General features: G+C 38.6%; 2 protein-coding genes across 2 annotated transcripts in view; one reads left to right on the top strand and one right to left on the bottom strand.

Moving 5' to 3' along the window:
- GPAT3 (glycerol-3-phosphate acyltransferase 3) overlaps positions 1-16,791 on the bottom strand; it is a 110,199-nt gene extending 93,408 nt beyond the window's left edge. The window contains exon 1 of the mRNA XM_053703250.1: positions 16,537-16,791. Coding sequence (XP_053559225.1) covers positions 16,537-16,680 — 144 coding nt within the window. The 5' untranslated portion in view covers positions 16,681-16,791. The remainder of the gene's footprint in view (positions 1-16,536) is intronic.
- A 21,991-nt stretch (positions 16,792-38,782) lies between these two features.
- ABRAXAS1 (abraxas 1, BRCA1 A complex subunit) lies at positions 38,783-68,063 on the top strand (the record flags this gene model as incomplete). The annotated part of the gene is given in 7 exon segments (XM_053703249.1): positions 38,783-39,105; positions 41,211-41,301; positions 45,151-45,187; positions 50,824-50,890; positions 55,278-55,471; positions 66,108-66,227; positions 67,979-68,063. Coding segments are annotated over 7 exon segments (681 nt in total), but the record flags the coding sequence as incomplete, so codon positions are not given.
- Between the last annotated feature and the right edge of the window lie 4,026 nt (positions 68,064-72,089).

Here is a 72,089-nt window from a genome sequence, read left to right as displayed (position 1 = left end):
GTACAAACACAGCAATAACGAAACCAGCTTCCTCCAATCACAGCCGGGCATCACAAGCTGGACGCTCTGGGGGGTAAAGCCATGATTGGAGAAAGCCGGTTTTGTCATTTCTGACGTCAGTACAGAGAAACTGAGGCTGGGATCGGCGATCCGGTTTTGGAGAAGTAGAAGGTAAGTATTTCTACAAATTTGGTGCAATGTAAACTTTCATCAATGAGTGCCCCTGTTTTTTAAAGTATTTTTAAAAACTGGGACTCATTGTTGAAAATTGACCTTCACTTTAAGTTGAATAAACAAAAATATACTTTTACTCCACCTTCCAAGTTCAATTAAAAAAAAAAAAAAAAAAACAAAGAAAAATATTTATTACAATGACAAAATTACTAGCGAGGAAGATCATTCCAAGATTATGGATTGAAACCAAAAAAAAACTATTACCTTGCTTTAAAAAGCACTCTGGCAACAAATGATTGTGGAGAAATACGATACATTATCAGATCCAATAGGGAGAGTCCATATATTTTTGCATAAATGGGAACAATATTTTGAAACAATAAAAGAAGATCTACAAGATATATCTAGAGGGATAAAATAGATTGTTTTCAGATGAGAGATATGAGTAAAATAAAAAGTTATTTGTATTGATATTAAAAGAAGATGTATAGCTTACAATAAGAACTTCATGAGAGTAATGGGAGAAAAAAAAATGTATAAGGTTCTCATTTGTATATTCTGTATAAATATGAAGATGTCTTAATTCTTTTTCTTTTTGTATTCAATGCAACGTATGAAAATAAAACATTTTGGGGGGAAAAAATACAATAAACACACAAAGACTTCCAGAGAACAGGCTTTAGAGTCAAATGCCTAGAGGGCTGACGGGACACATTTTTATATTCATGATAAAACATTTTTGAGACATGGTCTAATTTGTTAAAAACAGGCAACGAATATTTGCACTATACATCCTGGAATTCGATCTATTTAACCCCTACAAAAAGGGATTAAGCACATTAAAAAGGGACATGAAAACCAAAATGTTTCTTTCATGTTTCACATAGTACATACATTTTTAAACAACGTTCAAACTTACATCTTATCAATTTTGCTTAATTCTCTTGGTATCCTTTATTGAAGGAGCGGTAATGCACTACTGAGAGCTAGCTGAGCAATGAAAAGAGGTATTCATGTGCAGTCATCAATCAGCAGCTAGCTCCCACCTCCTGAGCCAACCTAGGTATGCTTTTAAACAAAGGATACCAAGATAACTAAGCAAATTAGATAATAGAAGTGAATTGGAAAATTGTTTCAAATTATATACTCTGATTCATGTAATCCCTCTTAAAGGGACAGTAAAGGTTTAGAATGTTATATAAAATTCTGCACACAGTGCAGAATTATATAACATTATTTAAGCGGTAACTTCGAAAATGAAAAGTATTGCCCAATTTTGCAGTGTAACGTTTGACTCCGCTCCAGGATCTACTGAGCGGGTCTTGGATATCCATGCTATGCCTAGCCAGCAAGCCCGCAAAGTGCTTTGGATATCCAAGACCCGCTCAGTAGATCCTGGAGCAGAGTCCAACATTACACTGCAAAATTGGGAAATATACTTTTAATTTTCGAAGTTACCGCTTAAATAATGCTATATAATTCGGCACTGTGTGCAGAATTTTATAACATTATTCTGAACCTTTACTGTCCCTTTAAGAGCTGTAGAGAGCTGCTAATAAACCAATTGAAGAAAAAGAATGAATCTTGTTCTTTTTCTTTGAGAGGAGCAGCCGTGACACAAATTGAACTTTTCAGTATTTGCTTTTTCAAATAAAGATACCAAGAGAATGAAGACAAATCGTTAATAGGACTAAATTAGAAAGTTGCATGCTCTGGGGGGCGGAGACGGCTTCTGAACGTGATGGCCGCACACTAATTGAGCTCCGTTATTGCAGCCCAGAAAAATGCACTATAGAGCCATGAATTGCTCCCACAGGTTCATATACAACATAGGGACATCAGCCTAATATAGCAGCGATTGATCCACTCTCCGCATATAGTCCGGCAACAGGAGTATGAAAAGGCTTTCGGTAGCAGTCTGCTATAATCAGTGGCGCGTCCACGTGGTCAGAAAGGCCTAAAAGCCTGATTACACTTAACGGAACAAAACGCCTTAAAGCTTTGATCACATCGCATCACATTACATGCTGGGACTTGCCAGACATCGCTTTACCTAACCGGAGCACTCTGACATAAAACAGAAGCATGGTGGATCATAGCAAAGCCTGCTAAAGATTTACACAACAAGCTAATCTGTGACATCGCCATATGCGAGTACCATACCATATATTTTTCTTTGTATAGACCGCATCCAGCTCTTAATATATCTGACTGGGACCTATCAACTAAAAGTGTTTACTATTTATCAATCAATCTCATAACTGCTCTCAAGAGACATATTAAAGAAATAAAAGTGTTAAGAAATGGCGTGGTAGTAAAAAATGAACCAAAGGGACATTATAAAAAGTAACATAGATAAGTGGCCAAAGACCCAGCAGAGGTTTCACATCAGAATTAGTGCAATTTGCACCTGTGTACCCATATCATTCAAGATGTCTCCTAAAAAGGTTCCCAGAAGGAGAAACTCTCTAAATCTACACCTTCTGCAAGCGTTTCGGTCATTTCTTTTTTCAAAAATACTAACCAACAAGCAGCCTCGTCAATTACTAATATTTCTCCTAGTTCCAAACCATCTCAAATATTATCTGAATCTGAGTCAGAGTCAGAGTAGCAGGATACCCTGATCACTATCCCCAGGGATATACTATCCTCACTGCCATCAAAGCAGGATTTCTCCACCTTGATAACGCAGGTTAAGCAGTGTATCAAAGAAGAGATTACAGATTTTAAAAAAAGAGATTGCCGATATAGGCTACAGAGTAGAGCAGTTGGAAGAAGAAGAAACATGTATGTTCGCATGACCATGATTTGAAACAACTTGAAGACAAAAATTGAAGACCTAGAAAATAGGCATAGGCAAAGTAATATTGGAATACGCGTGGAAAATGCCGATCTCAGACAATACCTTCAAAACCTATTTGCTTCATTGAGAGGTCTAACTCCTACAGATTCATTTGAGCTTGAGAGAGCACACAGAGCCTTAAGGCCAAGACCCGTGGAAGAGGCTCCTCCACAAGATGTGATAGTAAAGTTGGTAAACTTTAAAATTAAAGATGGTATCATAAAAGCTGCCAAAAGCAAAACTTCTATCCAACATGAAGGATCTAATCTTCAATTATATGCAGATTTATCTGCTCGCACTTTGCTTTGCAGAAAAGAATTGCAACCGCTGACACAACATCTTAGAAGCCTTAACATTCCCTATAGTTTCCGTTCCAGTTAAATGATATCTACAAAAACAGACGTGCAACCTGTACATCCCCACAAGACATCCAGGACTGTTTTAAGAAGCTGGAAATTCCACCTCCAGAAACTACCACCGACCACACCATTCCTACGCAAACAAGAGGGTCAAGCAGACCACTACCACAAAGATCTGAATGAACCACAGTACACCATAATAAAGACTCAAACCCCAAGATCTATCTAAGCAACTTAATGCGGTGGACTGATGTCACGCTAATGCTAAAATATGGGATGTATATTCTTAATCCATTGACTCTAGAATGCCTTACTTTATTTAATTGTCATGGCTTCCAAAGCAAGTTTTGAATTTTGTAAATATTCTGGGCTGAGATGGAATCTATTTGGATTTCTATCCAACCACCTCCCCCCATAATAGTTAGGATATACCTAGCCTGTTAGATTGTTCAATCCATTTGTATTTATTTAAAGTGTTTATATTAGTAGTGAAGAATCTTGTCTAACGTGTTGTTTGAAAGGACACACGCCAGAGGTATTTTATATTGTAATTAGTGGAGAATATTATGTTTACCCTCATATTTTTATTTTTTTTAAATCATATGGCTGAATCCATTATCAGATGTATCTCTCAAAATGTGAAAGGTTTTAATAGCGCTAATAAGAGATCATTGGCCCTAGACCATATTCTTAAAAAAGGGAGGCGAAATAGTGGGCTTATAAGAGACCCATTTTAAACACAACTCTATTCCAAAATATTTCTCTTCCACATATAGCCAGCACTTTTGAAGCACGAATCCTGCCAAAAAAATAGCTAGAGTTAGTATTCTACTCCATAGAGCAATGCCTTTTGTATTAACTAGACAAAGTAAAGCTAAAGAGGGCAGGTTTAAAGGCACTAATGGCTTACTGTCACTATTATAAATATATATGCCCCTAATAAGGCGCAACTAGCGTTTTTTTTAAATTTATATTACCTCTGATACAAGACCTATCTGGCCAATTGATAGTTCTTGGTGATTTTAATCTTCCACTGACCCCGACACTAGACAGTTGTCAACATCAGAATTGCAAAATCAACAATGCGTAAGCTATGGTCCTGTCAGAGTTTTTTCCCTGATCTGTTTGCCATGTGCTGCTGGCAGCCATTTTACTCACCTCTCTTCCTGACTCTGGTGCATTCTGTGTGATGCTGCTCATTTCCTGCACTTCCTTTTATGGCCAGACTGGTGTACATCATTCGTGTGAGACAGGATGCAGTCTCAGAATTGTGATGTCATCACTTATTATTTAAAGGGCCTCTGTTCAGTATGCTTTGCCCTTGCGTTGTCTCAGACCTGTTTGTGAGAGCTCCTGTGTAATAACTGGCTGTCTGACGTCCCTCCTGGTTCCTGATCCCTGGCTTGTTCCTGACTCTGCTGTTCTCCTTGTTCCTGATTCCGGCTCGTCTGACTACTCGCTTTGGCTCCTGACTCGGCTCGTCTGACTACCAGTTCTGGTTTTGATTCCTGGCTTGTTATTTGACTTGTGGATTTATTTTTTGCTATTAATAAAAAGGTGTGATTATTTTTGAACTTCTTGTCTCAGTCCGATTCCTGGCACCCTGAAATTACGCAAGGGCAATGAATCCTGATCGTGCTAATAATCCACCTTTACCTGCCATAATTTCCAGGATGGATGAACAGGATCACCGCTTGGATCAATTTGCAATAGCCCTGCAAACCCTGCTGACTCGCACTGCACATTTGGACCAAAGTGTCCCGCAAGCTATGGCTGCTCCTGTTTCCGCTGCTGCACCTAGTCCTACCAGGAGCATGTCCGGTTCTGCACGTCTACCTCAGCGATATGGAGGAGATCCTAATCAGTGCAGAGGGTTTTTGAACCAGGTGGGTATTTACTTTGAGATGTTACCTCAGGTGTTTCCCTCTGACAGAGCTAAGGTGGGATTTCTTATCTTGTTACTCTCTGACACAGCTCTTGTCTTGGCTAATCCCTTGTGGGAGACTAATAAACCTGTGATTTCAAATTACCCTGAATTTGTGGCCTACTTTCGAAGGGTATTTGATGTTCCGGCTCGCTCCTCTTCTGCTGCTAAACGACTCATGTCCATTCAGCAAAGTACAAGATCTGTTGCTCAGTATGCCATTGAGTTCCGTACCCTTGCCGCAGAGGTAGGTTGGAACAATGAAGCCCTTGTTGCCTCCTTCTTTCATGGGCTCTCTGATGCGATTAAAGAAGAAGTTGCTGCCAGAGATTTACCAGAAGATCGAGGCATTGGTGTCTTTTTTTTATCCTAATTGACATCAGACTAAGTGAGAGGCCCTCTTTCAAGGAGCGCTTGTGGAAGCCTCCTGTTCCGTTGTCTCCTACGTGTTCATTCCCACCCATGCCTCCTGGTCCCAAGTCACCAAGTACTGCTGAGCAAATGCATTTGGAATTCACGCGTCTCTCCACGGCGGAGAGGGCCTTTAGGAGGAGGGAGGGGCTCTATTGTGGGTTACAGGGCCACCTTTTGAAGTCTTGTCCTACACGGCCGGGAAACGCTCACACCTAAAAGGTCCAGTCGGGGGCAGACCTTGGGTGGTTTATCCTCGCCCCCGGAACCGCTAAAGGAGAAACCTTTGGTCACAGCTGTCCTTTCCTGGGTGGCCTCTTTCCTAGTCACCCAGGCTCTTGTTGACTCCGGTGTTGCGGGCTATTTCATTGACAGTGCTTTTGCATCAAAAGCACTCCATTCCTGTTTTGCCTCAGTCCGTTCCGCTTGCTATTGATGCTAGGCCCCTTCAGCCCACACTCGTTACTCACAAAACTGCTCCGTTATCCATGGCTGTTGGGGCTCTCCATTTTGAAACCCCCCAGTTCCAGGTGATAAACTCTCCGCATTTTCCGGTTATTCTGGGTTATCCCTGGCTCCAAAAGCACAATCCCAGTCTCGACTGGCGCAGGTCTGAAATTTTGTCGTGGTCCCCGCAATGTATTTCCACTTGTCTTCGGAAACCAGTTAAAGTCTTGTGCACTTCTTCGGTATCTCAATAGCCATTCCTCCTCAGGGCCGGGTTTACCCTCTGTCTGTTGCAGAGAATTGTGCTATGGAGGAGTATGTTGCCGATGCTCTGTCGCGGGGGATCACCCGCAAATCCTGCTCTCCTGCAGGGGCTGGCTTCTTCTTTGTGAAGAAAGAGGGTGGCGAATTAAGACCATGCATCGATTACAGGGGTCTTAATCGTCTTACCATTAAGAATGCTTACCCTATTCGGCTCATAACGGAACTCTTTGACCGCCTCAAGGGAGCTACGGTCTTTACTAAACTTGATTTGAGAGGAGCGTACAATCTCATTAGGATTAAGGAGGGCCACGAATGGAAAACAGCATTTAACACCAGGAGCGGGCATTATGAGTATCTTGTAATGCCCTTTGGCCTATGTAATGCTCCTGCTGTTTTTCAGGAATTTATTAATGATTGTCTACAAGATATGTTGCAACAGTGTGTTGTGGTTGGTGTACTTAGACCACATTCTCATACGCTCACCCACACTTGAGGCTCAGCGTTCTGATGTTACACGGTTTCTTCAGAGACTACGTGAGAACGGCTTGTTTTGTAAACTCGAGAAATGCGAGTTCCATCAGACTCGAGTAACCTTCCTAGGTTATGTTATCTCCGTTGCAGGGTTCTCCATGGATCCTCACAAGTTGTCTGCAGTTCTGCAGTGGCCTCACCCAGTTGGTCTTCGGTCTATTCAATGTTTTTTGGGGTTCGCCAATTACTATAGAAAGTTTATTAAAAACTTTTCTTCCTTGGTCAGACCTATCACAGACATGACCCGTAAAGAGAATGATCCACTCCATTGGTCACCTACTGCCATTAAGGCCTTTGATAGTCTTAAGACTGCCTTTGCTGCCGCTACAGTTCGGGCTCATCCTAACCCTTTTCTGCCTTTCGTTCGAGGTTGATGCGTCTGAGACTAGAGTAGGTGCCCTCTTGTCTCAACGTCCTACGCCTGACGGTTTCTTGCATCCGTGTGGTTTCTTCTCTAAGAAATTGTCTCCAGCAGAGTGCAATTATGAAATTGGCGACAGGGAATTACTGGCCATAATTTTGGCACTCAAGGAATGGAGGCATCTTCTCGAGGGTACTAGCGTGCCAGTGCTCATTCTTACTGACCACAAGAATTTAACTTATCTATCTGAAGCAAACCGTTTGTCACCCCGACAGGCCAGATGGGTGCTATTTTTGTCTTGGTTTAATTATGTGGTCTCCTACCTGCCTGGTAGTAAAAATGTTAGGGTTGATGCCCTCTCTCGACAATTTTCGCCTCTGCCCAAAGAGGAGTCTGTACCTACTTCAGTTATACCTCCTGACCATATTTTGGCTACCATACGTACTAATTTGACTTCTCCCTTGGGGGAGGAGATCCTGGCTGTACAAACCAATGCACCTCCTGAGAAACGTAGTAGTGTTTTGTTCCTGAGAATCTTCGAACTAAACTTTTTCACAACTTACCACTATCCTAAAGTCGCAGGTCACCCAGGCAAGAACCAAATGATTTGGTCTGTCACTCGACAATTCTGGTGGCCAGCTCTTCGTTCTGATGTTGCCTCCTGCTCAGTTTGTGCACAGAATAAGACTCATCAACGTCTTCCTGTGGGTCTTCTTCAACCTATTGCTAATGGTGAGCGTCCTTGGACACATCTTTCTATGGACTTCATTGTCGAGCTCCCTTTTTCCAATGGCAATACTGTTATCCTTATGGTGGTTGACCGTTTTTCTAAAATGTCACATTGCATTCCTTTGATGAAGCTGCCTACCGCTCAGGAGCTTGCTTCAATTTTTGCCCGGGAGGTCTTCCATTTACATGGGTTACCCAAGGAGATAGTGTCGGACCGGGGTAGCCAGTTTGTCTCCAGATTTTGGCGTTCCTTTTGTGCTCAAATGGGGATCCAGCTTTCCTTCTCCTCGGCATATCGCCCTCAATCCAATGGGGCTGCGGAACGGTCTAATCAAGCTCTGGAACAGTTCCTCCGTTGCTATGTCTCAGATAACCAGAATAATTGGTCTGAACTGTTACCTTGGGCAGAGTTTTCTTGTAATAGTGCTATTAATGCTTCCTCCAAGTTATCCCCGTTCATGGCGAATTATGGGTTTCAACCATTCTTGTTGCCCGATTCATTCATGCCTCAGGGTATTCCGGCTTTGGAGGAGCATCTCCGGCAACTCCGTTCCACGTGGGTGGAGATTCAGGATTGCCTTCATCGTTCTATGCAGCGCCAAAAGTTCCAGGCTGATCGTAGGCGTCTGCCCGCACCTTCCTACCAGGTTGGTGAGAGAGTTTGGCTGTCCTCCCGCAACTTGAACCTTTGTGTGCCTTCCAATAAACTGGCTCCCCGTTATGTTGGTCCTTTTTGAATACTCCGACGGGTCAATCCTGTGGCCTACGCTCTTGACCTTCCTCCTGCAATGCGCATCTCCAATGTTTTTCATGTCTCCCTCTTGAAACCATTGGTTTGTAATCGGTTTACCACTGTGTTGCCTCGTCCCCGCCCTATCTTTGTTGACAACCATGAGGAGTAGGAGCTCAGCAGCATTATTGACTCTCGTATGTCCAGGGGCCGTGTACAGTATTTGGTTCACTGGAGGGGCTACGGTCCGGAGGAGCGTTCATGGGTTCCCTCCTCTGATGTTCATGCTCCCGCCCTCCTCCGTGCCTTCCATGCCCGTTTCCCCAATAAGCATTTTGTCCTCCTGCAGGGGAGGGGTCACTGAGGGGAGGGTACTGTCAGGGTTTTTTCCCTGATCGGTTTGCCATGTGCTGCTGGCAGCCATTTTACTCACCTCTCTTCCTGACTCTGGTGCATACTGTGTGATGCTGCTCATTTCCTGCACTTCCTTTTATGGCCAGACTGGTGTACATCATCCGTGTGAGACAGGATGCAGTCTCAGAATTGTGATGTCATCACTTATTATTTAAAGGGCCTCTGTTGAGTATGCTTTGCCCTTGCGTTGTCTCAGACCTGTTTGTGAGAGCTTCTGTGTATTACCTGGCCGTCTGACATCCCTCCTGGTTCCTGATCCCTGGCTTGTTCCTGACTCTGCTGTTCTCCTTGTTCCTGATTCCGGCTCGTCTGACTACTCGATTTGGCTCCTGACTCGGCTCGTCTGACTACCAGTTCTGGTTTTGATTCATGGCTTGTTATTTGACTTGTGGACTTTTTATTATTGTTTTGCTATTAATAAAAGGTGTGATTATTTTTGCACTTCTCGTCTCAGTCCGATTCCTGGCACCCTGACAGGTCCTGGCTCAAATCTCTAGGTTTACATGACCCCTGGAGATATTGTTTACCTGAAATAAAAGATTACACTTCCTTTTTGTCCCTTAATACCTCATATTCCAGAATTGATTATGTACTGGTAGATCATATAATCCTCTCCTTTGTTACAAGCTCACCAATAGTACATACTACATGGTCAGATCATTCTATGGTCATTTGTAATATCAGATGGCCCTCTGCCCCTCCTAAACAGTTTCAATGGAGGCTGGATGAATCATTACTACATTCTCCACAATTAAGGGAGGAGTTAAAAAAAAAAAAAAAATCTATAATAGGGTATTTTCATCTGAATAATACTCCAGATGTGTCTTTTGATGCAATATGGGAAGCCCATAAAAGTTATATCAGGGGCGAGCTTAACAGAATGAAGGAAGCTAAAAATAAAGCAGAACGAGAGGAATACCAACAAATAGCTGCTGAAGTATCTGAACTTGATTACTTGCATAAATGTAACCCTTTAGACAAGAATATGTCTGATCAACTATTTTTTTACAGAAATAAACTAAACACTTTTCTACACATTAAAGCACAAAGAACGGTCAAGTTCCTCCAACAAAAGTTTTATAAAGAAGCAAATAAACCTGGTAAACTATTAGCTAGGGCCCTAAAATCTAAAAGAATAAAAACATACATACACTCAATTAAAAACCAGAATGGAATAACAGTAGAGGATACCTTTCAAATAGCGGAAATATTTAAGACATATTACCATAATTTATATAATTTATTCCCTCTGAGACAGACTGAAAGTCACGCAAGCAAATGTAGAGTTTATTTAGACAATGTCAAACTCCCGAAACTGCCAAAAGACACACAAGATTCCTTAGATATTCCAATAACTAGGGAAGAAATAAAATTAGCAATATCCTCACTAAAACCAAATAAAGCACCTGGCCCTGATGGTTTTTCTGATCTATACTATAAAATGTACAGTGAACACTTAATCCCATATCTTTATCAACTAATCAACAAATTAATGAAGGTGGACATTTCCCTGATACAATGTTACAGGACCATATTACGGTGCTGCCCAAACTTGGGAAACAGACTTTCCACAAATTTATATTCAACATGCGTTTTCTCTCTCTATTCTTTCCCAACAGCACAGGTTAGGGCCAATGGAATACTTTCAGACGAATTTAAGATTAGAAATGGAACGAGGCAGGTTTGCCCCCTATCCGCACTTCTTTTCATCTTGTCTTTAGAATCTCTAGCATCTGTTATACATCATAATTTTGAAATAAAAGGCATAACTGTACACAATCACACATATAAACTTGCAATGTTCACAGATTACATTCTCCTGACCTTGTCTGCCAGTACTAAGATAAGTCTTTTATTTATTTATTTATTTTTTAAAAATTCTGCCTTGTAGGGATCCCCCCTTAGCCCCTAACCTCCTTGATCCCCCCAAACAGCTCTCTAACCCTCCCCCTCTACCTATTTGCCGCCATCTTGGGTACTGGCAGCTGTCTGCCAGTACTCAGTTTGCCATATAATAAGCTTTTTTTTAAAAAAATAAAATAAAAAAACACAATTTTTCTGTAATGTAGCTGCCCCTTCAATAACCTACCCCCCACCCCCTCCCAGATCCCTTAGATAAAATTTCCCCCCCTCCTCTCTCCCTCCCTTTACACTTTGTCCCATAGTGTAGTGATCCCGCCCCCCTCTGCCGGATATCCTCCAGCGATGGCCGCACACCTGCCTCCCTGCAATGGCTCCAAACCACCAACAATCAGCACCATCGATGGTCGATGCAGAGAGGGCCACAGAGTGGCTCTCTCTGCATCGGATGGTTAAAAAAGGGTATTGCACAATGCCTCAATATTAAAGGGACAGTTCACCCAAAAACTCTCTCCCCTTTAAATTATTCCCAATGATCCTTTTTACCTGCTAGAGTGTATTAAATTGGTTGAAAGTAGCTCCTTTACTCATATTTCAGCATTTGAAATAGCTGATTTAGCTTGTGGTTTCCCAACCTATACTGAAAGTTTTGATACTGGCGTATACGCTATTGACAAGCCTAAGTAAACACAGCCAGCAGAAGAGATTTCACCCTCAGTGGGGGGCATGATAGTTAAGTAATAAAATGATAATTTTCCATTGTTCTCTCTATGTATTGAGCTTTGGTGTTCCAGACAAATATAAGATAAGGAAGCAAGTGTGTGTACATGAAAGTGATAACATAATGAGATCTGATAGTACCTGAAGCTCAACCCATTGTAATAGGCTGTGGTTTCAAAGCACAAAACCAGCTACTTCAGATACATAAATAAACCCGAAAATGCAACGTCTCAAATATTTTATACTCTGCAGTTAGTATAAAAAGTCATTTTAAATACATTTATGGAAAAACAATTTTACAGTGTACTGTCCCTTTAAGGCATCGCTGCAATACCCTGGAAGCGATCAGGATCGCTTCCACCGCTTGAAACCCCTGACAACGTACAGGGTATGTTCTTGGTCGTTAACCGTTTTTTGTAGGACGTACCCTATACGTCATCGGTCGTTAAGGGGTTAAGCTCAAGAGCAACATTACTTGCACAGCGAGTATGCTATTTTTGGACTATAATATAAAAAGGACCAGTAAATATAGTAGATTTGCATAATCAACAAATGCATGATAACAAGACAATGTAATAGCACTTATTCTGAACTTTAAATAAAGTAGATTATTATTAAAAAAAAATTCCCCGGACAAAATTTCAAAGATGTCTATTTCCACTCCCACTGCAGCGCGTGACAGCCATTTGCCAATCACAAATACATATAATTATATTCTGTGAATTCCTGCACATGCTCAGTGGGAGCTGGTGACTAAAAAAGTGTAAATATGAAAAGAATATGCACATTTTTTTAATGGAAGCAAATTGGAAAGTTATTTAAAATTGTTGCTCTATCTGAATCATGAAAGGTTATTTTTGACTTGTGTGTCCCTTTAATTGCTGTATTGTCCCTTTATTAGAGGTATCAGGCTTGCAACATCTGTATGGAAATGCACAGACCTTTGGCATGAGTGTCACAGCACCTTAGTCTCCCTGTTATCAGTTAACTGATTAAAACGCTTAAAACTTTAATATTTAAACACATTTATCATTACAGTTTTATAGCATTTTAGATAAAGAGTTTGACCATGGACTTTTCATTCAGCTTTGGAATAAAGCAGCTTTGCCCGACAATGCATTGTCATTAGGATCAAAGGGAAATGTTACTTTTATAATAGTATAAAAGACAGTCCCATTTGTAATATGTATTTTTGTTTATCTCGCAACCAAATGGGGAACATGTCATAACAGCTTACCGGAGGTTTAAAAATAGAAATAAAAACTTAAGTAAGCATGCACATTGACTTCATTTATTAACCCATTAAGGACCAGCAACATACCCTGTACATGGCTGCTCTTTCTATGGGGATTGCGTTACAAATAGTGCGCTCTCGCTGCCATCAGCAAGTCTGTGCTATTTCCGATGACCAGAAGTAAGGAATGTATAATAGCGCAGCCTTGCTGCTTACAGCTGTACCCGCGTTATTATAAACAAGAAAACCCTTAACGACCGGTGACGTAAATGGTACTTTGCGTTCATTAAGGGGTTAAAGGGCCATTCCAGATTGCGCAATTAATGCTAATGATTGGACCAGCAGCATTTTCGGCTCAGGACCAGCAGTGCCCTGCAAGACCTGAGTAGTATGTCTACTGTGTGTCCAACCCCTTTCCAGGGGTTAAACACACAGTAGTCTAGGGTCAATAATCTTAAAATTACATGTTCTAACGGATTAGAGAATGTCATTCATTTATTTATTTTTTATTTCAATAGCCCTTTAAGGTTCAAGTAAATGTATTTAATAAAGAATAAAAAAACAGAAATAAAAACGTTATTGGGAAACTATTTCTGTTGGAATATAGATTAAAACAAATTATGTAAAATCAGTCCTAGCAGTTTTAGTTTCAGAATACAGCATTAAAATGATGTATGCAAATTTATACTAATTAACACAGCCCATATATTTATTTTTATTTATTTAACAAAAAATGTGGCGACCCATATTAACAACCTTGTTCTAAATGCAATAGTTCTTATATAGATTGTAAACTCAACATGCACCTGCGATAACAAACATGCACCGGGGGGGGGGGGGGGGGGGCACATAGCGTGATATCTCAGTAACAATAAGATAATCAAAGAAAGTAAAGTATCACTCAGAAAAATCTCCAAGTACTTTAAAAGGGAAAGTGTACATTATATTTTTCTTTGCATAAATGTTTTGTAGATGATCCAATTATATAGCACATCTGGGATTATAGTTTTGTTTATTTTTAAATAACATTGTGCTGATTTTCAGACTCCCAACCAAGCCCCAAAGTTTTAGATGCAGACTGTAGTCTACAGACTTTTGGTTGTGTAATGGGTCTTTTCATATGCAGGCGAGGTGGAGGGGGTCTGTCTGTCCCTGCTTTCCCAGCCTAACCTCATCAACAGTGCTAAACTGGATGCTTTTGAGTAAGTTTTTAAAAGGTTTTATACTGGATTGTTATATATTCTTCTCTATATTCTTCTCTATAGTAGTGTCTACTACATCCAGCTATATGAAAATGTGTGTACAGTGTCCCTTTAATCACAAGCTAGCATTTCCAATATGGCTAGCTTGACTAATGCCTCTGGTCAAAACAGCTCCAAGAGAATACACCACTCTTCTGTGATCCACTGCACACCTCCACATTAACCCAAGTAGCTCTCTTGACATTCAGGAGCGATTTACGTCGGAATATTCCGCGATATTATATCAAGTTTACAATGTTAAAATATTTTTATTAAAATAACATTTTTTTTAAATGGTTTTAATAAAAACATTTTAACACTGTAAACCTGCTATATTATAGCAGAATATCCTGACAGACACAGTTCCTGGATCTTGAAAGTGCTACCCGAATGCTACTTGATGTGGAGTTGTGCGGTGGATCGCTTGGTGCATTTTTGACCAAATGGGATTAAAGCACCTGTAAATGCTCAATGTTTGGGAGTGATACTTTATTTGATTATCATATTGTCACTGAGGTATCACTCTATGTGGGCTAAATGGCACCCCAGTGTATGTTTTTACAGATTACCATGGCAAGGACTTTATATTGATTTTCTGTAACACAGTTTTAAATTAGCTGTGGATTATTTACTCATATTTACTGTCTAATAACTAGTGTGTGCCTTAGAGTGCGCATATATATATATATATATATATATATATATATATATATATATATATATATATATATATATATATATCTTACTTTGTTTCATTGATTAATAAGCTCAACATGGATCTAATAAATATGTTTATCGGATTATTTGCCTACTTTATTCTAATCTAGTTTATAAAGATAAGTGTTTCTGATAAATAATGGTTTATCCATTAAAAAGGGACACACTTAGAATTAAATTCAACAAACAAATGTTTATTGATGGATAGTAAAATAAATAAATATTTGCATTGCAATTTAAAGGGACATTCAATTAAAAATAAACTTTCATGATTCAGATAGGGCATGCAATATGAAACAACTTTCCAATGTACTTTTATCATCAAATGTGCTTTGTTCAAAGCTAAACATAGGTAGGCTCATAAACTGATTTCTAAGCCCTTGGAGGTTGCCTCTTATCTCAGTGCATTTTGACAGTTTTTCACAGTTAGAAAGTGCTAGTTCATGTGCGTCACACATATTACATTGTGCTCACACCCGTGGCATTATGCATGAGTCAGCACTGATTGGCTAAAATGCAAGACTGTCAAAAGAACTGAGATAAGGGGGCAGTCTGCAGAGGCTTAGATACAAGGTAATCATAGAGGTAAAAAGAGTAATAATATAACAGTGTGGGTTATGCAAAACTGGGGAATGGATAATAAGTGGATTGCCTATCTTTTTAAATAGAAAAATAAAAATCAAGAAGATATGTCTATTTAAATGTTTTGTCCGTTTCTGTAATTTTTCTTTGAAAATATGGAGATTGAATTGGATCCTGCAAGATTCTGACTTCTACAACACGCTACACATATTTGATCAGTGCAGGAGCTCATTTCTTTCAGTCTCACTGGTCAAAGCAAGAGATAAAATGGACAAACAGTAGAGGCTATGCCCCTTGGACTGCAGAACAATGCAAATTTTGCTAACAAAAGTACAGTTAGAAATGCTTTTAATACTTTAATTAAATCCTTTTTGTAATTAAGTGAATGGTGTGTGTGTCTTTAATGTCCTTTTAAGTACATGATGTAAACTATATAATTAACAACAGTAACAATGCCAAGAAAAATACAATAAATATCACTTCTGGAATAACATACACTAAGTTAATGTTATTCTCGTTTTAAAACAAACAGGGAGGTTGTGGATAAAGGAGTTGTATAAATAAACTAAAATAAAAAAAATAAAAAAAATCTTCAGCGTGACCTTCAATAAATCGTAGCAAATGGTTAATCCACGTTTGTTTGGGTCATACTTAACCACTTCTATGCGAGAGTGGTCACAAATAAACGTTTTTAGAAACCTAAACAATTTATGTGTGCAGGTTTGTGGTTTTAAACAATGTCAGAGAGCATTGTTTCATCAACGATTGACAGATCTGCGATTTTCCTCATATTGTTATTAGAAAGAGAGGTTAATAAGATCATTGCACTTTCATACTATTAATGTTTTGCAATAATATGGGTTAGAAGTCAGTGACTTGGATATAGGGTGTTTAATCACTTGCATATAGGCTGGCAGTGTGTGCAATTGTGAAATCACATGAGAATGGTTTAGTGCAAAAAGTCAATTTCACAACTCGAGTTACCAGGACTCTTACCTCTAAGATTTTCACTATAATCTTCATATAAACCTCTGAGATCCCCAAAGAAATTCCAAACATAGAAGGTAACATGATGAGCGCAATGATTATGGTGATCCATACTGTGAATACCTGGTATGCCACAGCCTTGAAGTCCTCCATTGTGCAGCTGTCTGCAGCTTACCCAAGGCAGACTTTGGCATCTGGCTCAGGCTCTCTCACCCCTACACCCTGCCTAGCTCAGAGCCTGACAGAACTGGAAAAACAAACTTTAGAGACTGGGTGACTTCCGAGTCTCACCAGTCACACCCCCACTTCGCTCCTCCTAAAAACGCACCCTCCTCCCAATTTACAGAAGTGCAGCAGCGACCTCTGCATCTCACTGATTGAATTTCTTTTGTGTTTGTAACCAAATCAGTTCTTTCTTTTTATTTTGTTCTTTTATAGGTACTGCACTCCAAAACCCATCCAGAATTTTTTTTTTCTTTGAAAGAACCATTTTATTAAATATATTGTTGCAATAAACTAGCCTAGTAACTATACATAAATTATGGTTTGGAATGGGTATATGTATATTTTTTTCTGATAAGTATTTTAGTGTTCTAAATTATCTTATGTTAAATGCACATTTGCCAACTTTGAAAAAGAAAACGTGTTTATTCATATCTGATGATGTCACATAACTAATTATAATTAATCTTTTTTTTATCTATGTTTGAATCATAGTGAAAAAGTTTAGTTGATGCCCTGCAACAAAGGACACGCAGAGAAGAATCTACAGGTTGAGCGTGCAGAGACATAAGCTTTGGGGTAGCTTGCCACGTGAATTGTAGTTGCAGCAACAAGTCAAGACAGTTCACGTTTTAATTTGTTTAGGATAAAAAATAATTCTAGGAGAGTTGATATGCCTCTTTAAATAGGTGGGTTTTCAGTGAGCACCTGAAACTATACAAGGTTGGAGACAGTCTGATGAAGCGGAGTAGAGAGGTCCTGAGAACAGGAGAAGCACGTGCAAAGTCTTGTAGGCGAAAGAGGGAAGAAGAAATAATAGGAGTGGAGAGAGAGACATCGGTCAGAGGTTGATTTTAGAGGGCTGGCTGGAGAATATTTGGAGATGAGGAAATGTTGCATGGGAGTGAGGCTGTTGAGTGTTTTATAGGTTAGGGTTAATATTTTGAATTGTATTCTAGAGTGTATGGGGAGCCAGTTTAAGGAATGGCATAGCAGGGCAGCTGATGCAGATATGCAACTTAAGTGGATGAGTCTGGCTGAAGCATTCATGGCAGATGGGGGGGGGGCTTGTGAAGGCCATTTAGGAGTAGCTTGCAATAGTCAAGACATGAGGGTATTGGTATTTTTGTTGTTTCTTGGGTAAGGATAGGGTGAATTCTGGAAATATTGCACAGGTATGCTCTGCAGGATTTTTAAGTGCTTATATATGTGGAATGAATGCGAGTTCAGAGTCAAGTGTGACACCAAGACAGTAGACATGGGATGAGGTGCTGAGAATAGTCTCCTACAGTAAGAGAAATGTCAGGTGTGGGGTGTCTAGGAGAGGGGGAAATAAGAAGCACCTCAGTTTTAGACAGGATGAGTTGGAGGTAGTGTGAAGACATCCAAGAAGAAATTGCAGAGAGACAGCTGGCAATCTAGTTAAGGAAAGAGGGAGAGATATCGGGACTGGAAATAGATATTTGGGTATCATCAGCATATAAGTTGTAATAGAACCCAAAGGAGGATATACGTTGACTGTAAATAATGAATGTACATTGTTTCTTTCATATTGGCAAGAGTCCATGAGCTAGTGACATATGGGATATACAATCCTACCAGGAGGGGCAAAGTTTCCCAAACCTCAAAATGCCTATAAATACACCCCCCACCACACCCACAATTCAGTTTTTACAAACTTTGCCTCCTATGGAGGTGGTGAAGTAGGTTTGTGCTAAGATTTCTACGTTGATATGCGCTTCTCAGCATTTTGAAGCCTTATTCCTCTCAGAGTACAGCGAATGTCAGAGGGATGTGAAGGGAGTATCACCTATTGAATGCAATGATTTCCCTAACGGGGGTCTATTTCATAGGTTCTCTGTTATCGGTCGTAGAGATTCATCTCCTACCTACCTTTTCAGAATGACGATATACTCTCATATTCCATTACCTCTACTGATAACTGTTTCAGTACTGGTTTGGCTATCTGCTATATGTGGATGGGTGTCTTTTCGGTAAGTATGTTTTTTATTACGTAAAACACCCCAGCTATGGTTTGGCACTTTATGCATTTATATAAAGTTCTAAATATATGTATTGTACTTATATTTGCCATGAGTCAGGTTCATGTATTTCCTTGTGCAGACTGTCAGTTTCATATTTGGGGAAAATAACATATTAAGAAATATTTTTTCTTACCTGGGGTTTTAGTCTTTTTTCTGATTAACTACATTTTTCTTGCAAATTGCGGGCAGTACTAGGCCCGCGGGTGCGCCAAATGCTAGACTTTATTGCGTCATTCTTCGCGCGAGAATTTTTGGGCGCGAAAGTACGTCCGTTGACGCAAGTTCGTCATTTCCGGCGTCGTAGTTGACGTGGAGTCTTTACACAGGGTTGCGTCGTTAGTGGCGCAAGTGTGTCATTTCCGGATGTTATTGGCGCCAAAAAAAATTCAGTTACGTTGTGCGTCATACTTGGCGCCAAATTTTTCATTAATTTATTACCCCATTGCTATTTGACTCTTGCCTTTTTCTATGTCAGAGGGCTATGCTATTTGCATTTTTTTCCCATTCCTGAAACTGTCATATAAGGAAATTGATAATTTTGCTTTATATGTTGTTTTTTCTTTTACATTTTGCAAGATGTCTCAATCTGATCCTGCCTCAGAAGTATCTGTTGGAACTTTGCTGCCTGACATTGGTTCTACCAAAGCTAAGTGCATTTGTTGTAAGATTGTGGAAATTATATCTCTGAATGTCATTTGTAATAGTTGTCATGATAAACTTTTACATGCAGAGAATGTATCCATCAGTAATAGTAAATTGCCAGTTGCAGTTCCTTCAACTTCTAATGTACATGATATACCTATGAATTTTAAAGAATTTGTTACTGATTCTATTCAGAAGGCTTTGTCTGCATTTCCGCCTTCTAATAAACGTAAAAGGTCTTTTAAAACTTCTCATAAAGTTGATGAAATTTCAAATGACCGACAACATAATGATTTATCCTCCTCTGATGAGGATCTATCTGATTCAGAAGATCCTTCCTCAGATATTGACACTGACAAATCTACTTATTTGTTTAAAATAGAGTACATTCGTTCTTTGTTAAAAGAAGTGTTAATTACTTTGGATATTGAGGAAGTTAGTCCTCTTGACATTAAGACTAGTAAATGTTTAAATGCTGTTTTTAAACCTCCTGTGGTTACTCCAGAGGTTTTTCCTATTCCTGATGCTATTTCTGATATGATTTCTAAGGAATGGAATAAGCCAGGTACTCCTTTTATTCCTTCTTCAAGGTTTAAAAAATTGTATCCTTTACCAACAATTTCTATAGAGTTTTGGGAAAAGATCCCCAAAGTTGATGGGGCTATTTCTACTCTTGCTAAACGTACCACTATTCCTATGGAAGATAGTACTTCTTTTAAAGATCCTTTAGATAGGAAACTTGAATCCTATCTAAGGAAAGCCTATTTATATTCAGGTCCAGTGACGTGCAGTGAGGTCAGAGGCAGGTGAGGCACTGGCTAGGATATGCCTTCATTCTTTAGATATCCTTTGTTGAAGAAATAGCAATGTACAGCATATTTAGATATGATTTTCAACAAAGGATATCAAGAGAATGAAGGAAATTAGATATTAGATGTAAATTGGACAGAGGGGGTGGGAGAGACAGGGAGAGAGAGATAGAGAGACAGAGGGGAGAGAGAGACACAAAGAGAGACAGAGGGGAGAGAGACAGAGAAAGAGACCATGGGGGAGAATGAGACATGTAAGGAGAGAGACAGAGGGGGTGGGGGAGACAGGGAGAGAGAGATGGATAGAGAGAGACAGAGGGGGAGAGGGAGAGAAATAGAGACACAGAGGGGAGAGAGAGAGAGAAAGACAGAGGGGATAGAGAGAGACAGAGGGGATAGAGAGAGGGAGAGGGATAGAGAAACAGAGGGAGAGAGAGAGGGAGAGGGATAGAGAGACAGAAGGATAGGGATAAAGAGATAGAGGGGGAGGGATAGGAGACAGAGGGGGAGGGAGAGAGAGAGACAGAGGGGAGAGAGAGACAGAGAGAGAGACACACACAGAGGGGAGAGGAGAGAGAGAGACACAGAGGGGAGAGAGAGAGACAGAGGGGAGAGAGAGAGAGACACAGAGGGGAGAGAGAGACAGAGGGGAGAGAGACAGGGGAGAGAGAGAGACAGAGGGGAGAGAGAGAGAGACACAGAGGGGAGAGAGAGAGAGACACAGAGGGGAGAGAGAGAGACAAAGGGGAGAGAGAGAGACGGAGAGAGAGAGAGAGAGAGAGAGAGAGAGAGAGACAGAGGGGAGAGAGAAAGAGACAGAGGGGAGAGAGAGAGAGAGAGAGAGAGAGACAGAGGGGAGAGAGAGAGAGACAGAGGGGGGAGAGAGGGGGGGGAGAGAGACAGAGGGGGGAGAGAGAGAGAGAGAGAGAGAGAGGGGAGAGAGAGAGAGAGAGAAAGAGAAAGAGAGACAGAGGGGAGAGAGAGAGAGAGACAGAGTGGAGAGAGAGAGAGAGAGAGAGAGACAGAGGGGAGAGGGAGGGAGACAGAGGAGGAGAGAGAGACAGAGGGGAGAGAGAGACAGAGAGAGAGAGAGAGACAGAGGGGAGAGGGAGGGAGAGAGAGAGAGACAGGGGGGATAGAGACAGGGGAGAGGGGGGATAGAGACAGGGGAGAGGGGGGATAGAGAGACAGGGGAGAGAGAGAGACAGGGGAGAGGGGGGATAGAGAGACAGGGGAGAGGGGGATAGAGAGACAGGGGAGAGAGAGAGACAGGGGAGAAGGGAGAGAGAGAGACAGGGGAGAGGGGGGATAGAGAGACAGGGGAGAGGGGGGAGAGAGACAGGGGAGAGGTGGGAGAGAGAGACAGGGGAGAGGGGGGAGAGAGACAGGGGAGAGGGGGGAGAGAGAGACAGGGGAGAAGGGGGGGAGAGAGACAGGGGAGAGGGGGGAGAGAGAGACAGGGGAGAGAGAGAGAGAGAGAGAGAGAGAGAGAGAGAGGGGAGAGAGAGAGAGACAGGGGAGAGGGGGGGAGAGAGAGAGACAGGGGAGAGGGGGGAGAGAGAGACAGGGGAGAGGGGGGAGAGAGACAGGGGAGGGGGGGGAGAGAGAGACAGGGGACGGGGGGGAGAGAGAGACAAGGGAGGGGTGGGAGAGAGAGACAGGGGAGGGGGGGGAGAGAGACACAGGGGAGGGGGGAGAGAGAGAGACACAGGGGAGGGGGGGAGAGAGACACAGGGGAGGGGGGGGGAGAGACACAGGGGAGGGGGGAGAGAGACACAGAGGGGAGGGGGAGAAACACAGGGGAGGGGGGGAGACAGTATATATATATATATATATATATATATGTATGTATATATATATATATATAAACTATATTATGTATTTACATGCGTTGTATTACTATATAGTGTAACATAGAAACACAGAAATGAATATCTGCATATAAGAAAACACACATATATATTTGCAGACTTACAGAAGAATATTACCGTTATATGCTATAAACATATAAATACATGAAGAGTGTGTCTCATCAGATTTGTGTTATATTAATATTCTATTCTACATAAATATTCTACATATCGTGCACAAGTATCATGCCTCTTCCTGTCTCACCTTTTTTCCAGTCTAAGCCCAGCATTCCCAATTTCCCAGAGTGATAGGCTGTCTCTTGCGCGCACCACCTCTCTCTGTTCTTTCACTGTATCCCTTGTGCTGTCTCTGTGCGCGCTGTCATTGCACGCATTGGAAGTAGCTGTCACTCTACAAATCCTTCTGTGTCTCTCTCCCCTGTGTTCTCTCTCCCGCCGTCTGACTGGCACCCTCTCTCCTGCAACACCGCCCGGCCATTTGGAATGGTCACACATGAGTCGGCTGCAACTACCTTGGCTTCTTCACTTCCAAAGTTCCCGCCAGTCCGACTCACTTCCACCACGCTTGGCACGCCTCCTCAGACACCACATGATTGTGATGTCAGGCACTCCCGGCAGCGCTGATTGGCTGTCTGTTAGCTCCAGCATAGAGGCGCTTTGAAGAGCCGCCTCTAATGGAGCTTAGTATTGGCCGCAAAAGATACCACTGGGTGGCGCTACCGCATAGAGTTAGTATCCCAGTATCAAGCATCCATCTTGCACATCAATGGAGGGCAGCTGAACGGCTCACTGCCTCTCCTTAGTTGCGCAACATAGATGATGGAATTCATGCCAGGATCGGAGGGAGAAGGGTGGGGGGGTACCTTTGGGGGGGCGTGGTCTTAAGTTCATGCACAACACCAGAAAACTTTTATTTATTTTTAATTAAATTTTAAAAACTTCTTTTTTTATGATTTGACAGGGGAGGCGCTGCCTCCCCTGCCTCCTATCACTGCACGTCACTGTTCAGGTCATCTTCTCAGGCCTGCAATTTCTTTGGCTGATGTTGCGGCTGCATCAACTTTTTGGTTGGAGAATTTAGCGCAACAAGAAAGGGATTTTGACATATCTAGCATTGTTCGCTTACTGCAACATGCTAATCATTTTATTTGTGATGCCATTTTTGATATTATCAAAATTGATGTTAGATCCATGTCTTTAGCTATTTAAGCTAGAAGAGCTTTATGGCTTAAATCTTGGAATGCTGATATGACATCTAAGTCTAGATTATTATCTCTTTCTTTCCAAGGTAATAATTTATTTGGTTCTTAGTTGGATTCTATTATTTCAACTGTTACTGGAGGAAAGGGTTTTTTTCTGCTTTAGGATAAAAAACCTAAGGGTAAATCTAAGGCTTCTAACCGTTTTTGTTCCTTTCGTCAAAATAAGGAACAAAAATCTAATCCTTCCCCCAAGGAATCTGTTTCCAATTGGAAGCCTTCCTCAAATTGGAATAAATCCAAGCCTTATAAAAAAACAAAGTCAGCCCCTAAGTCCACATGAAGGTGCGGCCCTCATTCCAGCTCAGCTGGTAGGGGGCAGATTAAGGTTTTTCAAGGATATTTGGATAAATTATGTCCAAAATCAATGGATTCAGAGCATTGTCTCTCAAGGGTATCGAATAGGATTCAGAGTAAGACCTCCTTTGAGAAGATTTTTTCTCTTACGTATCCCAGCAAATCCACTAAAAGCTCAGGCTTTCCTGAAGTGTGTTTTAGACCTGAAGCCTTCAGGGGTAAACATGCCGGTTCCTTTTCGGGAACAAGGTCTGGGGTTTTATTCAAATCTATTCATTGTCCCAAAGAAGGAAAATTCATTCAGACCAGTTCTGGATCTGAAAATTTTGAATCGTTATGTAAGAGTACCAACTTTCAAGATGGTGACTATAAGGACTATTCTGCCTTTTGTTCAGCAAGGACATTATATGTCTACAATAGACTTGCAGGATGCATACCTTCATATTCCGATTCATCCAGAACATTATCAGTTCCTTAGATTCTCTTTTCTAGACAAGCATTACCAATTTGTTGCTCTTCCATTTGGCCTAGCAACAGCTCCAAAAATCTTTTCAAAGGTTCTAGGTGCCCTACTCTCTGTAATCAGAGAGCAGGGTATTGCGGTGTTTCCTTATTTGGACGATATCTTGGTACTAGCTCAGTCTTTACATTCTGCAGAATGATCTAGTGTTGTTTCTTCAAAAACATGGTTGGAGGATCAATTTACCAAAGAGTTTCTTGATTCCTCAGACAAGGGTCACCTTTTTAGGTTTCCAGATAGATTCAGTGTCCATGACTCTGTCTCTAACACACAAGAGACATTTGAAATTGGTTGCAGCCTGTCAGCACCTTCAGTCTCCGTCATTCCTTTCAGTGGCTATGTGCATGGACGTTTTAGGCCTCATGACTGCAGCATCGGATGCGATTCCTTTTTCTCGTTTTCACATGAGACCTCTCCAGCTTTGTATGCTGAATCAATGGTGCAGGGATTATACAAAGATATCACAGTTAATATCCTTAAATCCCAATGCTCAACACTCTCTGACATGGTAACTAAATCACCTGGACTGTGATCACTACAGATGCAAGTCTTTCAGGTTGGGGAGCTGTTTGGGGATCTCTGACAGCACAAGGGGTTTGGAAATCTCAAGAGGCGAGATTACCAATCAATATTTTAGAACTCTGTGCAATTTTCAGAACTCTTCAGTTTTGGCCTCTGTTGAAGAGAGAACCGTTCATTTGCTTTCAGACAGACAATATCACAACTGTGGCTTATGTCAATCATCAGGGTGGGACTCACAGTCCTCAAGCTATGAAAGAAGTATCTCGGATACTTGCTTGGGCGGAATCCAGCTCCTGTCTAATCTCTGCGGTGCATATCCCAGGTGTAGACAATTGGGAGGCGGATTATCTCAGCCGTCAGACTTTACATCCAGGGGAGTGGTCTCTCCATCCAGATGTGTTTTCTCAGATTGTTCAGATGTGGGGTCTTCCAGAGATAGATCTCATGGCCTCTAATCTAAACAAGAAACTTCCCAGATACCTGTCCAGGTCCAGGGATGTTCAGGCGGAAGCAGTGGATGCACTGACACTTCCTTGGTGTTATCATCCTGCTTACATTTTCCCGCCTCTAGTTCTTCTTCCAAGAGTGATATCCAAAATCATCATGGAACAATTGTTTGTGTTGTTGGTGGCTCCAGCATGGCCTCACAGGTTTTGGTATGCAGATCTTGTTTGAATGTCCAGTTGCCAACCTTGGCCACTTTCGTTAAGGCCGGACCTACTGTCTCAAGGTCCGTTTTTCTGTCAGGATCTCAAATCATTAAATTTGAAGGTATGGAAATTGAACGCTTAGTTCTAAGTCATAGAGGTTTCTCTGACTCAGTGATTAATACTATGTTACAAGCTCATAAATCTGTCTCTAGAAATATTTATTATCGAGTTTGGAAGACCTACATTTCATGGTGTTCTTCTTATAAATTCTCTTGGCATTCTTTTAGAATCCCTAGAATGTTACAGTTTCTTCAGGATGGTTTGGATAAGGGTTTGTCTGCAAGTTCCTTGAAGGGACAAATCTCTGCTCTTTCTGTTTTATTTCACAGAAAGATTGCTAAACTTCCTGATATTCACTGTTTTGTACAGGCTTTAGTTCGTATTAAGCCCATCATTAAATCAATTTCTCCTCCTTGGAGTCTTAATTTGGTTTTGAAGGCGTTACAGGCTCCTCCATTTGAGCCTATGCATTCTTTGGACATTAAACTACTTTCTTGGAAAGTGTTGTTCCTTTTGGCCATCTCTTCTGCTAGAAGAGTTTCTGAGCTATCTGCTCTTTCTTGTGAATCTCCTTTTCTGATTTTTCATCAGGATAAGGCGGTTTTGAGAACTTCATTTACATTTTAACCTAAAGTTGTGAGTTCTTACAACATTAGTAGAGAAATTGTTGTCCCTTCCTTGTGTCCTAATCCTAAGAATTCTTGGGAAAGATCCTTACTTTCTTTGGATGTGGTGAGAGCTTTGAAATATTATGTTGAAGCTACTAAAGATTTCAGGAAGACTTCTAGTCTATTTGTTATATTTTCTGGTCCTAGGAAAGGTCAGAAGGCTTCTGCTATTTCCTTGGCTTCTTGGTTAAAGCTTTTGATTCATCAAGCTTATTTGGAGTCGGGTCAGGCTCACCTCAGAGAATTACAGCTCATTCTACTAGATCAGTCTCCACTTCATGGGCTTTTAAGAATGAAGCTTCAGTTGATCAAATTTGCAGAGCGGCAACTTGGTCTTCTTTACATACATTTACTAAATTCTACCGTTTTGATGTATTTGCTTCTTCAGAAGCAGTTTTTGGTAGAAAAGTTCTTCAGGCAGCTGTTTCAGTTTGATTCTTCTGCTGATGTTTTAAGTTTTTCTTGTTATTTAAAGAATAAACTTATATTTTGGGTTGTGGATTATTTTTTCAACGGAATATGGCTGTTGTTTATTTTTATCTCGCCCTCTTTAGTGACTCTTACGTGGAGTTCCACATCTTGGGTTTTGATATCCCATACGTCACTAGCTCATGGACTCTTGCCAATTACATGAAAGAAAACATAATTTATGTAAGAATTTACCTGATAAATTAATTTCTTTCATATTGGCAAGAGTCCATGAGGCCCACCCTTTTTTATGGTGGTTATGATTTTTTTGTATAAAGCACAATTATTTCCAAATTCCTTTGTTGATGCTTTTTACTCCTTTCTTTATCACCCCACTACTTGGCTATTCGTTAAACTGAATTGTGGGTGTGGTGAGGGGTGTATTTGTAGGCATTTTGAAGTTTGGGAAACTTTGCCCCTCCTGGTAGGATTGTATATCCCATACGTCACTAACTCATGGACTCTTGCCAATATGAAAGAAATGGATTTATCAGGAAATTCTTACAAAAATTATGTTTTTTACTTACATCATTAAACATTTTCTATATACAATCTCAAAGTCTATGACACCAGGCATGCCCCCCAACCTGCAATCCGATATAGGAAGCGGCTAAGGTTTCAGGACAGCCGAATGGTTAGAACGTTCCATGCCGTCCTAACGGTGTTAAAGCCCAGTGCAGTTAGGACGGCATAGAACATCCTAACAACAGGAAGGAGTTTAAATGATTGGTTAGATCTTCATCCCATGAAATATTTTGTTTACATTCAGTTCAAGAACTCCTTAAAGTGAAAGTCAATCCTAGCGTTGTACAAATGCTAGGATTGACTATTGAAACAAATAAAGGGGACTTTCAATCATGAAGTATAAGATACTTAATGTAGAAAGCTCCTTTATTTGTTTCAACCGTTCGCCGTTCTTAGCTGCTACGGCAGCCCACAGCTAAAAAAAATTTTTGCTAAGGAGTGACGTTTTCACCTCTTAGCCAATAACCGTGCAGTAAATCTGACTTGGCACCAATAAGAGCCGGATTTACCGCACGGTTATTGGCTAAGAGGTGAAAACGTCACTTCTTAGCAAAAAAATTTTTAGTCGTGGGCTGCTGTAGCAACTAAGAACGGCGATCAGTTAAATCAAATAAAGGAGCTTTCTACATGAAGTATCTTATACTTCATGAATGAAAGTTCCCTTTATTTGTTTCAATGGTCAATCCTAGCGTTTGTACAATGTTAGGATTGACTTTCACTTTAACTGTGCAGTCCTCAGTATTCATCAGCTACAGCTTCTACCACACATTTAACTAGAAAGTGAATTATTCATATATGCCCTAGAGAGCATTCCCATATTAGACAATTGGCAAATACTTTTGGCTTGACTTGAGCTACAAAGAAATGGGTTGGTCCATTTTCTGCTAAAACAAATGTGTGTTTTAATATAATCCAAAACAAACATGAACAATAGCTGAAGCGAAGTTAAACACAGGGAGAAAACAAAATAATAAAATTTCTTGTGGCTGATTATATTCTAGGGCTGAATATGATGCCCACCAAATGAAGGCATTTCCTAAGATCTTAGACTATTGTGAGTCAGGTATCTCCACCATAACCAATCTAGTGTGGCAAGAAATAATAAAAATAACAAAAAAATAAGTAAATATGTAGAATGCATACTCAGAGCAACCTCAATGAGACAGAAAAAAAATACATAAATAAATCAATAAATAAACAAACAAAAACGGAAGACAGAACAATACTAAAGTGTGGCGCAATACAGAAGTGAAGGTATAATCCTAGAACCCATCTGATAATAGGAATATAATAGCATATATTCTAGACTTGATGACATCAGGAGGAGGATCTATTGTAATAGCAGTAACTATGAAACTTGCACACGAATTTAAATACAGACATTAGCATTTTCATTTTTCACCGCCATAAAGAGTTTGCACATCAAAAAAAATGTTAATTGTAAAATTACCAACAATTAGACATAAACTTGTTAGTTTTGTTCACTGCCGAATGCGGAAGAAGGTGACCGCTCGTGGCATTCAACTCTTTTGAAAGCCAGATTTCTTCTCGTGAAAGTGCAACACACTAAGATCTGGATTGGCCTTCTTTCGCATTCGGCGGTAAACAAAACTGCCGAATGCACAGGTATAATGAAAACCTCCTTGAAAAGAATGTGATAACTTGTTCCTTATATTTTGTATGGTGCTTAACATAAAGGGACAGTCTACGCCAGAATTGTTATTGTTCAAAAAGATACATAATCCTTTTATTACCTATTCCCCAGTTTCATATAACCAACACTGTTATATTAATATACTTTTTATCTCTGTGATTACCTTGTATCTAAGCTTCTGCAGACTGCCCCCTTATTTCAGTTCTTTTGACAGAATTTCATTTTGGCCAATCATTGCTGACTCAACAACTTTTTGGTTGGAGAATTTAGCGCAAAAGATTTGGATCCTGACATATCTAGCATTACTCGCTTACTGCAACATGCTAATAATTTTATTTGTGATGCCATTTTTGATATTATCAAAATTGATATTAGATCCATGTCTTTAGCTGTATTAGCTAGAAGAGCTTTGTGGCTTAAATCTTGGAATGCTGATATGACATCTAAATCTAGATTACTATCTCTTTCTTTCCAAGGTAATAATTTATTTGGTTCTCAGTTGGATTCTATTATTTCAACTATCACTGGAGGAAAAGGAGTTTTTCTGCCTCAGGATAAAAAACCTAAGGGTAAATCTAAGGCTTCTAACCGTTTTCGTTCCTTTCGTCAAAATAAGGAACAAAAACTCAATCCTCCTCCCAAGGAATCTGCTTCCAGTTGGAAGCCTTCCTCTAATTGGAATAAATCCAAGCCATTTAGGAAACCAAAGTCTGCCCCTAAGTCCGCATGAAGGTGCGGCCCTCATTCCAGCTCAGCTGGTAGGGGGCAGATTAAGGTTTTTCAAGGATTTTTGGATAAAATCTGTCCAAAATCATTGGATTCAGAGCATTGTCTCTCAGGGGTATCGAATAGGATTCAAAGTAAGACCTCCTGTGAAAGATTTTTTCTCTCACGCATCCCTGTAAATCCAGTAAAAGCTCAGGCTTTTCTGAAGTGTGTTTCAGATCTGGAGTCTTCAGGGGTAATCATGCCAGTTCCTCCTCAGAAACAAGGTTTGGGGTTTTATTCAAACCTATTCATTGTACCAAAGAAAGAAAATTTATTCAGACCAGTTAAATTTTGAATCGTTATGTAAGAGTACCAACTTTCAAGATGGTGACTATAAGGACTATTCTGCCTTTTGTTCCGCAAGGACATTATATGTCCACAATAGACTTGCAGGATGCATACCTTCATATTCCGATTCATCCAGAACACTATCAGTTTCTGAGATTCTCTTTTCTAGACAAGCATTACCAATTTGTTGCTCTTCCATTTGGCCTAGCAACAGCTCCAAGAATATTTTCAAAGGTTCTGGGTGCCCTAATATCTGTAATCAGAGAACACGGTATTGCAGTGTTTCCTTATTTGGACGGTATCTTGGTACTAGCTCAGTCTTTACATACTGCAGAATCTCACACGAATAAACTAGTGTTGTTTCTTCGGAAACATGGTTGGAGGATCAATTTACCAAAAAGTTTCTTGATTCCTCAGACAAGGATCACCTTTTTAGGCTTCCAGATAGATTCAGTGTCCATGACTCTGTCTCTAACAGACAAGAGACGTTTAAAATTGGTCGCAGCATGCCGGCACCTTCAGTCTCAGTCATTCCCTTCAGTGGCTATGTGCATGGAAGTTTTAGGTCTCATGACTGCAACATCGGACGCGATCCCCTTTGCTCGTTTTCACATGAGACCTCTACAGCTTTGCATGCTGAATCAATGGTGCAGGGATTATACAAAGATATCACAATTAATATCCTTGAATCCTAATGTATGACAATCTCTGACATGGTGGATTGATCACCATCGTTTGGTTCAAGGGGCTTCCTTTGTTCGGCCAACCTGGACTGTGATCTCAACAGATGCGAGTCTTTCAGGTTGGGGAGCTGTTTGGGGATCTCTGACAGCACAAGGGGTTTGGAAATCTCAAGAGGCGAGATTACCAATAAATATTTTAGAACTCCGTGCAATTCTCAGGGCTCTTCAGTCTTGGCCTCTGCTAAAGAGAGAACCGTTCATTTGTTTTCAGACAGACAATATCACAACTGTGGCTTATGTCAATCATCAGGGTGGGACTCACAGTCCCCAAGCTATGAAAGAAGTATCTTGGATACTTGTTTGGGCGGAATCCAGCTCCTGTCTAATCTCTGCGGTGCATATCCCAGGTGTAGAAAATTGGGAGGCGGATTATCTCAGCCGCCAGACTTTACATCCAGGGGAGTGGTCTCTCCATCCAGATGTGTTTTCTCAGATTGTTCACATGTGGGGTCTTCCAGAGATAGATCTCATGGTCTCTCATCTAAACAAGAAACTTCCCAGATACCTGTCCAGGTCCAGGGATGTTCAGGCGGAAACAGTGGATGCACTGACACTTCCTTGGTGTTATCATCCTGCTTACATCTTCCCGCCTCTAGTTCTCCTTCCAAGAGTGATCTCCAAAATCATCATGGAACAGTCTTTTGTGTTGCTGGTGGCTCCAGCATGGCCACACAGGTTTTGGTATGCGGATCTGGTTCTGATGTCCAGTTGCCCGCCTTGGCCACTTCCGTTACGGCTGGACCTACTATCTCAAGGTCTGTTTTTCCATCAGGATCTCAAATCATTAAATTTGAAGGTATGGAAATTGAACGCTTAGTTCTAAGTCATAGAGGTTTCTCTGACTCAGTGATTAATACTATGTTACAAGCTCGTAAATCTGTCTCTAGAAAGATTTATTATAGAGTTTGGAAGACTTACATTTCATGGTGTTCTTCTCATAAATTCTCCTGGCATTCTTTTAGAATTCCTAGAATTTTACAGTTCCTTCAGGATGGTTTGGATAAGAGTTTGTCTGCAAGTTCCTTGAAAGGTCAAATCTCCGCTCTTTCTGTTTTATTTCACAGAAAGATTACTATACTTCCTGATATTCACTGTTTTGTACAAGCTTTAGTTCGTATTAAGCCTGTCATTAAATCAATTTCTCCTCCTTGGAGTCTTAATTTGGTTCTGAAGTCTTTACATGCTCCTTCATTTGAGCCTATGCATTCTTTGGACATTAAACTACTTTCTTGGAAAGTGTTGTTCCTTTTGGCTATCTCTTCTGCTAGAAGAGTTTCTGAGCTATCTGCTCTTTCTTGTGAGTCTCTTTTTCTGATTTTTCATCAGGATAAGGCAGTTTTGCGGACTTCTTTTCAATTTTTACCTAAGGTTGTGAATTCTAACAACATTAGTAGAGAAATTGTTGTCCCTTCCTTATGTCCTAATCCTAAGAATTCTTTGGAAAGATCCTTACATTCTTTGGATGTGGTAAGAGCTTTGAAATATTATGTGGAAGCTACTAAAAATTTCAGGAAGACTTCCAGTCTATTTGTTTTATTTTCTGGTCCTAGGAAAGGTCAGAAGGCTTCTGCTATTTCCTTGGCTTCTTGGTTGAAACTTTTGATTCATCAAGCTTATTTGCAGTCGGGTCAGGCCCCGCCTCAGAGAATTACAGCTCATTCTACTAGATCGGTCTCCACTTCGTGGGCTTTTAAGAATGAAACTTCAGTTGATCAGATTTGCAAAGCGGCAACTTGGTCCTCTTTGCATACATTTACTAAATTCTACCGTTTTGATGTATTTGCTTCTTCAGAAGCAGTTTTTGGTAGAAAAGTTCTTCAGGCAGCTGTTTCAGTATGATTCTTCTGCTTTTTGATTTAATTTTTTTTCTTTCAAAAATGGAAATAAACTTATTTTTTTGGGTTGTGGATTAATTTTTTCAGCGGAATATAGCTGTTTTTATTTTTATTCCCTCCCTCTCTAGTGACTCTTGAGTGGAAGATCCACATCTTGGGTATTGATATCCCATATGTCACTAGCTCATGGACTCTTGCCAATTACATGAAAGAAAACATAATTTATGTAAGAACTTACCTGATAAATTCATTTCTTTCATATTGGCAAGAGTCCATGAGGCCCACCCTTTTTATGGTGGTTATGATTTTTTGTATAAAGCACAATTATTTCCAAATTTCCTTTGTTGATGCTTTCTACTCCTTTCTTTATCACCCCACTGCTTGGCTATTCGTTAAACTGAATTGTGGGTGTGGTGAGGGGTGTATTTATAGGCATTTTGAGGTTTGGGAAACTTTGCCCCTCCTGGTAGGATTGTATATCCCATATGTCACTAGCTCATGGACTCTTGCCAATATGAAAGAAATGAATTTATCAGGTAAGTTCTTACATAAATTATGTTTTTGTTTTCAAAGTATTACTTTTAACCCTTGAGTGGGAAACTCTGTGATGGCTCAGAGCCGTCGTTAGCACTGAAAGGGTTAAAGGGACGATCAACACTAAAATTGTTATTGTTTAAAAAGATAGATAATGCCTTTACTACCCATTCACCAGCTTTGCACAACCAACATTGTTATACTATTATACTTTATAATATTTAATCTTCTAAATTTCTGCCTGTTTCCAAACCACTACAGACAGCCTCTTATCACGTTTTTTTATTTGCTTTTCACAACAGGAGACTGCTAGTTCATGTGGGCCATATAGATAACATTGTGCTCACACCTGTGAAGTTGTGCACAACACAGCACTAATTGGCTAAAATGTAAGTAATTAGATAATAAATAAAAAGTAATGTGATCAGGGGGCTGTCAGAAGAGGCTTAGATACAAGGTAATCACTGAGGTAAAAAGTATATTAATATTACCATGTTGGCTGTGCAATACTGGGGAATGGGTAATAAAGGGATTATCTATATTTTTAAACAATAACAATTTGTTGACTGTCCCTTTAATATCCCTTTAAAGGGACATAAAACCCAACATTTTTCTTTCATGATTCTGATAGAACATACAATTTTAAACAACTTTCCAATTTACTTCTGTTATCAAATTTTCTTCATTTTCTTGTTATCCTTTGTTGAAAAACTGGGATGTAAGCTCATGAGTGTGCATGTGTCTACAGCACTATATGGCAGCAGTTCTGCAACAATGTTATACATTAGCAGGAGCACTAGATGGCAGCACTATTTCCTGTCATGTAGTGCTTAAGGCATGTGCACGCTACCTACCTAGGTATCCCTTCAACAAAGAATAACAGGAGAACAAAGCAAATTTGATAATTGAAGTAAATTAGAAACTGTTTTAAAATTGTATTCTGTATCTGAATATTGAAAGAATGTTTGGGGGTTTAATGTCCCTTTAACAAGATATCCCTGCCATATTGTTCAAGCAGTTTTATACAATGTTTTCCCAATAAAATACTGATGGGTTGACATTGGACCTTGTGTATCTTACAAATGGGGAGAATGGTAATCTGGGCTAGGAAAGGGGGTGTCATGAAAATCTTGTGATTTTAGAATTTCAGTGGTTAATTTTTCTTTTTGTGTCCTGTATTTCCATGTCTGCTATTTACAATTTTTTATCAGAACTATCTTAAAAAAATGTTTTTGGGAAGAATGTTTTTTTTATTACCTACATATAGTGAAACAGATACAGAGTGCAGTTCAGTCTTCTCACTACAGTGACCTTTATGGACAAAGATATCAACACAGAGTAAAAGAAAACAGTGTCCTCTATCAAGACAGAGAGCTGAGGTCAATAACAGTTTAAACACTAGGATATCTCAAGACCAGGGATAGGCACAGACAAAGGCTGTGGCGGACATTTTCCAAAGTACAGAACTTAGTGAAGGACACCAAGGTACATTTCAAATTAAAAACATTATTTTATAGTGCTTGGTGTTATTATACTGATGCAGATACCAATGATCATATAACCAGCCCTCCTCTGACTATACCCATGAGCCAGTGTCACTACTGTGTCATTATATAGTGCTTGGTGTTATTATACTGATGCAGATACCACTGATCCTATAACCAACCCTCCTCTGGCTATACCCATGTGCCAGTGTCACTAGTGTGTCTTTGTATAGTGCTTGGTGTTATTATACTGATGCAGATACCACTGATCCTATAACCAGCCCTCCTCTGGCTATACCCATGTGCCAGTGTCACTACTGTGTCATTATATAGTGCTGGGTGTTATTATACTGATGCAGATACCACTGATCCTATAACCAACCCTCCTCTGGCTATACCCATGTGCCAGTGTCACTACTGTGTCTTTGTATAGTGCTTGGTGTTATTATACTGATGCAGATACCACTGATCCTATAACCAGCCCTCCTCTGGCTATACCCATGTGCCAGTGTCACTACTGTGTCATTATATAGTGCTGGGTGTTATTATACTGATGCAGATACCACTGATCCTATAACCAGCCCTCCTCTGGCTATACCCATGTGCCAGTGTCACTACTGTGTCTTTGTATAGTGCTTGGTGTTATTATACTGATGCAGATACCACTGACCCTATAACCAGTCCTCCTCTGGCTATACCCATGTTATAGTGTCACTACTGTGTCATTGTATAGTGCTGGGTGTTATTATACAGATCCAGATACCACTGACTCTATAACCAGCCCTCCTCTGGCTATACCCATGTGCCAGTGTCACTACTGTGTCATTATATAGTGCTGGGTGTTATACTGATGCAGATAACACTGATCCTATAACCAGCCCTCCTCTGGCTATACCCATGTTGTAGTGTCACTACTGTGTCATTGTATAGTGCTGGGTGTTATTATACAGATCCAGATACCACTGACTCTATAACCAGCCCTCCTCTGGCTATACCCATGTGCCAGTTTCACTATTGTATCATTATATAGCTCTGGGTGTTATTATACTGATGCAGATACCACTGATTCTATAACCAGCCCTCCTCTGGCTATACCCATGTGCCAGTGTCACTACTGTGTCATTATATAGCTCTGGGTGTTATTATACTGATGCAGATACCACTGATCCTATAACCAACCCTCCTCTGGCTATACCCATGTGCCAGTGTCACTACTGTGTCTTTGTATAGTGCTTGGTGTTATTATACTGATGCAGATACCACTGATCCTATAACCTACCCTCCTCTGGCTATACACATGTGCCAGTGTCACTACTGTGTCTTTGTATAGTGCTTGGTGTTATTATACTGATGCAGATACCACTGATCCTATAACCAGCCCTCCTCTGGCTATACCCATGTGCCAGTGTCACTACTGTGTCATTATATAGTGCTGGGTGTTATTATACTGATGCAGATACCACTGATCCTATAACCAACCCTCCTCTGGCTATACCCATGTGCCAGTGTCACTACTGTGTCTTTGTATAGTGCTTGGTGTTATTATACTGATGCAGATACCACTGATCCTATAACCAGCCCTCCTCTGGCTATACCCATGTGCCAGTGTCACTACTGTGTCTTTGTATAGTGCTTGGTGTTATTATACTGATGCAGATACCACTGACCCTATAACCAGTCCTCCTCTGGCTATACCCATGTTATAGTGTCACTACTGTGTCATTGTATAGTGCTGGGTGTTATTATACAGATCCAGATACCACTGACTCTATAACCAGCCCTCCTCTGGCTATACCCATGTGCCAGTGTCACTACTGTGTCATTATATAGTGCTGGGTGTTATTATACTGATGCAGATAATACTGATCCTATAACCAGCCCTCCTCTGGCTATACCCATGTTATAGTGTCACTACTGTGTCATTGTATAGTGCTGGGTGTTATTATACAGATCCAGATACCACTGACTCTATAACCAGCCCTCCTCTGGCTATACCCATGTGCCAGTGTCACTACTGTATCATTATATAGCTCTGGGTGTTATTATACTGATGCAGATACCACTGATTCTATAACCAGCCCTCCTCTGGCTATACCCATGTGCCAGTGTCACTATTGTGTCATTATATAGCGCTGGGTGTTATTATACTGATTCAGATACCACTGACCCTATAACCAGTCCTTGTCTGGCTATACGCATGTGCCAGTGTCACTACTGTGTCTTTGTATAGAGCTGGGTGTTATTATACAGATGCAGATACACATCCAGTAATTCACTCAGGCTTTATTTATTCCATAACTTATTACCCAATATCGCTAGCAGTCTCTTGAAAAGCCACTAACTTTATTCACACTACATATTTTTTTTATTCCTATTATTTAATCAGAAAGAAAAGATATACTAAGGTTGTGGCGCACACTGCAAGGGCTAGTCACGGACACCAGTGTCCGTGTACAGACACCTTGCCTATCCCTGCTCAAGACATGTTTTGATCACTTTTTTTGTTAATTGATGACCAAATATAACAGACATGTCATGTTTGGTATTAAAATAATCCTCATGATGTCACAATGGGATTATTTATAAGTGTATGTGTACTCTACATACATAACTAAGGTATCCTATAACTTTAGCCAGGGCTTGCAATTTGGTTTTTGGCCTGCAATAAAAAGGGGTGTCTACCCGCATCATAAGGCACACAAAGTAACAGGCACTGCAAGGTGTACAAAATATAAAAACTGTATTCAATAAAATATTTGGATTTTATATTTTGCACACCTTGCATTGCCTGTTACTTTGTGTGCTGTATAATATTGTGTGCGGCTTCATCCGCATCAGTAACAGCACTCCGGATCTAAGAGGAGCCTCCTTTTGGAGTACAAGCACTTTTGTGTATACGGAGCTGGAAAGAGCTTGGAGCCGTGGCTACTGTGTTGGCTACCTTCCTTGCCTACTCTGAAACGGGCCCTGATTAGAAACCAGGCCTTAAGATAGTACAGTATTAGGTTCTGTTTTATTTTAAAACTGTTTTGCTTTTGTGTGTTTGTTAATTCCCTTTTTATTTAAATGCACTGTGACCCTTTTTTTGCTGCTCATAAATATTCCTTTATTGAGTTTTTGCCTTAGTCTAATATCTGTACCACGTTACCGAAGAGGCGAATAATAACAGTATTGTGTTTTTTAGATAGATTTTTGCCAAATTGTGTTTTGGAATTGTTAATCTGTTAGTCTGGGTTAGTCTAGTTTAGTGTGGGCGGCATTGAAGGGGAGTTTGGTCATTTTTCTGAGTTTATTACAAACAAAAGAGTATTTGTTAACCCTTGCACCCACTGAACTAAGTAACAGGCTTGCCTGCAGTGGTTAGGCTGTGACAAACTGTTTAGGGTTAAAAAGGTGACTGTTGCAGGGTTGGTTAAACCCCTGTACATCACAGGGGGTACAAATAAAAAGCAATGAATGGCTTTATTGCTTATACATTGTTATATACAATCTTTAAAAAAAAAACAAAAAAAAAAAACTTTAAAATAGTGATTTAAATATGCTAATTACAATACAACACTATTGCATCATTGTTCTTTGGCCTTTAAATATTTGTCATCAGTTTTAACACTTATGCATAACACACCCAGTTGTAAAATGTGAACTAACATGCTGCAGTAAACAAGTAAGTGCTGTAATGCTGGGATTTATCATATGTTAATTTAAAGTTATCTGGCTTTCAGACCCAAGTCCAATTTGAGAGAGAGAGTAGTTTTTTTTTAATTATTATTATTATTGCATATCTCATATTAGCTTTGTCACTACAAAATATGAACCAGGGTATTCTTAAAAAGAAAATAAAGCATATATTATTGGAGGGGAAAATCTATTGAGTTTCATACATAACATACATGGAAATAAACAGAAAGCAAATTGTGAAATTACACTAAAGTCTATAACCATACACAATAAAACTAAAGAACTGGAAAATTGGTGTGAGTATAATAGTAACAGTTTGGCATGTATGCTGTATAAGTTACCTATGCAGATTAATATTATATTTAGTATTTTCCCCAACAAAAGGAAACATTTTATGTTTTGTATTAACACAGTATTTTTCATATATGATGTTTTAATTAATTAACCGGCTATTATAAGCCACTTTGAGGTGTCCTTTAACTTTAAAAAAAAAAAAAAAAGAACAGTCAGGATCATCTCAGCACAAAAACATTGGAAACCTCCACATTTTGGAAAAACAATGCGCTGAATAGAATTAATGCATTTTTTAGTTATTTCAGTAGAAGTTGCTACTATCAGAGCCGCATATGACTACAGAGCATCGGTGTATTGTTTGCCCAGCAGAGGTCTCTGTGTGTCTATAGAGCAGCTGCCTGACTGTCCTCCCTCCCCTTCTCTCTGCTGCTGCCTTGTGTATGAGTGTACAGATAATAACATCGCCTGCTTCCTGCATTGCTTGGCCTGTGGTTCCCTCTCTGCTGTATTGTGCGTTATTGTTGTGCTGCAGGTTGTATGTATGCTGTTCAGTGCCTGTGACAGCTGTGGTTGTTGGGACTACTTTGTGTCGCTTTTAGCTGTAGGTTGTATAACTGTGTAGTGTGCAGGCGGTGATAGTTCGAGACGGTGCAGCATGGAGGGAGAAAGCACCACAGCACTTCTTTCTGGATTTGTTTTTGGCGCCCTCGCTTTCCATCATCTGAACTCCGGATCAGACACAGTGAGTATAAATCACACAGTCCGGGGGATCCTCCTCTCAGTAAGTAAATATAATACGGAGGAGAATGGTCGTCATGACAGTTGGATTCAACTTTTGACGCAGAGCATATAATTAATTGGTTTATCTTTTTTTTTTGTGAGTGTGTGTGGCTACAATTTGGGTAAAAGAAACAAAAACTCCCAGGAATTATGAAATTCTTAAATACAGATTAAAACAATGTATATATGTTTAACTATTTCTAATAAAGTAACAAGTTGTTTAATCAGCACGCCAATCTACAACAGGTGTGAAGTTTTGACAGGAAATATCATTTTATAGTATACACGTAGAAATGATTAAAACTTACTATTTTCTATGCCAGTCACAATCTTCTGTGCCCTTCTCATTAAACTATCTTTCTGATGTTACTATGTATATTAATAGTATTACAATATATAAAGCTACACGTATAAGCTGTTGTATGACATGTAAATATTATATTGTTGTTTACACTTGGTCCCATCTCCAAGCTCTCCCATTTTACAAATAGTATACAACTATTCTGAAATCCAAACCCTTTTTGGTCACAAGCAGTTTGGATAAAGGGTCTTGCACCTGTATAACAGAGCTCTCTTTACTGTAAATCAGGCACATGCCCATACATATGGCTAAACAAGTGATGGTCAACTTCCTAACTCATAGGTGCCACAGGTCAATATTTTTAGCTATTAAACACACAATAATATATTTCTTAAAAATGTACAGGGCTGTATTTAGGTAATGTTACAGGGTACCCTTTATCTGCTGTTTTCCCCTCCAGAAAGCTCTTCTGAGTTGTGTTTTTGTTGTTGTTTTTTTAACGTTTTGCTCCCTTGTTAGAATTTGCTACTTTTCGGTGCGCATGCTCAGTATTACGTAATTTCACTCCACATATGTTAAAAGGGGAATGTGTGGAATATGATTATGTCATAAGCAGCTTGCGCACTGAGAGGTGCCAAATTCTGACAAGGATAATTGTTCTGTCAGATTTTGCTGCGGCCAGTTCATGCGCGGTTGATGACATCTCAGCTTATTACATGGAAACAGAAGTGTCCTGTGTGTGTGTATGTATATGTATATATATATATATATATATATGTATGTAGGATTTGAAAAGAACTTTGTGTATTATAAATGTCACTTGTACACTTTCCATGTAATAAGCTGAGATGTCATCACCCACGCATGCGCGCTTATACTGGCCGCAGCAAAATCTGACAGAACAATTTCCTTGTTAGAATTTGCTACCTCACAGTGCGCATGCTCCTGATGACAATCACATTGCATACATTCCCTTTTAACATATGTGGAGTGTGATTATGAAATACTGAGCATGCGCACTGAGAGGTAGGAAATTCTGACAAGGGAGCAAAATCTGATAAAACAGTTTTGCTTTTTTCCCAGGGGTCACAAAAACTAGAGCATAGGGCAGCATTTGGTCAAACCCAAAACAAAAAATCAACTCATTTATTTTCTTTCTTTTTTTTCTTGCCATATTATTATTAAAACAAAATAATATGCCATGAAACTCACTATGTTGGGTTCCATTCTACAGTAAACACCTTGAGACATAGGTTACATTGAAGTGGGGCAGAATAAACAATAAAAGTATATGCAACGTTGTTTTACAATGCATAACTAAACATTTGCTATTAAAATCTCAAGGTCTTTACTGTTCCTTTAATTATGCTATTTCCAGTCTTTAACCCTTTCCTGCCAGGGCTAAAGTGTCTACATCGGAACAACTGTTCCGATGTAGACAAATTGAAATCGTGAGATTTAAATTATTTGATCGGGTCTGGGGGGCGTCCCTATAACCCTAGGAACCCCCTCCAGACTGCGATCAAATCCAGGAAGCACAGAAGGCTTCAGGACAGCCGTTGGCTATGACTTTCTATTCCGTCATAACGGCTCTAAAGCCCAGTGTAATTATGACGCAATAGAACGGAATATAACGGCGTTAAAAGTTTTTTGTTTTTTTTTTGTCTTTGTTTCAAAGCTCAATTTAATAGCAATGTATTTATATATTCATGGTCAGTGCACATAAAGTTATTGAAGCATATATTTTTTTTTTTATGGGTACAAAGGAAGGTTTCCTTCTTGGAGACGTTAAAGGAGAAGCAAAGAACAGCATAACTGATTCTCAGATGGATGATGTGGAAGTTATTTATACCATAGGTATGTGATTCCCACAATGCAAAAACCTGTTGTTGTTTTATGTTTTGAATATACTTGTATGAGTGCTATATACGCATTGTATGTACATTATATTAAATATTATTTACATAGAAGATGGCAGCATTCAGAGAAGAACCGTAACTGCAAACAAACTGATTTTTATAACATACTTTGTTGTTTGTGGGAAAATCAAAATACTTATAGACAAACCAATGTCAGCAGTTTATCCCCTCTTCAAAATGTAGCTTGAGATGTCCTATGTTTTTTCTACAAGGGAACTCGCGTTTTACAGAAACTGTGCTAAAGTGTCAAGGTTGTTACAGCATTCAAAGTCTCTCTTAAACTACAGGGGTCTGGTGTACATCAAATAATTTTGGCTCCACTGTGAAACGACAATATATCATGCATATGAACAAGCACTATGGTAAAATATTATTTTTGCATAAAAAAAGGTTACAGGAATCATGAGCTAAATTAAATTGAGTGTGCATTACATTTTATGGGACCAGCTTTGTATCCCTTTAATAAACCCACTGTTTAAAACGCTGTAAGGGAAGAATAAAAAGTCAGCTAGAAATTTTACTTAAAGGGACACTGAAGTCAAAATAAACTTTTATTATTCAGAAAGAACATGCAGTTTTAAGACATTTTTTTTTTTATTTACTTTCATTATCAAATTTTGCAGTGTTTTTATATGCACTCTCTCTTGGGAACTAGATCCTACTGAGCTTGTGCACAAGCTCACAGGGTATACATATACTAGTCTGTGATTGGCTGATGTATGTCACATGACAAAAGGCCGGAAAATAGGAGAAAAATAAATTTGTCAGAAAAAAATCTATTGCATATTTGAAATTCAGAGTAGGTGTTAAATCAATGTATTTTTATTATGCACCTGTTAATAATGCAATTCTACTGCATTGAGTGGTTCTTTAATCTAAAATCTCTAAAATATGTGTACTTCTTTAGTGCTCTCCCCCCCCACTGATCCAACATGGTTGCATCCATTGCAGAAGAAGACAACTACAGTCTATCAGAAGCTGTAGTGCTAGGTTCTATACAGAGAATAGGCTCACACTGTTTTTTCTCCGTCTCTGCTAGACCCTACTCTTGAGCAGAGGCTGATAGAAGGTTAGGGTTGCCACCTTGGCCATGTTTTTCTGGACACTTATGAGTTACACATGCTGCAGGGAGGAACATGATTAGTGCTGTCAAGGGTCGCTATTTGTGTGCTGTCTAGCAGCACAATGCATGTTCCCCTCTGCACACCCTGCAGCATGTGTAACTCATAAGTGTCCAGGAAAACTTGGCCGAGGCGGCAACTCTATAGAAGGCAGGGTGATTTAGATTATGTAACATTTCTAATTAATTCTTTATTGTTCCCTTTTGACTTTTACAGGTATTTAGCACATGTTATTGGACCTGTTTTGTGTACCGTTCAAGATTCTAGTGAGCTTTAAATAATTATGTAGCTGCAAAATAAAAAAATTACATTTGAGCTCTACTACATGACTCCTCTGGCCACCCTAAGCCAGCACTTTTTTTTTCTTCTTCTTCTCAAAATCAGCAGTAGGCAGTACAGCCCATGAGTAGGCCTCACCCCTTCCCACGCTGTGTTCTAGATTCAGGTTGTCTGTAGCAATTTTGCTTGGGGAAGCCAGGCAGACAGCATAACGCAAGTGTGCATAAAAGGAAGGTAATGGTGTAAGATGTAGCATAAACACTTTAGGTTATTATGGTCCTTCTGTTTTAATCAAGATAAACCTTACTTTTAACAGATTGTCAAGGTATATGTAAAGATTAATATATATTATTATATATTTGGCTAATCAGTACCAAATGATTCATTCATTCATAAAACATTAAATACTTTGACTGACCAAATTCAATCCTCCCCCACTTCCTGTGATTACACAGGATGGGTCACAAAGTCACTGTTGTCAAAGTTATATTGAGGAAGAGCAGAGTTTTATGGCTTGAGATAGGATAAGACCATATGGTCACTACCTGGAAATGTGTGATAAAATTTCCTACTCCTTACAAAGTAGCCTAGAAGTCTGGCATAAGTGACATATTTTGTGGGAAAGTAACCATTTACATTTCAATGCAAATTAGTCCCTGCTTTGTAATTGAAGCAATGAAAATTTGACCAGCTAAAAACACATGTTCTAAATTATACTCTTAAACCCATTGTTAAAATACAGCATAGAAATGTATACATAGATAAAAAAAAAAAAAAAAAAAAAATATATATATATATATATATATATATATATATATATATATATATATATATATATATGTACATATTCCAGCTCTGCGGAATCTGTTGGCGCTCTACAAATACCTGATAATAATAATAATAACATATGTATTTAGACAAAATATTTAATATATATACCTTAGACTGTATTACATGTCTATAATGAAATTCCTATTGAAGTAAAATAAATGAATAACTGCATTAGTAGATATAAAATGTTTAAGTTATTCCAAAATTAATAAAATTTCTCTGTATTCCAGGAAAACAAGAGGTCCTTAATCATAAAAACAGACATATGGATATTTTATATTTTAACATAAAAATTAATAACCCTATTATTTTTATTTCAGATCTGCATAGACAAAATTCATGCAATCAGGATTTATTAGAAATATGAAATATATTATATTCATGTTGGGATGCAGTGCAGTACTGAATATGAAATATGCTGTGTTTGTATATAAATGTGGGGAAATGACCTGGTGACATTTTAAATGGATTTTAAGCTAATCAGTTAGCAGTATAAGTTACTTTGATATAATATAATGTTAAAAACATAATGTGTTTGGTATTAGAATAATCTGAAGAAATAATGTGACTTAGTCCAGTACATGTGAACATGTAACTTGTTAATGTAACTGGTTGCGTGGGAGACAGTCAAGACTCTAAGCAAATTTTGGCTATACCTTCCTTATCTATTGCAAAGACACTTATTTTTATATGAGGTGGGACAAGTTTTGGAGCTGAATATCATTTTAGTAAAGTATATATATAGAGGTTGCTAAAATATAGGTAAACATTTAAGATAAGCATTCCTTGTTGCTGTAGTACATAAATTTAAAAATCATATGTGTATTTTAAAACTAGTATTTCATAGTCTGTGTATTTTAAACTGATCATTAGTGCTAAGCAATTTATCCTGGAAAACTTACATATCTATGTTCTAGAATTGTCTTGATTGTAGATAACTAAGAATTTATTTCAGTTAGATAAATTGGCATAGAGTTTGTTTATTGGTACAAATAATATATACAATTTCTGATGTTTTAAATTGGAATTATATAGGATACATTGTGGCTAAATAGCTGAGTGTATTGCTTGAATGTTAGTGGCTAAATATCTTGGAATCTCATTGTGTTAATTGAATGAAATCCTATTGTGAATAAGGCTAGTTAAAAAGTTACAATTTGGTTTGCCTTGTAAAGAATATTGCAACAGTTTAAACACTATATAGTTTGACTCATATTCTGGTTCTTACAAATATATTTCAGTGTGTCTATAAATATCAACTAATAAAAAAGAATTCAGGAATTTATATTAATTTTATGGTTTCTAGTATATGCATATTGATTAAGGGTTTAATTTAAAGAAAGATTATTAAATATATTGTGTTATAACCCAGCCATATACTGACAAGATATATATATATATATATATATATATATAATATTCTAATAAGAGATTGAAATGGTACAGTAGTAAATGTAAAAATCATTTTAGAATATATTTAGTTTCTTTTCCATAACTAAGTTCTTCCAAAAATATACTATTGTGCATTAATGGTTATATAATTTCCCTCTCCCCAGATATACAGAAGCAAGTACCATGTTACCGACTTTCAAGGTTAGTATGATATTGTTAGAAGTTTTAGTTATTTAATATACAGTAGTGGCCAAAATTGTGGAAACCTTTTGGAAAAAGTGTATTTTTGAGGTTTGATGGCTCATAACACTTTTTTTTTTTTTTTTTTTTAGTAATACCATAAAATTATATATCAATGTAAAGATAATTTAATCAAAAATGTAATGCAGCAAAGTTTGTTCAATTATCTGTATTCTATGAAATGTTATAGCCAAATAACCAGAACAAGGAAGCACACCTTGCTTATGTTGATATGAAGTAGTTTTCCTTCATTTAAATGTAGCCAATGAGCATGAGTGTTTAGAGAGCCAATCAGGTGTCATGTTGTTTTGGCAATGAGCCAATAAGGTCACAGTAAGATTTAACTATTGATGTCATGTATTGGAGCTGAGAGGAGGACTTTTTTTTTTTTTTTTTTTGTGTTCTTTCATTTAGTGAGCTTGTAAAATGGAATAAAATTTAAAAAATGGCACAAAGAGTTGACTAGTCACACAGAAAGCGATGTAAAATAGTACTATTAAGTGAACAAGCCTACAGTTATGAAGAAATTAGAAAAAAATATTGGTGAAAACTTAACCAAAGGTGGCATTTCTAAATTTTTTAAGCGGTATAAGGAGACTAAGTCACTACAAAACCAGATTGGTAAAGGCAGGAAAGGGTGCACAACAGCAAGTGATGATAGAAGAATTGAGAGACTGTGCCTACGTGACAGAAGAAAATCATCTGGGTGTATACAAGATGAAATGGCGCTATGCAATGTGAAGTTAAGTGCAAGGACTGTTCTGCGCAGGCTGCAGGAATTTGGTCTAAATGCTAGAATTCCACGAAAAAAAGCAATTTCTATCTCTCAAACAAAGGTTGAAAAGATTAAACTGGGCTAAAACCCATGTTAACTGGACAGCAAACAATGGGACAGTGTTATTTGGAGTTATGAGACCAAAATCTCCCTGTTTGGTAGTTATGGCATAAAATACGTAAGTAGAAGAATCTGAGAAGATTTGCATCCTGATTGCATTACACGTACCATGAAACACCCAGTTAATGTTATGATCTGGGGTTGTATGACATCTAAAGGTGTGGGCAGAATTTGCATGATTAATGGGAATATAAATGCCCAAAAATACATAAATTAAATACTTGAGCCCAAACTGAAGCCTTCCACACGTGATCTTTTCCAAGATAATAAAGCATTTATATTTCAATAGGATTCAGCTCCATGTCATGTTGCTGCTGTGTGCAAAATGTGGTTTCACGATAATCATCATATTCCACTGATGGAATGGCCTGGGAATAGCCCAGACCTTAACACAATCGAAAATCTATAGAGCCGACTAAAGAAACTTGTTAGTCAGAAGCAACCCAACGATAAAACCCAATTAATAGAAGCAACAATTCAATCTTGGTTTCACATTATAACAGCTGCAGAACTAAAAAACTTGGTTCACTCCATGGGTAGGCGTTGTAAGGCCGTAATTAACGCTAATGGTTACCCAACTAAGTATTAACTGAAATGTTGAGAATTTTTGTATATATCATTTTTTTCTATGTGTTTCACTTTTCTTCTTTATAACTGCTGTTCTAATATAAAAAATCCTTCATAAAAGTTATTGCATTACATTCTTGATTAAATTATCTTTCTATTGATATATAATTTTAAAATATTACTCAAAAAAAGTGTTGTTATGAGCCATCAAACCTCAAAAATACACTTTTTCGAAAAAGGTTTCCACAATTTTGGCCACTACTGTAGGAAGTAGAGCATAATGGGATATTTTAGTGTAAAATAAAATGCTGTTTCATTATTTTAAACTAATTTCCTTCTTTTACTATGTGTTTAACACCTTTAAAAAGGTTAAACGTATAGTCAAAGTTGCTTCATATAGAGATATAGCCAGTGACTGGAGCATACACATGTATGCCACCTTCTGATTTGCTTTTTTTTATCTGTTGAAAGAAGTCCAAATATTGTGAATAAAAATGTGTACTGAAGCAAAGAAGACACTTCCAAAGATCCAAAGTTTGGAGGAAAGAAAATCAGGAACAGCTGCAGCGAATTCCAAGAATGCCTCTGATGTATCTGTTGCAATGTGTTCCTCAAACATATGAAAATAAATATAGTGTAATGCTTTAAAGTGAATGTAAATTTTGATGCTAAAGTGCCCGGTTTTTAAAACTTCGATCAAAAACAGGGGCACTTTAATTCATCAAAATTTACATTGCACTCCTGTTGTGAAAAAAAACTTACCTTTTAATCTTCACAGCAGCTCCAGCTTCCTCCGGTCTCAAGCCATTTCTGATGTCAGAAATGATTGATAGGTCATCCTCCAATCACAGCTTCCCCCCCCCGGGGAATCAGTGTCTGATTCAACGCTGTGATTGGAGGAAGCCGAATGCCTCATTTTAGACCCAGGAAGAGACTTTGAAACGGGTGGAGGAAGCTGGAGCTGCTGTGAAGATTAAAAGGTAAGTTTTTTTTCACAACAGGAGTGAAATGTAAATTTTGATGAATTAAAGTGCCCCTATTTTTGATCGAAGTTTTAAAAACCGGGCACTTTAGCATCAAAATTTACATTCACTTTAATGACCAACAGAAAAGAACTTCATCTAATTTAATAGTCACTAATTATAGAGCTACTATAACTAAGTCAATAGCCCAAATCAGAAAACCTCTGGTAAACTGGAACTCTTCCAAACCTGAAAACATTTACTAAAAATGATAAAAACAATCAAATCTGCTTAAAGCGATATGGAGCCCAAAATTTTTCTTTCATGATTCATATAAACCATACAATTTTAAACAACTGTCTAATTTTACTTCTATTATCAATTTTTCTTTGTTCTCTTGGTATCTTTTGTTGAAAAGCAGGGACATATGCTTGGCAGCCGACCCATTTCTGCAGCACTATATGGCAGTAGTTTTTGCAAGAATGTTATCCATTTGCAAGATAGAAACACTATTTCAATGTAGTTCTCCAGATGCCTACCTAGGTATCTATTCAACACAGAATATCATGAGTATAAAGCAAATTGGAAACTTTTTTTTAAAATGGTATGTTCTGTCTGAATCCCAAAATAAAATTTTGGGGTTTCATATCCCTTTAAATGTCGCTCAGGGTACAATGACCACTGTCTCCAGTTTAGGAGTAAGTATTACTCTCTGGATCTGGTATATTTAATCCCTCCATGTGACCAGCAGCAGTTTCTACTCCAAACGTATCTTAGGAAGTTTTGTCTTTGCTTCAGTCCATAGTGATTTTATTTATAATATTTGTACTTCTTTTTTTATTTTTATTTTTCATCATCGTAATTTCACGGGAGCACAACTTTGACTGTGTATCTAACCCTTTTGCTGGGGTAAACTGTTTGGCTATGGCTGATTTCAGTGTCAATCCCTAAATTAAAGAGACAATAGAATTCAAATTGTTAGCGTCACCAAGCCGGATTTTCCGCACGGCTATTGGCTAAGAGGTGGAAACGTCACCTCTCGGCCAAATAGCGTTCTGCCGTGGACGACCATAGCAGCTGAGTGCGGCGAACACAGCAAACGAATAAAGGGAGCTTTCAGAATTAAGTATTTTATACTTCATTACTGAAAGTCCCCTTTATTTGTTCCAATGGTAAATCCTAGCGTTTCACAAATGCTAGGATTTACCATCACTTTAACTTTAAATAGAACTGCTTAAAAGGAACGTATCTACACAATACTAATTTAAAAACAAGAAAATAATTTCATATATCACTGTCTGGTAGCTTGGAAAAGGAAACTATTGTATCTAATAGTCAAAATTAGTTACTTGCTAGCAACGGTATAGATTTAATATAGAAGCGTATTACTGGACTATGAAGCCCATGGTAATGTATTCAGCGACCAAAAAAGTCCCTACAATAATACTATTTATGATTTTGGGATCTATTGTTTTTGATAATAATTGTAAAGAGTTATTCAGTGACAGGATATATTAATAATCCCACTCCTGATTCCCCTCGGTTGTGGGGGTTCACAAAAATATGGATGGTAATATTGTTGAGACATATTTGGTCACTAAATACGTCACAATGGGCTTCTTAGTCCAGTAATACGCTTCTATATTAAATCTATACGGTTGCTAGCAAGTAACTAATTTTAATACCTTCCTTTTTAAGCGGTTCTATTAAAAGTTAAGTTTTATGTTTGGCCACGTATTTGCCCTTGGTCTACTGACTGCCAATGGGAATATTTTTCTTCTTCATACAGTCACAGCATAGGAGACAACATAAACATACTTGTGAGGCTTTTTAAAGTGTATGTCTATGAACTGCAAAACATTGCACATTACTCATTATCAGGCTTTTCAGGGGGTATGTCCATTTTTTTAATATTCTGTATGCAGTACTTTTGTAATTCAGTGCTTAAAGGGACACTAAACCCCCAAAAAATCTTTCATGATTCAACAAGAGAATACAATTTTCCAGTTTACTTCTATTATCTAATTTGCTTCATTCTTTAGATATCCTTTTGTTTAGGAAATATCAATGCACAGGGGTGAGCCAATCACGCAAGGCATCTATGTGCAGCAACCAATCAGCAGCTACTGAGCCTATCTAGATATGCTTTTCAGCAAAGTATATCAAAAGAATAAAGCAAATTTAGATAATAGAACTAAATTAGAAAGTTGATTAAAATTGCATGCTCTTTCTAAATCATGAAAGAAAAAAAAATTGGGTTTCATGTCCCTTTAATTACTGATGTACTTTATTTATAAACAAAGTATTACTTTTAATGTTCCTTTAAGGTATCAGAGTTTTACTTAAATGGATATGAAACCCAAACTTTTTTTTTTTTTGTGTGATTCAGAGCCTAGCATTTAAAAAAAACTTTAGTTTCCTTTATCAAATTTGCTTTGTTCCCATGATATTCTGTGTTGAAGAAATACCTAGGTAGGCATCTGTAGCACTACATGACAGGAAATAGTGCTGCCATATAGTGCTCTTGCAAATGGATAACATTCTTACAGAACTGCTGCCATATAATGCTCCAGAAATGGGTCCGGCTTCTGAGCTTAGGTCCCTGCTTTTCAACAAAAGATACCAAGAGAATGAAGAAAAAATATTTTATAAGTAAATTAGAAAGTTGTTTTAAAAATTAGGTTCTATCTGAATCATGAAAGAAAAAAAATTGGGTTTCATATCCCTTAAAGGGACATTAAACCCAACATTTTTCTTTCATGATTCAGACAGAGAATATAATTTTAAACAAAATTCCAATTTACTTCTATTATCTAATTTGCTTCATTATTTAGATATCTTTTGTTAAAGAAATAGCAATGCACATGGCTGAGCCAATCACATGAGGCAAATATGTGCAGCCACCAATCAGAAGCTACTGAGCCTATCTAGATATGCTTTTCAGGAAGGAATATCAAGAGAATGAAGTAAATTAGGTAACAGAAGTAAATTAGAAAGTTGTTTAAAATGGTATTCTCTATCTGAATCATGAAAGAGGAAATTTGGGTTTAATGTCCCTTTAACTTAAAACTAATTTGCCAAGCCCTGCTTCTGATTAATATTGTTACATATATCTAATGTTGAGATTCTAATCGTGAAAATGTCTTGGCTAATGAAATATATTGTTTATCTAGTTTTTATGGCGCTTTGGGTGACCTGAATAAACCAGCATTAAATAAGTTACTTAAAGGACAAAAAAAAGTAAGTACTCTTTTTGCCCCTTTATGACTTTTAATGAGAAAAAAAAAAAAGTCAGTAAACACAATCATTTTTGTACCCTCCTAGACATTTTACACGTTTTTTGTGCATTGAAAGGGACATTAACCCTAAGTGTGATATTTGAGAAAAAAATAACTTAAATAGAATATTTGTCATATAGGTGTATTTAAATCATTGTAGCTAAAATTGAACTTACCAGTTCTACATTCTTTAGCCAGCTGTAGAACATATTACACAGCAGTACTATCTGTGCTAAGTATTCTGTACTGCAAAGAAGGCATGAGTTTCTGTCATAGAGTAGCACAAATAAAAGAAAAAACAAACAAACTTGAAGCAGCAGCTTCCTCCCTGCCCCTGATTAGGACTGCTCTTGTTGATTATTATTCCTGCACAGGGTTACCTTGAAAACAAACTCTTAAAGGACCAGTCAACACATTAGATTTGCAAAATCAACAAATGCAAGATAACAAGACAATGCAAAATCACTTAGTTTGAACTTCAAATGAGTAGTAGATTTCTTTATAACAAATTTCAAAGTTATGTATATTTCCACTCCCCTTCTACCATGTGATGGCAATCAGCCAATCACAAATGCATATACGTATAGTCTGTGAATTCTTGCACATGCTCAGTAGGATCTGGTGACTCAAAAATTGTAAATATAAAAGACTGTGCACATTTTTTTTAATGGAAGTAAATTGGAAAGTTGTTTAAAATGACATGCTGTATCTGAATCATGAACATTTAATTTAACCTGAGTGTCCCTTTAAGTGAGTTAGTAGCTGAAAGATACACATTGTTTCCTGACAAGTTAGTGTAGACTGCTAAGACAATTTGTCAAGGAACCTTCAGGTGTAAAAAGTGTAATTTAGCTGCTGACTCATTGCAGGAAGTAGTCTGTTGCTGAGGTGACCTGGTGCAGAAATAATATCCAACTAGAGCAGTGCTATCAGGGACAGGAAGGCAATTGCTGCTTTATTTTTGTGTCCCTACACTTTTGTTTGTTTTTTTGCTAAGGCAAGATATATTATTCCCACCTTCTATGCTGTATTTAAAGTGAATGTAAAGTTTGAGAAATGCCCGGTTTTTAATAATCCTATTAAAAACATGGGCACTTTCATTCATCAAACTTTAAATTACACTGCTTTTTGTTAAAAATACCTTTTCTTTCTGCAAGCCTCTCCAGCCCGTCGCAAGCCTCTTCTTACGTCAGGAATGACGATTCTGGCATCCTCCAATCACGGCTTCCCCCCGGGGGAATCATTGCCTAAAGCAACGCCGTGATTGGTGGAAGGCCGGAATCGTCATTTCTGACGTCGGCAGAGGCTGGCGATGGGCGGAGGAAGCGCTGGAGCGGCTTGCAGAAAGAAAAGTAAGTATTTTTAAAAAAGCAGTGTAATTTAAAGTTTGATGAATGAATGTGCCGCCCATGGTTTTTAATAAGATTATTAAAAACCGGGCACTGATTCATCAAAATTTACATTCACTTTAATTTGCGGTATACAATTAGTGATATTACAGTGATGTGCAGAACTATCTATTCAGCAGCCTGTCATTTGCAACAGCAACAGGGCCGGACTGGGAATAAAAAGCAGCCCTGGAAAAATATAAAGACCAGCCCTATTTTCCATTGAGTCGGTAGAATGCACATGCCCCATTTTTTTCAAAGGGGATTACTGGGACACTCCTTCCCCAATATTTTTTTCAGAATTAAATTATATTACTTTGTATTAAATAAAAATGTCAGATTGATGTTATATAGGCACCCTACAACCCAGTTGCATCCATTAGTCGGCCCTTTAAATTGTAGCTTTCCAGCCCCAGCTGCTGCAGCCCACCGGGAAATCTCCTGGTATCCTGGTAGGCCAATCCGGCCCTGAGCAATTCAGTAAACTGTGGCATTTGCTTTACCTTCACTCAGCTTCAGATTTCTACTTTGTGAACATTTTTGTTGAAATAACTTTTCAGTGGAAAGTTACAGATGGCTCAATGAAGCAGACTACTTGCTTGAGCTATTTTATTGCGGATATAAAAGCACAACAGCTTAGTTCAGAACAGAGCGACCAGACACACCATGAAAATGCAATGCAATCAGATATTTCATTGAGATTATAAAGCCAAAAAACTCAGCAGCTTACAGTGAAGGAATTCAGGATGTATGTATGAAAGAGAGCGCTTATTAAAGGAACATGAAACACAAATGTTTTCTTTTATGATTCAGAGCATACAATTTTAAACAACTTTCTAATTTACTTATATTATCAAATTTTCTTTGTTCTCTTGGTATCTTGTTGAAAAGCAGGTACGTAACCTCACAAGTCTGCCCATGTCTGGAGCAGAGCACTTTCTGGCAGCAGTTCTGCAAGTGTTATCCATTTGCAAGAGTACTAAATGGCAGCACTATTTCCTCTCATTTAGTGCTCTAGAAACCTACCTAGGTATCTCTAGAACAAGGAATTCCATGGGATTGAAGCAAATTGGATTATAGAAGTAAATTGGAAACTTTTTTTAAAATTGCTCTTTCTGAATCACAACATAAAATGTTTTTTTTAGAGATCCAAGAAATGTATTGGATATATTATTTGGAAACTTTAACCCATAAGGGTCTTAATCGAGACTTGTGATTCTATGTATATGATATATTAATCTGTTTAAAACTGAAATTGAATTACCCAACTTGTAATATGTGTACACATTTGTTTTTATGTATTTTTAATTTGTTTTAGGAAGATGATAGTTTCTCTACACATGATGCATTTATACACTATAGGGGTTAACATTAAAATATATCTTTTTAAAATTGTTATCTTATTAATTATGCCTTTGTTTTTGTTTCATTTATTGTCAACTTTATTAATCTGTATAATGAAAACCTAATAAAAATTTAAATTAAAAAAAATATATATATATTACTTGGGGAAAAAATAAATAAATATAAATATCTTTTTAAATGGTGATAATAAGATTGAACGTTAGGTGGCGCTATTGTATCATGTATTTTGAAACTTGTAAGGCATTTCTTTATTTAAATAGACCTGCCTAAGAGCCTACAGCAGGCTTAAAATATAGTTCCTTTTTTTTTTCTTTTTTTTTACCCTGATGGCATGATTTTGGAATAAATGGTCTATTTTAACCATAAAAGGCTGGAACTTCCATTTATTTTGTTAGGAACAATGAAACTCTAGATCTTTGTCCCAACAACACCTAGCTAAAGAATCTAAAGATTTTTGGCTACCCAAGTAAAGCTACTTTGCTGCTCCCTTGACAGATTGCATATTGCATTATGGCACAGTATTATGTTTCTAATAGTATTATGTATGTAAAATTATAATTTTTTTTGTATAAAACTAGTTTTAGGTTGCGTATATATGCTGCATTAGAACATGTTAATACTGTGTAAATAGTAATTCACAAAAGAGGTAGACGATCCATTTGTAAAAACTTTACTGCTTTATTTCAAATCATTAAAAATCCAACAGAGGTACATCATATGCAGATGGAGGTGGTGTAGTGTGAACTTGCTTACGCGTTTCTGCGGTAAGCCGTAGTCATAGCCTAATGTTCCACTACACCACTTACAAATAAATAGTGATAGCATTTACTTGATTGGTTAGTATTAAAAACAAATTACACCCCCCCCCCCATCTGATTAACCCTATGTGCCATTTATGAATCTGTCTACTCAGCACAGATACTTCAGTACATTTAATACAAATTGTTAATGTGGCAATAAACATATGCCAAAATGTATCACCTGAGCGAATCCAACATTACTCCAGTATTAAGGAAACAAAACTATATTGACAGTTACTCTATTTGTATATATGCCAAAGTGTATCTCCTGAGCGAGTCTAACATTACTACAGAGTTAAAGAGACAAAACTATACTGACAGTTACTCTATTTGCATACTGTGTAAATTACATAAGATATTATAGTTTGCACAATTGGACCCCCCCTTCCGTCTAAACTGTCCATTTTACATACACAAGTACACAAATATTGTTAAATCCTAACTATGCCGGAATCCAAACCTTTTCTGATCTCAAGCATTTTGATTAAAGGGTTTTGTACCTGTAGTAGTTATAATTTGCGCTTTGAAGTCTGATAAATTCTCTTATATCAGTATTATGGGCTAAATAACAAAAAGTGCCCCTTAATTTTTTATATATATATTAACAAAAATGGAAATAATGCTGTGAACAGTTGGAAAATGTTCCTCTTCTATTGCATAATTAAATTTCTTCTGCAATTGATTGCACACATTTATCTTCCCTTTCTTTAGCCACATGAATAGTTTGCTGTGAAGAAAACAAAAGTCCATTCATGTCACTTTTTTATAATATATTTTTTTCCTATTCCTGTCACAGAATGTTATTGGTTGGTACAAATTTCGACATAACACGGATCAAACCATGACATTCCGAGAGAAAATCCTACACCAAAATCTTCAAGAATATTTGTCAAACACTGAACTTGTCTTTTTGTTAATGACATCAAATGCCACAACTCAGATAAAGTCTACGCATCGTATGGAATATGCATTACACAAACCACAAGATGGGCAAGTAACAAAAAATGATTTCAAGTTCAGTCCCACAGTTATTGAAAAAGTAAAAGTATTTCTTGTAGAAATATATTCCTAAAATATTCAATACATTTCAGTTTTAAATAGAAGTAAAGTATCCCTTTAATTACAGAGATAGAAAGGTCAACATTAAAATGTGCTTGGGTGCATTTCAATTTTTAATTCATTTCGCAATATACTTCCATTAGCAAAAATGCTTTGAGTAAATTGTTGTTTCAGTGGCATATGCACGTATACTACGGATCAGGACTCAAACGTAATGCCTGCAAGAGCTGGCTATGGTGTGTTTAGCACCAGTGACTATTTTGTATGTCATATAAGCCACTGTTGACTCTATTAGAAGGTGTGGTATTTAAATACTGGTGCACGGGCTCTTACAGCATATGTACATAACCAGTGAAAGCCAGTTCAACCTTTTACTAGAAGCATTTTTCCTAATGGAAGTATATTGCAAAAATGTTTCAATTTAAATGCACCAATGCACATATTAGTTTTGACGTTTCTATCCCTTTATTTAAAGGGATAATTAAAAGGACAATTTAAATTACATTTTTTAGCATACGTAAAAAATAAAGGGACATTGCATATATTATTTTTTTTAAGCTTTATGTTCCTGTGTTAAATAAAGCTAACATTTCTTGCTGTGCTTGTTGAGGAGTTTCCCTGTCCACCAATCAATGTATGGGAGTTGTCCCTATCATCTAGTGAACACTGAATATCTAGTATGCATTTCAGTCTTAATGTAAACAGATTTTTCTTAACCCTTTTACATTTGTAAAACATTATAACCTTTGATCTGCCATGTATGGCAGATTTGTTGTTGTTGTGTGTGATGTCTCTTTTAAACTTGTTAAATATTGTGCATTAAGAAAAAGGTTTAGTAAATCTGTATAATTGGAAATGCATGTTTTTATACAACTGACACCTAGGTATCTATTGTTCAATTGATAACAGGGACATATCCAACATACATTTTTTATATTCAGCCGAGGATCTTCTATTTTTAACAAACAAAGTACTGTTATACATTTTTAAATTTTCTTATTAAGATAGAACAGAGAATTTTTTTTGTGTACAGCGTCTCTCTATAAATTGAAATAAATGCATGCACAGCATAGATACGGTATATATGCTACCTGATTGATAGGGAAAGCATCAAAGGAAAACTTCCTACAACATAATTTCAAAAACTGATCATATTTCTAATATTTAATAAGTTCATTGCTTTGGTCAGATAAAGAAGAAACAGTAGATAGAAAATAATTCCTAAAGGATAAATTGTGACTGTGGCCCCTGTTTGACAGGATTTAATCCTCTTCCATAGCACCAAGACATGGATACATAAAAGTCACAATTTAATTTTTATGGTTAAGATAGATTATGTAGTTTTAAGAGACATTTCAATTTACTTTGATAATGCACTACTAGGAACTAGCAGAACACACCAGGTGCACCAATTACAACAGGCTTATATTTGTAGCCACCAATCACAATGTAGCTCCCAGTAGTGTATTGCTGCTCCTGAGCCTACTTGGCTATGCTTTTCAAAAAAGGATACCAAAAGAAAATTTTATGATAGAATTAAATTGTAAAATCTCTTAAGTACATGTTTCTTCTGTTATGTGTGATCAGTCCACGGGTCATCATTACTTCTGGGATATAACTCCTCCCCAACAGGAAATGCAAGAGGATTCACCCAGCAGAGCTGCATATAGCTCCTCCCCTCTACGTCACTCCTAGTCATTCTCTTGCACCCAACGACTAGATAGGATGTGTGAGAGGACTATGGTGATTATACTTAGTTTTTATAACTTCAATCAAAAGTTTGTTATTTTACAATAGCACCGGAGCGTGTTATTACTTCTCTGGCAGAGTTTGAGGAAGAATCTACCAGAGTTTTTTACTATGATTTTAACCGGAGTAGTTAAGATCATATTGCTGTTTCTCGGCCATCTGAGGGAGGTAAAAGCTTCAGATCAGGGGACAGCGGGCAGATGGATCTGCATTGAGGTATGTAGCAGTTTTTATTTTCTGAATGGAATTGATGAGAAAATCCTGCCATACCGTTATAATGACATGTATGTATACTCTACACTTCAGTATTCTGGGGATGGCATTTCACTGGAATTACTCTGTTAAAAAGTACATTAAACCTTTTAATAGGTATTTATTATGTTAAACGTTTTTGCTGGAATGTAGAATCGTTTGCATGTTCTGAGGTACTGAGTGAATAAATGTTTGGGCATTATTTTTCCACTTGGCAGTTTGCTTGTTTTAATTGTGACAGTTTCGTTTCTCTCTCACTGCTGTGTGTGAGGGGGAGGGGCCGTTTTTGGCGCTCTTTGCTACGCATCAAAAATTTCCAGTCAGTTACTCTTGTATTTCCTGCATGATCCGGTTCATCTCTAACAGAAATCAGGGGTCTTCAAACTTCTTTGGAGGGAGGTAGATTCTCTCAGCAGAGCTGTGAGACTTATTTATTGACTGTGATTAAAAGACTGTAATTTTTATGTTTCAAATTTAATTATTGTTACTTTACTAATGGGAACAAACCTTTGCTAAAAGTTGTGTTGTTTTTCAAGGATTGATGCGATAACTGTTTTTCAGTTCATTATTTCAACTGTCATTTAATCGTTTAGTGCTCCTTTAAGGCACAGTACGTTTTTGTTAAATAAGATTGTAACCAAGTTGCAAGTTTATTGCTAGTGTGTTAAACATGTCTGATTCAGAGGAAGATACCTGTGTCATTTGTTCCAATGCCAAGGTGGAGCCCAATAGAAATTTATGTACTAACTGTATTGATGCTACTTTAAATAAAAGCCAATCTGTACAAATTGAACAAATTTCACCAAACAGCGAGGGGAGAGTTATGCCGACTAACTCGCCTCACGTGTCAGTACCTGCATCTCCCGCCCGGGAGGTGCGTGATATTGTGGCGCCTAGTACATCTGGGCGGCCATTACAGATAACATTACAAGATATGGCTACTGTTATGACTGAAGTTTTGGCTAAATTACCAGAACTAAGAGGCAAGCGTGATCACTCTGGGGTGAGAACAGAGTGCGCTGATAATACTAGGGCCATGTCTGATACTGCGTCACAGCTTGCAGAGCATGAGGACGGAGAGCTTCATTCTGTGGGTGACGGTTCTGATCCAAACAGATTGGATTCAGATATTTCAAATTTTAAATTTAAATTGGAGAACCTCCGTGTATTACTAGGGGAGGTTTTAGCGGCTCTTAATGATTGTAACACTGTTGCAATACCAGAGAAATTGTGTAGGTTGGATAAATACTTTGCGGTACCGGCGAGTACTGACGTTTTTCCTATACCTAAGAGACTAACTGAAATTGTTACTAAGGAGTGGGATAGACCCGGTGTGCCGTTCTCACCCCCTCCAATATTTAGAAAGATGTTTTCCAATAGACGCCACCACACGGGACTTATGGCAAACGGTCCCTAAGGTGGAGGGAGCAGTTTCTACTTTAGCTAAGCGTACCACTATCCCGGTGGAGGATAGCTGTGCTTTTTCAGATCCAATGGATAAAAAATTAGAGGGTTACCTTAAGAAAATGTTTGTTCTACAAGGTTTTATATTGCAACCCCTTGCATGCATCGCGCCGATTACGGCTGCGGCAGCATTTTGGATTGAGTCTCTGGAAGAGAACCTTAGTTCAGCTACGCTGGACGACATTACGGACAGGCTTAGAGTCCTTAAACTAGCTAATTCATTCATTTCGGAGGCCGTAGTACATTTAACCAAACTTACGGCTAAGAACTCAGGATTCGCCATTCAGGCACGTAGGGCGCTGTGGCTAAAATCCTGGTCAGCTGATGTAACTTCTAAGTCCAAATTACTTAATATACCTTTCAAGGGGCAAACTTTATTTGGGCCCGGTTTGAAAGAAATTATCGCTGACATTACAGGAGGTAAGGGCCACGCCCTGCCTCAAGACAAAGCCAAAGCTAAGGCTAGACAGTCTAATTTTCGTCCCTTTCGGAATTTCAAAGCAGGAGCAGCACCAACTTCCACTGCACCAAAACAGGAAGGAGCTGTTGCTCGTTACAGACAAGGCTGGAAACCTAACCAGTCCTGGAACAAGGGCAAGCAGGCCAGGAAACCTGCTGCTGCCCCAAAGACAGCATGAATCGAGGGCCCCCGATCCGGGACCGGATCTAGTGGGGGGCAGACTCTCTCTCTTCGCCCAGGCTTGGGCAAGAGATGTTCAGGATCCCTGGGCGCTAGAGATCATATCTCAGGGATACCTTCTAGACTTCAAATTCTCTCCCCCAAGAGGGAGATTTCATCTGTCAAGGTTGTCAACAAACCAGATAAAGAAAGAAGCGTTTCTACGCTGTGTACAAGATCTGTTATTAATGGGAGTGATCCATCCGGTTCCGCGGTCGGAACAAGGACAAGGGTTTTACTCAAACCTGTTTGTGGTTCCCAAAAAAGAGGGAACTTTCAGGCCAATCTTGGATTTAAAGATCCTAAACAAATTCCTAAGAGTTCCATCGTTCAAAATGGAAACTATTCGGACAATCTTACCCATGATCCAAAAGGGTCAGTACATGACCACAGTGGATTTAAAGGATGCTTACCTTCACATACCGATTCACAAAGATCATTACCGGTATCTAAGGTTTGCCTTCTTAGACAGGCATTACCAGTTTGTAGCTCTTCCATTCGGATTGGCTACGGCTCCAAGAATCTTCACAAAGGTTCTGGGTGCCCTTCTGGCGGTACTAAGACCGCGAGGAATTTCGGTAGCTCCGTACCTAGACGACATTCTGATACAAGCTTCAAGCTTTCAAACTGCCAAGTCTCATACAGAGTTAGTTCTGGCATTTCTAAGGTCGCATGGATGGAAAGTGAACGAAAAGAAGAGTTCTCTCTTTCCTCTCACAAGAGTTCCATTCTTGGGGACTCTTATAGATTCTGTAGAAATGAAGATTTATCTGACAGAAGACAGATTAACAAAGCTTCTAAATGCATGCTGTGTCCTTCATTCCATTCAACTCCCGTCAGTAGCTCAATGCATGGAGGTGATCGGCTTAATGGTAGCAGCAATGGACATAGTACCCTTTGCACGTCTACATCTCAGACCGCTGCAATTGTGCATGCTGAGTCAGTGGAATGGGGATTACTCAGACTTGTCCCCTACTCTGAATCTGGATCAAGAGACCAGAAACTCTCTTCTATGGTGGCTTTCTCGGCCACATCTGTCCAGGGGGATGCCATTCAGCAGGCCGGACTGGACAATTGTAACAACAGGCGCCAGCCTACTAGGTTGGGGCGCTGTCTGGAATTCTCTGAAGACTCAGGGACAATGGAATCAGGAGGAAAGTCTCCTGCCAATAAACATTCTGGAATTGAGAGCAGTTCTCAATGCCCTTCTGGCTTGGCCCCAGTTAAAAACTCGGGGGTTCATCAGGTTTCAGTCGGACAACATCACGACTGTAGCTTACATCAACCATCAAGGAGGGACAAGAAGCTCCCTAGCAATGATGGAAGTATCAAAGATAATTCGCTGGGCAGAGTCTCACTCTTGCCACCTGTCAGCAATCCACATCCCGGGAGTGGAGAACTGGGAGGCGGATTTCTTGAGTCGCCAGACTTTTCATCCGGGGGAGTGGGAACTTCATCCGGAGGTCTTTGCCCAAATACTTCGAAGTTGGGGCAAACCAGAGATAGATCTCATGGCGTCTCGCCAGAACGCCAAACTTCCTCGCTACGGGTCCAGATCCAGGGATCCGGGAGCGGTTCTGATAGATGCTTTGACAGCACCTTGGAACTTCGGGATGGCTTATGTGTTTCCACCCTTCCCGCTGCTTCCTCGATTGATTGCCAAAATCAAACAGGAGAGAGCATCAGTGATTCTAATAGCGCCTGCATGGCCACGCAGGACTTGGTATGCAGATCTAGTGGACATGTCATCCTGTCCGCCTTGGTCTCTACCTCTAAGACAGGACCTTCTGATACAGGGTCCATTCAAACATCAAAATCTAACTTCTCTGAAGCTGACTGCTTGGAAATTGAACGCTTGATTTTATCAAAACGTGTTTTTTCTGAGTCGGTTATTGATACCCTGATACAGGCTAGGAAGCCTGTTACCAGAAGGATTTACCATAAGATATGGCGTAAATACCTATACTGGTGCGAATCCAAAGGTTACTCCTGGAGTAAGGTTAGGATTCCTAGGATATTGTCCTTTCTACAAGAAGGTTTAGAAAAGGGTTTATCGGCTAGTTCATTAAAGGGACAGATCTCAGCTCTGTCCATCTTGTTACACAGGCGTCTGTCAGAAAATCCAGACGTCCAGGCCTTTTGTCAGGCTTTAGCTAGGATCAAGCCTGTGTTTAAAACTGTTGCTCCGCCATGGAGTTTAAACCTTGTTCTTAACGTTCTACAAGGAGTTCCGTTTGAACCCCTTCATTCCATTGATATAAAGTTGTTATCTTGGAAAGTGTTATTTTTAATGGCTATTTCTTCGGCTCGGAGAGTCTCTGAGTTATCAGCTTTACATTGTGATCCTCCTTATTTGATTTTTCATTCAGATAAGGTAGTTCTGCGTACAAAACCTGGGTTCTTACCTAAGGTAGTCACTAACAGGAACATCAATCAAGAGATCGTGGTGCCTTCCCTGTGCCCGAATCCTTCTTCAAAGAAGGAACGTCTTCTACACAATCTGGATGTAGTTCGTGCCCTCAAGTTCTACTTGCAGGCAACTAAGGATTTTCGACAAACGTCTTCCCTGTTTGTCGTGTACTCTGGTCAGAGGAGAGGTCATAAGGCTTCGGCTACCTCTCTCTCCTTCTGGCTTCGTAGCATAATTCGTTTAGCCTATGAGACTGCTGGACAGCAGCCTCCTGAAAGAATTACAGCTCATTCTACTAGAGCTGTGGCTTCCACTTGGGCCTTTAAGAATGAGGCCTCTGTTGAACAGATTTGCAAGGCTGCAACTTGGTCTTCGCTTCATACTTTTTCCAAATTTTACAAATTTGACACTTTTGCTTCTTCGGAGGCTATTTTTGGGAGAAAGGTTCTTCAGGCAGTGGTTCCTTCTGTATAATGAGCCTGCCTATCCCTCCCGTCATCCGTGTACTTTTGCTTTGGTATTGGTATCCCATAAGTAATGATGACCCGTGGACTGATCACACATAACAGAAGAAAACATAATTTCTGCTTACCTGATAAATTCCTTTCTTCTGTTGTGTGATCAGTCCACGGCCCGCCCTGTTTTTTAAGGCAGGTAAATATCTTTTAAATTATACTCCAGTCACCACTTCACCCTTGGTTTCTCCTTTCTCGTTGATTCTTGGTCGAATGACTGGGAGTGACGTAGAGGGGAGGAGCTATATGCAGCTCTGCTGGGTGAATCCTCTTGCATTTCCTGTTGGGGAGGAGTTATATCCCAGAAGTAATGATGACCCGTGGACTGATCACACAACAGAAGAAAGGAATTTATCAGGTAAGCATAAATTATGTTTTTATTTGAACCATGAATGTTTTTAATTTCATGTTTAACAAATCATAGATTACACTCAATATTTATATAAACTTAAAAAAAGATGGTGTAGTACTTAATAATAATAAAATAACCCAAGGGAAAGGGGGGAATATTAGTTACATTGTTCCCCACAATACACTTTAAAGAGATGCCTTTTTGAAGCATACAGTGGGGCAAAAAAGTATTTAGTCAGCCACCAATTGTGCAAGTTCTCCCACTTAAGAAGATGAGAGAGGCCTGTAATTTTCATCATAGGTATACCTCAACTATGAGAGACAAAATGTGGAAACAAATCCAGACAATCACATTGTCTGATTTGGAAAGAATTTATTTGCATATTATGGTGGAAAATAAGTATTTGGTCACCTACAAACAAGCAAGATTTCTGGTTCTCACATACCTGTATCATCTTCTTTAAGAGGCTCCTCTGTCCTCCACTTATTACCAGTATTAATGGCACCTGTTTGAACTTGTTATCAGTATAAAAGACACCTGTCCACAACCTCAAACAGTCACAATCCAAACTCCACTATGGTGAAGACCAAAGAGCTGTCGAAGGCACCAGAAACAAAATTGTAGACCTGCACCAGGCTGGGAAGACTGAATCTGCAATAGGCAAGCAGCTTGGTGTGAAGAAATCAACTGTGGGAGCAATAATTAGAAAATGGAAGACATACAAGACCACTGATAATCTCCCTCGATCTGGGGCTCCACGCAAGATCTCACCCGTGGGGTCAAAGTGATCACAAGAACGGTGAGCAAACATCCCAGAACCACACGGGGGGACCTAGTGAATGACCTGCAGAGAGCTGGAACCAACGTAACAAAGGCTACCATCAGTAACACACTACACCGCCAGGGACTCAGATCCTGCAGTGCCAGACACGTCCCCCTGCTTAAGCCAGTACATGTCCGGGCCCATCTGAAGTATGCTAGAGAGCATTTGGATGATCCAAAAGCGGATTGGGAGAATGTCATATGGTCAGATGAAACCAAAGTAGATCTGTTTGGTAGAAACACAACTCGTCGTGTTTGGAGGAGAGAGAATGCTGAGTTGCAACCAAAGAACACCATACCTACTGTGAAGCATGGGGGTGGCAACATCATGCTTTGGGGCTGTTTCTCTGCAAAGGGACTGATCCGTGTACATGAAAGAATGAATGGGGCCATGTATCATGAGATTTTGAGTGCAAACCTCCTTCCATCAGCAAGGGCATTGAAGATGAAACGTGGCTGGGTCTTTCAGCATGACAATGGTCCCAAACACACCTCCCGGGCAACGAAGGAGTGGCTTTGTAAGAAGCATTTCAAGGTCCTGGAGTGGCCTAGCCAGTCTCCAGATCTCAACCCCATAGAAAACCTTTGGAGGGAGTTGAAAGTCCGTGTTGCCCAGCGACAGCCCCAAAACATCACTGCTCTAGAGGAGATCTGCATGCAGGAATGGGCCAACATACCAGCAACAGTGTGTGACAACCTTGTGAAGACTTACAGAAAAAGTTTGACCTCTGTCATTGCTAACAAAGGTTATATAACAAAGTATTGAGATGAACTTTTGATATTGACTAAATACTTATTTTCCACCATAATATGCAAATAAATTCTTTCCAAATCAGACAATGTGATTGTTTGGATTTGTTTCCACATTTTGTCTCTCATAGTTAAGGTATACCTATGATGAAAATTACAGGCCTCTCTCATCTTCTTAAGTGGGAGAACTTGCACAATTGGTGGCTGAATAAATACTTTTTTGCCCCACTGTACATATTGTAGGCTACATGGACATTCAGATAAATATACTAATGAAATAGCCTTAAAAAAAAAGTAGTCTTCAAAGGGGTTAAACACATTGTTAAAGTCAGTTCCAAAGCACAAGTGCCCTTCTAACACCTACTGGTGAGCCAAAGACAAGAGGCATATGTGTCTAGCTACCAATTACCTTCTAGCTTCACGTATACCCAAAGAATAAAGTACATTTTATAACTGAATTGAATAGTCTCTTGCATTCACTATCTGAACAATTTTGACTTCTGTGCCCCTTTTAAAGGGAAAATTATTTTGTCATTTAGGCAGAGCATACAATTATTATTTTTTTTCTTTTCAATTTACTTCTATTATCATATAGAGCTCCAGATATGTGCACACTCCTGAACTTACGCCCCTGCTTTTCAACAAAAGATACCACGAGAACAAATACAATTTTATCATTGAAGTAAATTAGAAAGTTATTTAAAATTGTATGCTCTATCTGAATAATGAAAGAAATTTTGGGTTTCATGTCCCTTTAAAGAAAGAATGCTTTGCTAAATTGCTACTTTGATAAGCTTCTAATCTTTGTGTGTCTTTGATTGCAATTGGTTAGTGCTCACTTTTTTCACTATAAAAATCTTGCTATAGATGCTGTAGACCAGGGGTCGACAAATCTGTTTTAAAATTTAGGAGCAAGGCAGTGATATTTTTATAGATATATATGGAGAATAACACAAAGTTAGAAGCCAATGGTAAAATTCTAGGAGACAGTGGATTTTTGGCTCTTGGGTTCGTCAGGCCCTGCTGTAGACTGTCCTTAAAGTTTTCTACCATTTTAATGTGTTTCCAATTATGCCTTATATCTGCTGGAGTGTATTTAATTGTTTACAAACAGCTGCTTTACCTTTATTTGGTCATATAAAATGGCTGTTTTTGTGTGTTGAAACTGTGCCAATACTGCAGTTATGGATATCTTTTTTTTTTTTTTTTTTAAGTATTTGGCCTTATTTATACCGACAGAGATGTGTAAGCATTCGTGTGTAAAGAGAGTGGTAAAATAAGGAGTTCTGTTGCCCCTGGAAGCTCAGCCTTTTTAAATGAGTTGTGGTTTTAATGAGCAAAAATTGATATTTCATATACAAAAATAATCCTAAAGGAGAGAATTCCCAGACACGTATACTCTACAGCTGGTATAACGAGTCATTGGAAACACATTAAGGGGAAACTAATTTTACAGTACACTATCCCCTTAAGGTTGCCACATTTTTTTTTCTTCAGAGCCTGAATCATCTAAACCTATTGTACTGCTCTTGTGGGTATTCTCTTCTTAAAATAATCGGACCTTTTTTTCTTAGACTGCTCCAGAAAGTGCCATTGGTAGTTACCAACTTGGGCATGTCAGAACAACAGGGCTATAAGACAGTGTCTGGATCATGCATTTCTGTTGGTTTTGGACGAGCAGTGAAAAAGCATAGGTAAGTAGAGAATATATTATCTATGATTTCTTTTAAAATAAATTTGATCTGCTCATATTGCAAATGTATACAAACGGATACATCACTCTCATGTTCCTCCTGTTTTTAAAACGAAATAATATAAAGCTAAAGTAATCATGTTATCCTGCAGCCGTGGAGTGTTTTTTTAGGATTTTATAGTGTTTAAATATGTTTAGCTTAGAATCATGATGGAAATTCCAAGCAATCAGTGTTCTTTAATTCCTAGTGCATGTTAATTGAATGTACTTTTGGAACATGTTACAAAACTAAGTTGGTCTCCGCTTCCTGCAACTTGGAACAAGTGGTCAGCTTAATCAGTGTGGTAGAGGAAGTGGGCTATTGATGACATCAACTTGGACTCCCTGACCTGCCAATCAGTATGTCTCTCTCCACCCTGTAATAGTGATTTGGCTGACAAGGAAGTCCTGAGTGGGTCACTAATGAAGTTACCTGTTACTATCAACAGCTCTCTACCCAGCCAATCAGTATTTCAGGGTGGAGAGACATACTGATATGCATTGTTGCATTTACACAACGGCACCCCACCCCCATTAGATATAAGGGTTAGCCCCTCTGGGACTCTCCTGGAAAGCTGTATGTACCCTATAGAGGTAATTATTTTTTACAGTAAGGATGATGAGGATTTTAATTTGGAAAAGGTGTTGCATGCGCGCACACACACACAGGCACTCTCCTACCCTTGTGCTCGCACACGCAAGTGCTCTTACCATGGTTACACAGAAGCTCAGGCACTCTCCATCTCTTACACCCCACATGCTCTCCCAGCCTTATGCATACACAAATAGGCATTCTCCTAGCTTTACACTCACACACACACATACAAGCACTTACCTACCACACTTATGCTCACACCCAGGTGCTCTTCCCATGGTTACACAAACTCAGGCACTCTTCATCTCTTACACACACCTCACATCCTCTCCCAACTTTATGAATAAACACCACAGGCACTCTCCTATCCTTACACACTAATAGGCACTCTCCTATCCTTACACACACTAATAGGCACTCTCCTATCCTTACAGATACAACAGCAAACACAGGCACTCTCCTAGTTTTACACTCTCTCTCACACACAGGCATTCTACTACCCTTATGCTCACACACAGGTGCTCTTCCTGCTGTTACACAGAAACTCCAGGCACTTTCCCACTCTTAGACACACACCCATACTTTCTTAGCCTTATACACACAGGCACTCTTCCCACTTTTAAACATACTTTCAGGTTCTCTCCACCTCTACATGTGCACTAGATGCTTTGCTTCTTTAAACAAAGTCCCAGGCACTCTCCCAACTGTATACACACACAGACATACTCCTACACGCACTCTAAGCTGCTTTTCCACTCTTATGCACATTGCCAGGCATATCCTGCCATTAAAGGAACAATATAATGTATAATTTGTTTCCCATTAATATGTTCTCAATTATTTGTTATACTACCTGCAGTATATGTGTGTGTGTGTATAAGTATATGTGTGTGTATGTGTATATATATATATATATATGTATGTATAATGTGTGTGTATGTTTGTTTCTGTATTTCAAATAGCTAGTTTTGCTCATTGAAACCGCAACCCATTGTTTTCAAGTGCATGCCCATTTGAACAGGTTGAGCATGCAGAAAGCATGCCTGTATGTAGGTGTTTTTTTCATTCGCACCTGTATTTCATAACTTCACCAGAATTTTTATAATTTCTCTGCCTAGGTTGGAGTTCTTTAATGAAGATGACAGTTTGAAGGAAGTAAATAAAATCAGTGATATGTATACAACTCTCCAAGAAGAACTTACGGTACAGCCAATTAATAAGATTCTTTCTGACTGTTGTCCAAATCTTGTAAGATAATTTGTATCCGTTAAATGAGACACTGTCCCTGTGGTTAATAATAAGTGATATAAGTAATAAATAAGAAGAAATATAGAATTATAAAAAACTTATTCATGTTTAAGAGAACGCGTTTGTGGGCAGCAAGGTTTTGAGAAATTACAAAACTTTTGACGTCAATAAAATATAGGTAGGTTTCTTAAGCTGTCATTATTACATTTGTAATGTAACATCAGACTCTGCAACACTAAATGGGAAGTACAATAATAAAGGTAAGGCAGAGATAGGCGGACTGAGACAGAAGAATTATACAGCCCTACTACAATTTTAATCAATGGAGTTAGACCAAGTATATTAGTTGTATTTTTTTTTCTTTCTAATATAAAGTCACATGAGTAGAATGATAATTTTATAAATTCCCTATTGGGAAGAATATCCAGTCTAAAATGTATTACATATAAAGCATTTTTTTTTTTTTTTTTTAAATTTATTTTTATTAACCAATTCGATATACAGTTCAAATAATAAAAAGGACACAGGGAAAAATAAGAGGGACCGGTAGGGTACAGAAATCTTGTAGATACAATACAGTCAAAGCGAATACAGGTAACTTCACAGTATTTATATATGGACAGAATTTTTAATACATATCTTATAACCAACTACAGGGAGTGCAGAATTATTAGGCAAATGAGTATTTTGACCACATCATCCTCTGTATGCATGTTGTCTTACTCCAAGCTGTATAGGCTCGAAAGCCTACTACCAATTAAGCATATTAGGTGATGTGCATCTCTGTAATGAGAAGGGGTGTGGTCTAATGACATCAACACCCTATATCAGGTGTGCATAATTATTAGGCAACTTCCTTTCCTTTGGCAAAATGGGTCAAAAGAAGGACTTGACAGGCTCAGAAAAGTAAAAAATAGTGAGATATCTTGCAAGAGGGATGCAGCACTCTTAAAATTGCAAAGCTTCTGAAGCGGTGATCATCGAACAATCAAGCGTTTCATTCAAAATAGTCAACAGGGTCGCAAGAAGCATGTGGAAAAACCAAGGCACAAAATAACTGCCCATGAACTGAGAAAAGTCAAGCGTGCAGCTGTCAAGATGCCACTTGCCACCAGTTTTGGCCATATTTCAGAGCTGCAACATAACTGGAGTGCCCAAAAGCACAAGGTGTGCAATACTCAGAGACATGGCCAAGGTAAGAAAGGCTGAAAGACGACCACCACTGAACAAGACACACAAGCTGAAACGTCAAGACTGGGCCAAGAAATATCTCAAGACTGATTTTTCTAAGGTTTTTATGGACTGATGAAATGAGAGGTGAGTCTTGATGGGCAGATGGATGGGCCCGTGGCTGGATTGGTAAAGGGCAGAGAGCTCCAGTCCGACTCAGACGCAAGCAAGGTGGAGGTGGAGTACTGGTTATGGGCTGGGTATCATCAAAGATGAGCTTGTGGGGCTTCGGGTTGAGGATGGAGTCAAGCTCAACTCCCAGTCCTACTGCCAGTTTCTGGAAGACACCTTCTTCAAGCAGTGGTACAGGAAGAAGTCTGCATCCTTCAAGAAAAACATGATTTTCCATGCAGGACAATGCTCCATCACACGCGTCCAAGTACTCCACAGCGTGGCTGGCAAGAAAGGGTATAAAAGAAGAAAATCTAATGACATGGCCTCCTTGTTCACCTGATCTGAACCCCATTGAGAACCTGCGGTCCATCATCAAATGTGAGATTTACAAGGAGGGAAAAACAGTACACCTCTCTGAACAGTGTCTGGGAGGCTGTGGTTGCTGCTGCACGCAATGTTGATGGTGAACAGATCAAAACACTGACAGAATCCATGGATGGCAGGCTTTTGAGTGTCCTTGCAAAGAAAGGTGGCTATATTGGTCACTGATTTGTTTTTGTTTTGTTTTTGAATGTCAGAAATGTATATTTGTGAATGTTGAGACTTTATATTGGTTTCACTGGTAAAAATAAATAATTGAATGGGTATATATTTGTTTTTTGTTAAGTTGCCTAATAATTATGCACAGTAATAGTCACCTGCACACACAGATATCCCCCTAAAATAGCTAAAACTAAAACTAAAAACAAACTAAAAACTACTTCCAAAAATATTCAGCTTTGACATTAATGAGTTTTTTGGGTTCATTGAGAACATGGTTGTTGTTCAATAATAAATAATCCTCAAAAATACAACGTGCCTAATAATTCTGCACTCCCTGTATATTAAACCCAGCGTCTATGAGAATACATCTCCTAGCCCTTAACCCTTCAGAGAAAAAAAAGGAACTTTATAACAGGATTTTATGGTTATGATTTTCTAAACAAATATTCGCAGAATCCCTGCATGTTACGAAGAACTGTAATTCATACCGAATTGGGTGTTTTCCAAATAGAAATAATAGCACAATTTGCAATCAGACACAAAAGACAAGAGCACAAAACAACAAAAAAAAAAAAAAAAAAAAAAGGAAATGAATAGAAGGAACCCCTCCCCTCTCACCCTGCCACCCCTCCTCCGCCCTAAGTAGACTTTTAATTTTATTTCTAGTCAATATAGGCCTAAATCTAGGTGTTCATTTTCCCCCTTCCTTTTCTTTCTATAACTGAGATCAGTACCATTCGATTGGGAAAACATTTGAAAGGATCAGTGTCTCAAAAAAATTCCGATCTACGAAAATTACGAACAATCAGAAACTGAGTAGTCAGCGAATAGGACAAAATAACTCTTAGCCATTCAAAAAAATTTTTTTGATCCTTTTCTCTTCTAAGGGAGCTATATTCATTTGTTCAAAAACTATCTGAGAGTGTATGGTATTTATAAAACAGCCCATTGTGGGCGCTTTTCTATTCTTACAGTCTTTTAATATAAGATTGCGACCAAGCATAATTGCCGTATTAATAAGGTTAGTATTAGCTCTATTATGGTCCATGTTGTAGAGAAAAAATATATGTTTTAGCTTGATTTGTTAACCTGAAATCTAATATCTTTTGAGGCCAATAATCTACTTTTCTCCAAAACTGGACCATTTTAGGGCAATTCCAGAAACATGGGATTATATGCTGCACGAGGATTATTACATCTTGGACATTTTATTACGGGTTCAAGTACACTTAGATAATTTCCAGGGTGTCAAGTAGCATTATTGAGTATTTTTATATGGTGATTCTTTCCAGGCTGATGAAATATTCACACTTTGTACCCATTTTTAACTTGCATTCAAAGCTTCTGCAGAAATGTCCGTAAAAGAGAGATTACACTTTTGGACTAAATTATTACTAAACATTTGTGCCTGCTTTGCCAGCATAATTTTGTATAAAAGAGCTATATTATGTTTACCTAACTTGTAGCTCACTATATATTTTTCAACCTCCCCCCAGCCATTCACATCTGAATTTGGTTTATTAATTCCTGTTATATAATGTCTAATCTGGAGATAGGCAAAAAAGTTCTTATTGGGTAGACAAAATTCTCTCGCAATCTTCAAAAGTTTTATTTGGGACATGTTATTTAAACATTGATATACATAAAGCAGTCCTACATATAAAGCATTTCTAAATATTCCATAGTGTGCACATATAAAAAATAAAAGATAATATATAAGTGGAAATATAATTTGGTTAGTATAAAAATAATAAATTATAGTGTTATAGATGTTGTTGATGATCATGATGATGATGATATTAAAAAGTCCAAATGTGCAAAACAGTGCTGGTAGCAATTTCAACAGTGAGGCAGCTCCACTTGAAACAGGTGATAAAGTCAATCTGTAAACAAGAAGAGAACAAAGGGACACTTCATAGCGTAACCATGTTTGGAGACGGGTCTTATTAAAAGTTAAGAATAAAACTGACAATTGTGGTGGCACCTTGGATCAAAGGTGATAAGAAGGCCAGCTGACTCACAGTGGTCAGTTTGCTGTGAACATGTTAGAACTTTTGCATCCAAAGTGTAAGGTCTTGTGTAGAGACTGAAAAC

The sequence above is a fragment of the Bombina bombina genome, chromosome 2 (assembly GCF_027579735.1).
Source record: "Bombina bombina isolate aBomBom1 chromosome 2, aBomBom1.pri, whole genome shotgun sequence".
In the NCBI taxonomy this organism is placed as follows: domain Eukaryota; kingdom Metazoa; phylum Chordata; class Amphibia; order Anura; family Bombinatoridae; genus Bombina; species Bombina bombina.
The sequence above is the reverse complement of the archived record's forward strand: the minus strand, read 5'-3'. Positions and strand labels throughout refer to the sequence as shown.